General features: G+C 37.3%; 4 protein-coding genes and 4 pseudogenes across 4 annotated transcripts; all 8 read left to right on the top strand.

Annotated features, from left to right (window-relative positions):
- The first annotated feature begins 9973 nt into the window (after window positions 1–9973).
- Window positions 9974–10906, top strand: LOC133066881 (olfactory receptor 8B3-like). The gene has a single exon (XM_061158275.1). The coding sequence runs from the start codon at window positions 9974–9976 to the stop codon at window positions 10904–10906; it is 933 nt and encodes a 310-aa protein (XP_061014258.1).
- Window positions 10907–16947: 6041 nt separating this feature from the next.
- On the top strand, window positions 16948–17870 carry LOC133066893 (olfactory receptor 8B8-like; annotated as a pseudogene).
- Window positions 17871–22525: 4655 nt separating this feature from the next.
- On the top strand, window positions 22526–24658 carry LOC133068193 (olfactory receptor 8B3-like; annotated as a pseudogene).
- Window positions 24659–33678: 9020 nt separating this feature from the next.
- Window positions 33679–34611, top strand: LOC133066904 (olfactory receptor 8B3-like). The gene has a single exon (XM_061158292.1). The coding sequence runs from the start codon at window positions 33679–33681 to the stop codon at window positions 34609–34611; it is 933 nt and encodes a 310-aa protein (XP_061014275.1).
- A 4411-nt stretch (window positions 34612–39022) lies between these two features.
- Window positions 39023–39951, top strand: LOC133066915 (olfactory receptor 8B8-like; annotated as a pseudogene).
- Window positions 39952–46191: 6240 nt separating this feature from the next.
- LOC133066926 (olfactory receptor 8B3-like) lies at window positions 46192–47118 on the top strand. Its single transcript, XM_061158296.1, has one exon. It carries the CDS (start codon window positions 46192–46194, stop codon window positions 47116–47118), a length of 927 nt encoding a protein of 308 aa, XP_061014279.1.
- A 6241-nt stretch (window positions 47119–53359) lies between these two features.
- On the top strand, window positions 53360–55488 carry LOC133066937 (olfactory receptor 8B8-like; annotated as a pseudogene).
- A 4596-nt stretch (window positions 55489–60084) lies between these two features.
- Window positions 60085–64792, top strand: LOC133066948 (olfactory receptor 8B8-like). Its single transcript, XM_061158297.1, has 2 exons — window positions 60085–60095; window positions 63856–64792. Exons 1-2 carry the CDS (start codon window positions 60085–60087, stop codon window positions 64790–64792), a joined length of 948 nt encoding a protein of 315 aa, XP_061014280.1.
- Window positions 64793–72089: the final 7297 nt, after the last annotated feature.

The raw sequence follows: 72089 nt of genomic DNA on the forward strand, positions 1-72089 counted from the left end.
TCTGGAAGATCCCCTGAAGGAGGGCAAAGCAACCCACTCCAGTATTCCTGCATGGAGAAGCCCATGGTCTGAGGAGCCTGGAAGACTACAGTCCATAGGGTCACAAAGACTCAGACACAACTAAATGACTTAGCACACATTGGTGAAATGATTGACTCATATAGGAAGTGTCTTTGTATGTGTCTAAAATTAAGAAAACTGAATTTCAGATGTTTGAAAGTGTTTTTTATTATTATTATTATTATTAAGAGAACAGGACATGGCAAAGAAAGGAGTCCAGAATCACATCATCAAGACAGACCTCTACAAGACATATAGCCAGAAAATAAGAGGTCGCTGTGTGAAAAGTGGTCATAAGGCTGAGGAAACAGATTTTATTCTGACATTGTATTCTTCTATGCAGGACTGTATATGTATTTCACGTGCATATGAATTCTTATGTATTTCACTATATATGTATTTATATGTTTATAAATCTTTGACAAAGTTATAATGTACATGATTGTACAGTAGTAGGGCATTGGGAAATGATGGTGAAAAGGGTGTGTCACATTTGGAATCAGGGAGAAAGAGGGCAGCTACAGGTGATAAAATAGTTAAGAGCATTTGAAATGCAAGTTAGGAAGAAGTAATTTAGACAGTAAATTGATGGATTTGAAAGCTCCTACCTATGACCCTGCTCTCCTTTCTATAAGGCCCTAGAAATATTATTGAGCTCACAGTGTTTCTCTAAATAGGCTATCAGCTTAAGTTATTTGATTTTTGACAGTTTTTTATGGAGCTTCATATGCTACTTCCATACAGATTTTAAATTACTCAACCTCAAAGTGCAACTGGTAGTATAATGACATCTTGAAAGAAATACTTGGTGGATACACATATTTTTACACTGTCTGTACTGGAAAAGATGTTGCATTCTTATTTTTTAAAGGCAAAAAATGCAACCTATAAAATCCTCCATATGATGCGTCACGGGTTAATATAAATATTTTCCATGGATGTCAGGCATGCACATGTCTAGGAGAGGCTTCAACAAAGCTTATGGAACCCAAGGTCGGCTAGTAGGACCTTTCCCCTCCAATACCCAGTGTCTGCGCTCTGATTACTGATTTCTGCTTCTGAACCATATGTGCAGACACAGGGGGAGCAACCACTGTTGTTGTGTCTCCCCAGCATGGCTATAATCCACTCCTGATCCAGCTGAAGTGACTTCCAGGGAATTTAAAGGCCTGTACCCGTTTCCCCTCCCATCATGTTTTTCTTTTTGGAGCCAGACATTAAAGACTAGGACTTTTGTAAAGTAAGAAGCATATACAGAGATAATGGAAGGTCTCCATGTATGTACCTGGAATGATATAGGCTCAAAAAGACCAGAAAAGAATTTAAATTTTTCACCTAAACCTAATCCTCTGCACAGAGATAACCTAAAACAATCTAAACTACAAAAATGAGAAGGGAGTTCTTAGATGGCATGTTGGCAGGATGCTAAGTTCACCCCTCCTCAGGAATATATCACATTACAGCTACATATAGAGAAACTCTCACTGAAATCCATGTGGGCAAGAGCAGAACAGCTGTTCTACAATGAAGGTTATAAAGAATAATACATATGGAGTCTTCCAGGAAGGGGAGAGAAGCGATATGGTTGGGACCTATACGTCTCACCTGGGGCAGAGAAGAGGAAGGGGATATCACAGGCTGGGGAATCCTCCTGGAGGAGCAAGGATTTGGGGCCAGAGTTTAGGCACACCAGCCCTAGGGTTTAACAACAGGAAATAAGCCCCCCTTTCTGGCTTGAAAACCAGTGGAGATTTACCTGAGTACTGCAAGTAACTGAGACCCTGCTCTTGAAGAGCATGTGCCAGACCTACTCACTCCCAATCACGGCATGGAGGCAGCAGATTGAAAACTGCCTGGGACTCCGGCCAGCTGGCAAGGACCACCCCAGCATCCCCTCTTCCCCAGCTCTAACTGAGCTCCTGCCCCAGCCTCTCTTGCTCCTGCGGTTGCTGCCCACTAAAGGGTAGGATGGATTCCATTGTTAACAAAAGTGTGCAGCCTTGGGGGGTGGGAGGTGACTTGGACACTGAGGCTGCAACTGAGCCACTGTCAACTCATGTCTCTGCAGGCACTCCAGGAGGAGGGGCGTTAGGTCCAGGGGAGAGAACACTGTCAGCAGTGTGCACATTCCTATCCATATTGGGAGGGGCAGGTTCAGTTCTGTGCTGTGGCACCAACCCCTCACCACTACCCAGCCACGAACTTAAGTGAGGTTGTTGATACTTAGTTGTTAAGTCATGTCGGACTCTTTTGTGACCCTATGGACTGTAACCCACAAGTCTCCTCTGTTCATGGGATTGCCCAGCCAAGAATACTGAAGTCGGTTGCCATTTCCTGCTCCAGAGGACCTTCCTGACCCAGGAGTCAAAGCTGGATCTCCTGCTTGCCTGGTATATTTTTTTACCACTGAGCCACCAAGGAAGACTTTTGCACTCTAGGGAAAAAGCGAAACCAGCACAGAGCCAAGAAAACAACACAGCCCCAAGCTCACGGCCTAAAATAATTCAGAAATCGCCATCACATACAGGAGAAATCCACTTTCTCAATGCTCTTGTTCCAGCTCCTCTGGCCACAGGCCTACCCCTGATAAAGTGGTGAAAGCCATTGAGAACTGGGAAGCCCTTGCTGACACCTGGCTCCGGCTCTGGTCCCACCAACTCCAGCCTTACATCCTACCAATGTAGTAGCTGCCATCACACCCCAGGAGAAGACACGGTCCATGCTCACTTCAGATCCAGTTCTCCCACCAAAGCCATTGAACATACACAGAATTCATAGGGCCACTCCAATACAAGAAACCACTTTCAAGGACTGGAATATGTATATCCTTTACCTAATGTCAGAAAGACAGAAAAAGTTAAGAAAAATAAGAAGTTGTAAGAATTTGTTTCAGATGAAAGAACAAGCACAACTAAAACCTTGATTAAAACCCTAATGAAAAGTAGATAACTAATTTACCTGATAAAGAATTCAAAGCAATAGTAATAAAAATGTTAATGAAACTGGGGGAAATAATAGATGAACAGCATGAGTATTTTAACAAGGAACTAGGAAAAAAAAGACCATTATAGCTCAAGTATACAATAACTGTAGTGAAGAAAACACTAGAGGGAATTAGCAGCATTTTAGTGATAAAGAAAAGTGCTTAAGTGATATGGATGATAGAATAATGGAAACCACACAATGAAAATAGCAAAAAAGAACAACAGATTTAAAAAAATATGAGTAGTTTAATGGACCTCTGTGACAACATCAAGCTTATTAGCATTCATGTTCTAGTAGAACCAGCAGAAAAAAAGAGAAAATGTAAAAGATGTACTTAATGAAATTTTGGCTAAACACTTGAAGGAAACAGCTATCCAGGTTTGGGAATTACAGAGAGTCTCAAACAAGGTGAACCCAAAGCAAAATACACTGCGGCATATCATAGTTAAAATGGCAAAAGTTAAAGACCAAAATAGAATTTTAAAGGCAGCAATAGGGAAACAAAGAATCTCATTGGAGGAAACCCAAATAAGTCTATTATAAGCTGATTTTTCTGATGGACTTCTGCAGGTCAGAAGGGAGTAGCACAATATATTTAAACCACTGAAGGGGGAAAAATAAAACCCTGCAGACTAGGATACTCTTCCAAGCAAGTCTATCATTCAGAATTGAAGTAAAAATAAAGAGCATCTCCAACAAGCAAAAACTAAAAGGGTTCACAAATACTAAAGCAACTATAGAGGAAATGTTAAAAAGTCTTCTTTGTTGAAAAAAGACTACAAAAAGAATAGGAAATTAGAGGAAGGGAAAATTCTATTGGTAAAGGTAAGTATATAGTAAAGGCTGTGGGTCAACCACTTTAAGCTAATATAGTGGTTAAAAATGAATATTATAAAATCAGGCCAAGACATGAAAGCAACCTAAATGTCCATCAAGGGCCAAATGGATAAAGAGGTGATAAAGACACACAATGGAATACGGCTCAGCTGTTAAAAAGAATTAAGTTTTGCCATTAGCAATAAATGAATGGATTTGGAGGATATTATACTAAATGAAATAAGTCACTGAGAAAGACAAACACTAAATGATATGACTTATATCTGAAATCTAAAAGATACAACAAACTAGTAAATATAAAAACAAATCAGACTCACAGATATAGCAAACAAACTAATGGTTACCAATGAAGAATTAGAAGAGAGAGGGGCAAGAAAAGGGTAGGGAACTAAGAGATATAGCTACTATGTATAAAGTAAATAAGTTATAAGGATATACTGTACACATAGGGACTATAACCAATATTGTGTAATAAATAGAAAAGAAATATAACCTTTAAAATTTGAATAACTCTGTTGTACACCTGAAACATACAATATTGTAGATAGGTATAAACCTCTGTAAAAAGGTGAAAATTATAAATTCAGCCATAACTACAACAAATGGAATAGACATGAAAGTGTAATATACAACATACAACACAAAATGTGGGGGAAGCAAGTAAAACTGCAAATATACTAGAATTTGTTTGAACTTAAATTACTAGCAGTTTAAAATGAGTGGCTATAGATGTAAGTCAACATATATGAAACTGGTGGTCACCATAATAAACAGTAGGTATTATAAAAACTAGAGAGAAAGGAGCACAAACATAAAACTACAGAAATAATCAAACTACAATGGAAAAGACCAATAGAAAATGATAGAGCAGACATTCAGAAACATCCAGAAAACAAATAACAAAAGATAGTAACTAGATACATATTTACCTGTAAATAGACTAAATGTCTCAATAAGAAGACATGGGGTGGCTAAATGGATTAAAAAGAAAACAAACAAAGTACCATCTAACATATGCTGCCTACAAGAGATTCACTTCGGATCTAAAGAGACACACAGAATAAAATGAGGGATAGTAAAAGATAATCAAGTCAAGAGGAATAAAATAAAGGGGGATTCTATACCCATATAAGGCAAAGTAGTCATTACAACAAAGTCAATAGTATAAGACAAAGAATGACATTAAAAGGATCAATGCAGAAGAAAATAAAATGTTCAGAAATGTATATGAACCTAATATGCTTATGTACTAAGTTGCTTCAGTCGTGTCTGACTTTTTGTGACCTCATGGACTGTAGCCAGCCAGGCTCCTCTGTCCATGGGATTCTCCAGGCAAGAATTCTGATTTGGATAGCCATTTCCAGGGCTTCCCAGGTGGCTCAGAGGTTAAAGAATCTGCCTGCAATGTGGGAGACCTGGGTTCAATCCCTGGGTCAGGAAAATCCCCTGGAGAAGGAAATGGCAACCCACTCCAGTATTCTTGCCTGGAGAATCCCATGGATGGAGGAGCCTGGTGGGCTACAGTCCACCGGGTCGCAAAGAGTCGGACACGACTGAGCAAATTCACTTCACTTCACTTCTACCAGGGATCTTCTCCATCCAGGAATTGAACCTGGGTCTCCTTCATTGTGGGTAGATTCTTTATCTTCTGAGCCACCAGGGAAACCCTTGGGAAAAGGTGCAGAGGTTCATCATAAAGCTAAAAATAAAACTGCCTTATGATCCAACAATCAGTATATATCTGAAGAAAATGAAAACAGTACCATGAAAAATTATATTCGACCAGAGTTCACAGCAGCATTATTGTCAATAGCAAAGATGTGGAAGCCACCTAAGTATGAATCAACATATAAATTATATATATATATGTGTGTGTGTGTGGATATATATACATACATCATACACATATACATTTAATGGCTTAATAATCAGTTAAATTCATCGCTCAGTCATGTCTGACTCTGCAACCCCATGGAATGCAGCACGCCTGGCCTCCTTGTCCATCAACAACTCCAGGAGTTTACTCAAACTCAGGTGCATTGAGTCGGTGATGCCATCCTCGGTCGTCCGATGCCTTCTCCTCCTGCCTTAAATCTTTCCTAGCATCAGGGTCTTTTCAAATGAGTCAGCTCTTCACATCAGGTGGCCAAAGTACTAGAGTTTCAGCTTCAGTATCAGTGGACTTGAGAGTCCTTTGGACTGCAAGGAGATCCAACCTATCAATCTTGAAGAAAATCAGTCCTGAACATTCTTTGAAAGGACTGATGCTGAAACTCCAGTACTTTGGCCATCAGATGCAAAGAACCAACTCATTGGAAAAGACTCTGATGCTGGGATAGATTTAGGGCAGGAGGAGAAGGGGATAACAGAGGATGAGATGGTTGGATGGCATAATCGATTCAATGGACATGAGTTTGAGAAAACCCTGGGAGATAGTGAAGGATAGGAAAGCCTGGAGTGCTGCAGTCCATGCGATCTCAAAGAGTTAGACAAGACTGAGAAACTGAACAACAACAAGAAAAAGAAGAGGAGGTGGGATGAATTAGGACATTGGGAATAACATATAAACACTACCATGTATAATATAGATAACTAATGAGAACCTCCTGTATAGCACAAGAACCTCTACTCAATGCTCTGTAGTGACTTACATCGGAAGGAAACTAAAAAAAAAAAAAAAAAAAAAAAGTGTGGTTGTATGTATACATATGACTGATTCAATTTGCTATACAGCAAGAAACTAATGCAACATTGTAAAGCAATTACACTATAATAAAAGTTAACTAAAAAAATGAAACCTGTTAGGCACCATCTACATGCTAGACTAGTAATATCCAATTTAAATACAATTCAGGTCCCACATGCGATTTCAAACTTTCTGCTAGCTGAATTAAAAAGATAAAAGAGAAAGATGTGACATTAGTTATAATAATGTTTCCTGTAACTCAACAGAGCCAAAATATTATCACTTCAACATACAACCAATATAAAAATTAAGATACTTTTACCGTTTATTGTACTAAGCCTTCAAAATGTTCTCAGAACAGCCCGGATCCATGTGATGCTAATCTTTTTAATTAAAAATACTTGATCTCTATTTAGATTTCATAAAATTTACAGTATAAGAGATATATTCCCATATCTCATGTGCTCAGGGTATCTGTAGTCCTGGCGAGTGGGGGTTGCTCTCAAGTTGTGGCTCGTGAGCTCAGTAGTTGTCACACTTGGGCTCTAGAGCATGGGCTTCAGTAGTTGTGGCCCAAGAGCTCAGTAGTTATGGCGGATGGAATTAGTTGCCCCAAGACGTGTGGCATCTTCCCTTACCAGGAATTGTATCCACGTCCCCTGCATTGGCAGGTGGATTCTTTACTACTGGACTACCAGGGGAGTTCAAAGGCCATACATTTTCTGTCACTTAAAAATAAAATATCTTATTTAGTTAAATAGTAACTTTTTCATATTTTTACGGTTTTATTGAGATAAAATTGACTGTATATGTTTAGTGAAAGTGAAAGTCACTCAGTCATGTCTGACTCTTTGTGGACCCACGGACTGTACAGTTCTCAAGGCCAGAATGCTAGAGTGGGTAGTCTTTCCCTTCTCCAGTGGATTTCCCAACCCAGGGATCAATCCCAGATCTCCCACATTGCAGGCAGATTCTTTACCAGCTGAGCCACCAGGGAAACCCAAGAATACTGGAGTGGGTAGCTTGTCGTTTCTCCAGCGGATCTTGCTGATCCAGGAATTGAACTGGGGTCTCCTGTTTTGCAGGCAGATCCTCTACCAACTGAGCTATCAGGAAAGCCCAGTTTTAGGGACCGGGGTTCAAGGTGGTGACATAGGAGGATCCTGAGCTCACCTCCTCCCATGAATGCAGTAAATCTACAGCTGCATATGAAGCAGTCACCTCTGAAAACTAGCTGAGCACCTTCTTCACATTGTAAGGTGAGAAAAAAGTCACACTGAGGTGGATAGAACAGGCTGAGATACAGTCTCACTACAAACTCAACCTCTGGTGCACAAACCAAAAATGGTGAAGGTACTCACAAACCTGATTTTTTTGCACTGTTCTAGTTCTGATATAGAGGGAAATTGTTATTTTAGAACTGTTAAAATTATAAGAAATCTGTCTCCTGAAGATCCAGTGTTCCTTTTCTCCTTTAATAAGATTTATTTCCTAGACTGTGTAGAGAATTTATGGATTAGGAAATCTCAGAGGGAACATTTTTCCTATAAGTGAGTCATTGACAGGCCAATTTATTGGAATTCCCTGGTACCTCATCTGGTAAAGAATCCACCTGGAATGCAGGAGACCTCAGTTCAATTCCTGGGTCAGAAAGATCCCCTGGAGGAGGGATAAGCAACCCACTTCATATTCTTGGGCTTCCCTTGTGGCGCAGATGGTAAAGAATCCATCTGCAATGAGGGACACATGGGTTCGATCCCTGGGCTGGGAAGGTTCCCTGGAGGTGTGCATGGCAACCCACTTCAGTATCCTTGCCTGGAGAATCCCCAAAGACAGAGGAACCTGGTGGGTCACAGTCCATGGGGCCACAAAGAGTTGGACAAGACTGAGCGACTAAGCATAGCACCAGCACTGATTTGCTAAGACTCATTTCTGAATCCTATTGTCCAGAAGTACTCTTATGCCAAGCTTAAATATCTCTGGCTTCATGCATAAACTGGGTGAAAGACTCTCTTAACAAGTTTCTGAATTTCTTATGTATTTGCTACATAAATTGTTTTTGCATCAGTTGTTTTTGTAGGAAAAAAGAGACTAGGGCTTCCTCTTCATTTCTCTAATCTAAATGAACAGAAAATGGGAGTTTTGGCTCTTCTTTGGGGAATGGAAAATCCCTAAGTGAAGTGAAAACTTGAGTAAACTATTGAATCTCTAAGGTACTAAGGACAGATAAAGGTACAGAATGCAAATGCAATCCCCCTGGTCCCTATTATACGTAAACTCTTTCCCTGGGGAAGAGACTGAGCAAATTTCTGCCACATTTATAACCGAGTGCATTATAGCATTACACTCACATTAAATCTTCTGTGACTTACAAGTGGCAAAAATAATAATAAAGAAGAATGTTTATCTTTCTCTGCTGCTTCAGTGGACTGAAAGTCATAAACAGAAACTATGATCTATATTTCTAAAAGATTTTGAAGTCAAATCAGAAAATACATGTGGGTTGCATTCGCTTAGAATCAAAGGAACCAAAGCTTCAGAACCTGAAATTGCTCTACTAAGACCAGAGGCTAAAACCAATGATAAGAAAGCCCTGGGGTTTTCTGGAAACAGGAAGGTAAGTTTCTGAATTTCATTTATTCATGTCCTTCTTGTTTGAAATGGAAGTCCAAGGATCTAAGATATGACAGTTTATTTCCCAATTTTGCTCCTGAGACTTACATAAATCTTAGAAAAATGTCTATTCAAGGCATGGATCAGTGAATGCTCAGGGACACTAGGGGCCTAAAAAGATGCATTAGATCAGTCACTAAGTTCCCTCTCCATGGATGGAGGTCTCACTCATCTACAGTTACAGCTTTTACTCGTGATGTGGGGCAAAGAGTTAACCCCTCATAGACTCTGGCCATTTAGTTTTAGTTAAGAAGCAATTTTCTTTTTCTCACCCCACCAGGTCTAATCTGCTTTAAAGAGCAGTACTTAGTCGCTAGAGTCTCTACCTACAGTGAGGTAGAGGGGAGACTTCAAGTGAAAGAAGAAATGTTGAGATATGAGAAGAATGAGTCAATCCTGGTCCAAACCTCTTCTTTATCCACTCTTTTTTTCCCCAAGCAGTCAAGTCTGCACAGGACAGTTGTCTCCCTTCTGTAGGCTAAGTTTTGATACTCTTTCCTACTTAGTTTATAAAGACCCAAAAAAGTGAAATTCTCTGTCACTCAGTTTCAGGATAATGGTGACACAGTTCCATGAGAAAGTAGGTAAGACAATTCCATGAGTCCAGGCTGGGTTACTCTCAGATTCCCAGCCCAAACACCACACTTGGGAGAGGAGATATTGTGTGAAAATTGAGTCATTGTTCACTATGTAACCTTTTTCTTCTGTGCTCACAGATCACCTTAGAGAAGAATGGCTCCTGGAAATGGCTCTTTTGTGACTGAATTCATTCTGTTGGGATTAACCAACCAGCCAGATCTCCAACTCCCTCTGTTTTTCCTGTTCCTAGGAATCTACATGGTCACTGTGCTGGGAAATTTGGGATTGATAATCTTGATTGCACTGAATTCACACCTACACACCCCCATGTACTTTTTCCTCTTTAACTTGTCTTTCATAGACCTCTGTTATTCTTCTGTATTTACACCCAAAATGCTGATTAACTTCTTATCAAAGAAGAATATTATTTCTTACATGGGGTGCATGACTCAGCTCTACTTTTTCAGCTTTTTTATCATTTCTGAATGCTATGTGCTGACATCAATGGCCTATGACCGCTATGTGGCCATCTGCAAGCCACTTTTGTATAATGTTGTTATGTCCCCTAAAGTGTGCTTCAGCCTTATGTTTGGTTCATACTTGATGGCATTTTCTGGTGCCATGGCTCACACTGGATGCATGCTGAGACTGACCTTCTGTGGTGCAAACATCATTAACCATTATTTCTGTGACATCCTCCCTCTGCTCGAGCTCTCCTGCACAAGTACCTATGTCAATGAGCTGGAAGTGTTCATTGTAGTGGGCATCAATATCATCGTGCCCAGTCTCACCATCTTTGTCTCTTATGATCTCATCCTCACCAACATACTCCACATCAGCTCCACAGAGGGCCGGTCCAAAGCCTTCAGCACCTGCAGTTCACACATCATTGCTGTTTCTCTCTTCTTTGGATCAGGGGCATTTATGTATCTCAAACCATCTTCTGCTGTGTCTATGGATGAGGGAAAAATCTCTTCTGTCTTTTACACCAATATGGTTCCTATGATGAACCCATTAATCTACAGCTTGAGGAACAAAGATGTTAAACTTGCTCTGAGAAAAACCCTGAGTAGGAGACAGTTTTAATTAGAACTGTGTGCATGAGTTACAGAACAGTGATGTTGAGTGTTTAATTTTAATGACAATCTTCTTACCATATTTTTATTATCTTTTTTACCTAGTATCTTAAAGAAATTTGAGTCCTATTTTTATAATTTATTTCCATTTTTATATATTTTTCCACTGTGTTCAAAATACATGTGAAATAGTGAATATATTATCTCTTTTCATTATCATTTTGAAATTATTTTTCCACTGGGAAAAGATGAATGGTCTCCAAATAGTGAGTTACATAGCAGCAGACTGAAAACATATCACTACGGTTGTTTTTACCTATCAACTTGCAATAAGAAGGATAAATAAGGATAAATACTCTGTTTATACCCTTATCTTTCCATATTTCACTTGGCAATAATGTATCATCTTTAAATACCAGAGATTGATGGTTCTAAGAGTATCAAGGACAATCCATTTCCCATTCAAAAGCTTCTTTTGGCAGAGTTTTATTTTTCACCTTTGTAAGTCAAATTGACACATAGCCAATCATCAAAATACATGTTTTGCATGGGTGGGAAAGTGAATCCAAGACTGAATAATGATTTACTTTAAGTCATACAGCTCTAGAAAGAATAATTATAGACTAAATTCTGATCATTCTGACTTCAAGTGTATTATTCTTCAGTATACTCTATACACTCTTGATTCTGTTATTCTATTTCAATGAGCGTAAAATATAAGAAAGCATTCCTGATTTAAAGTTGATTCTCCTCTATTTCAGAATGACATATGAATTTTTCTCAAGCTGGGTATTTCTTTCTTTTCTTTTTAGCAAAACAGTTTGATTGTCTTTTGCTGTTGTTGTTGTCACAAAGAGAAAGCCTTTTGGGCTCATATCGAGATGATTTGCTCAAAAAGGGAAATTACTATTTCTGCAACATTAAAAACCTGAATTTGGAATGCTTTCAAGGGTTTGTACTTCAGAACACAAGGCATGAGCATTAAGGATACTCAGAAACATGTTATTATGTCAGGACTCAAGGAGCATATGGTCAATTAATAAGATGTCCCAATGTGGGACATGGTTGTGAAATTTAGGGACCTGGGCTTCCCTTGTGATTCAGTTGGTAAAGTGTCTTCGTTCAATGTGGAAGACCTGGGTTTGATCTGTGGATTGGGAAGATCCCCTAGAGGAGGGAACCCACTCCACTATTGTGGCCTGGAGAATTCTATGCACTGTATAGTCCATGGGATTGCAAAGAATCCTACACGACTGAGCGACTTTCACTTTCATTCTGAAACTGTTTCCTGTTTTTCAGAGTACTGTGAATATATTTCACTATTCATAAATCTTTGATAAAGCTATTTGCATAATGAACACACATTATTAGTGTTTTGGAGAAAGAAAGCGGAAGAGCTGTGGTCTCATTTGGGGAAGTGGGTAGAGAGAAGGCATCAGTTACAGGAGATAAATCATGAGGAGTAATTGCATCAAGTAAATTACACAGTAAATTGTTGGATAATGAAAACCTTTACCTATGGACTCACTCCTTGTGCAAGACCCTAGATACTCTTGAGATCACAGGATTTCTCTAGAAAAGATGAAAGCTTAAGTTATTTGTGATTTAAAATGTTAAACCAACAGGACTAGATGACCTTTGAACAAGGAGATTACTTCTGGTTTTGCTGGATTCTGTGTGCTACATTCATATGGAGTTTTAGGTACAGAAACATCATATTGCAGTTGGGAGAATAATGGCAATGTGAAAGAAATATTTGGAGAATAAAGCAAGTCATGACAAGAATGTTGGATTATTTTTTGAAAGCAAAAATATGCTACTTTAAAAATCCTCAATATGCTGTATCAGTGACCCTGTAATCATTTTCTAAGATATTTTGAATAATATTAATTACTAAATACTCTTCTTAATCTCCAGTCAGTATTTATGTATTTTGAAATTTGGAAAAGCTGATTTTTGACTTTTTTTTTTTTTAGATGATCAGCATAGCTAAATTCTTGGCTGGTATTTTTAGATGACCACTCTTTTTCCATCTCCTGCCTGCAATACGGACATGATTGATTTTTCCTTAACAAGATCTATTTACCTAAAATTATTGATCTTGGTTAAAGGTTTACTTGTTTAAACTAGTATTTCCCTCTATAAACTTGTTTTTCAAGTGGAAACAAATGTGTCTAAACAAGTGAAATTAACCGGGCCATTTGGAAACCAACAGAATGCAGGTACATGTACTCTATTATGTATTTTAAAACAATTTGAGGATCCCCAAGAGGGAGTTAAGCCTGATCACTAACCTTTCATTTCATGTGCCTCAAAATTAGAATGAAATCTGTTCATTAACATAAAAGAACTGCTCTTCATAATGAGTAGTTTATATCCTTGATTAATTTGAAAAAATATAAATAACAAAATACAATTTTTAATAATTACAGGTGGTAACCTTGCAAAGGGGGCAACCTTGCTGATTGTTCAGCAACTTAATCATGTTTTAGTTAGCAACGGAACTGTGCATCTCTCTTTTTGGAGTTCTTTTAAGTGGAGGGGGAATCAAACCAGAGGATTTTAAATGCTCAGTTCAGACGCTCAGTCATGTCTGACTCTGTGATCCAATGGACTGCAGCACACCAGGCTTCCCTGTCCTTCACCAACTCCCGGAGCTTGCTGAAACTCATGTCCATTGATTCGGTGATGCCATCCAACCATCACATCCTCTGTCATCCCCTTCTCCTCCTGCCTTCAGTCTTTCCCTGCATCAGCGTATTTTCTAATGACTCAGTTCCTCTCATTAGGCAGCCAAAAGTACTGGCGCCTCAGCTTCAGCATCAGGCATCCCAATGAATATTCAGGACTGAGTTCTCTTAGCATTGACTGGTTTGATCTCCTTGTTTGATCTTCCTTTCTTGAGTTACGTGATTGGCACCGACAGGTTTTGAAGGAAGTTATGGTTCTGCTGAAGGTATTCAATCTTAGAGTCAACCTCATAAGCCCTGGGTTTCTCCTGTGCCCATGAACCAGGGACAGAGCTTTTCTAATTTCGTGTGAAATTGGATTCTTTTCCAAATTGCTGCATCATGAAAATACATTTTCTTACCTAATTTAGCTAGACTTGTGACTTCAAATATTATACAATATATTGGGAAGATTCTAAACAAGAGCTAGAGAGCTAAGAAGACGTTTCCAAGAAGCCTACACTTAAAATTTCACACGGCATGATTTTAATTTTCATTCATCAGGAATTCAATTACTAGCAGTTTCTTCCATCTCTCCCTTTTAAGGGTTGCCCCACTAAAAACAAATAAGCAAATTCCATAATTGTGGTAGCTGCACAGGTCATTATTTTGTTTGTGGAGTCCCTTGGTTTTTTGGTTTGTTTGTTTTTTTGTTTTTTTGGGGGGTTTTTTTTAGAGCATTTTGAAAGCATATTTTTGAGCATTTGATGCTTTTCTATCAATAAGAGAACACTCTATTATCATAGAATGATATTCTTTTCCCTCAAGATAAACTCATGTAGGTTTGTTTTTCACACAAAAGCATATGTATTTCTAAAATGTGTTGAAATCCCAAGACAATTGAGTGGTCTTTGAAAAGTAAACATTCTCCTACTTTCTTTTTTATGTTTTTGAGAAGGTTAAAGTTTTGTACCATACTTAAAGTACGCAAGATACTTCAACCAATCAGAATGGTACTTTCATGGCTTCTCATCAAAGTTAACTCTGACTCACTTTCTTCTTTAGTTTTAACCAAGCCTTAAGCATAGTTTTGAGAAATATGTTTTTACTACATAGCTTCAATTTTCAAGTGGATAATGGAGAACCACTGAAAGTTCTTGAACTTGGGAGGGACAGAGCTGTGTTTTCAGACCCTATTCTAGCAGCATTGTTCATGACCAAATAAGAGTGAATATATGGGAAAATGCTAAAATAATAGTTATGAGCCTCAATAGTTCAACATTACACTAGTTCAGTTTAATCATAAAGCCAGAAGTTGTGTGGTGGCTGGGGACAGGTGAGTGCAGATCTTTGTGGTTGTGAACATTGTGGTTAAGCATAAGAGTTTTGAATGTATTCTGAAAGCTCTTAGATAAAAATAAGATGAGTTTCAGAAGTATTTGTTGAATTCTTTCTGTGTACTCAGCATTGTTCTTAGTTTCAGGATCCTAATAGTTAACAAGATAGAATAAATGCTTGTTCTAACAAAATATACAGTTTATAGAAAAGCATGAATTAAAGGGGAAAAGTTTGATGAGTATTATGAAAAAGAATCTACTGAAATTTATGAGAATATGAGTAGTAACAGCTGATGTTTATTGACTACCATATGCCAATATTGGCCCAACCATTTTACTTATTTTTTTTTTCATTTGATTAACACAGCAGCTCAATGAAAGAGATGCTATTTTGACATTCCTTACTTCACATAGGTGAACCTAGAGATTCCATAACTTGTCCAAAGTGTTATAGTGTGTAAAAGTGGAAGAAGGAAGGTAGGATTCAGAGCACTCTCTCTAATTCCATAACCCCTACTCTTTTCTATCATGAGAAAAATTGTTAATTTCAGTTACTAAAATGTTACAGGAAATTAGACAGCAGGAGAGTCAGGTAGAAATTTCAGGAATATGTAAAAAGTATAAACTATAGAAGGGTTATACTATACGACAAATTATTTCAGAGATATCTCAGAAAGAGAACAACTGAAATGAGTCACTGCAACATTTGATGAATTCATGTAAAGAAATAAAGAAACTTGTAAGTAGGTCTCTTGTGGAAACACGTTCATATAGTAAATGCAAATAAAGAGGGAATGAGACAATGTAACAGCTTTCCCTTCAGAGGTATAGATAATGAGGAGATGGGAATTCACTTTGGATCTACCTGAGGGATCTGCTAGGGATGCAGAATAAAGCAAAAATGAGTAAAAGAGTGAGTCCCCAAGGAAATAAAGACAGATCATGAACCAGGATCCAAAATTTCCTTATTCCATATTAAACATATAATCTACACTCTGGGGAGGAGACCAGACAATTTTCTAACCTGTTTTTCACCAAGCGTATTACATCCTTAAACTCACATTAAATCTTCTGGGTGTAATCAAGTAACAAGTATTATAATAAAAAGATTATCTTCTTCTGTTGCTTGAGAACACTGAAAATATCAGAAATTATAGAAGTTCACAAAGATTTCCATGGCCTAGGTGAATTAATGTCTAGCTCCTCTCCGCTAAAATCAAAGGGATCAAGCCTGGAGAACATGAAATGACATTTCCAGAATCAACAGGGTTTTTAAGATCAAAGGTGGGTGACTTGCTGATTTTAATTTACAATACTTATTCCTTTTTTTGTGATCATAGCCCAGTGACCTATCATATGTCCATTCTTTCTGATTTTGTGAAACTGAGGCTCAAGTAAAACTACTGAAAGCATTTGTTGGAGAGGAATCAGAGAATATTAGAGGGGCCCAAACGACATATCAGTCAGGAAGTTTCCTCAAAGTACATGGATCTCCCACTCTTCCACCTTTATGATTTTTACTCTGTGACAAGGTTGGTAACTTAATTCTCATAGACTTGGGTCCCCTCATCTTGATTTAGAAGCAGTATTCTTGGTTCCTGCCACATAAGGTCTAAACTGCATGAGAAGCCAGAGCCAGGTTGCTAGGGTCACTGCCTCCAGTTGGATTGGTGAGGGAAGAGTTCACAGGAATGAAGGAATGCTGAGATGAGAGTACAAGAGTTGCATCATTGTCCATCCTTATTCTTATCCTTTTCCCTGGGTTTTTCCAGAAGGTATGTTTGCATATGACTACTATTGGCTTCTGTCTCTAGGATGATTGTGATGTCCTTTGCTGTATTTAGCTTAAAAAAGCTTTAATAAAGGCAAGTCCATATCACTCTGTATCCTGATAATGGAAAAGGCAGACTCTATGGGACCAGGTTGGGATGGTGTCAGGCATTCACAGTGAGTATACTCTTTCATAGGAGGAGAAACAGTGGAAGAGCCGAGTTGTTCTCTAATGGAACCCTTTCTCCTGTGTCCACAGATTCCTTTAGAGAAGAATGGCTCCTGGAAATGGGTCTTTCCTGACTCAGTTCTTTTTGGTGGCATTAACAGACCAACCAGATCTCCAGCTCCCCCTTTCCTTCCTGTTCCTAGGAATGTATATGGTCACTGTGATGGGGAACCTGGGCTTGATAATCTTAGTTCGACTGAATTCACATCTACATACTCCCATGTACTTTTTCCTCTTTAACTTGTCCTTCATAGATCTCTGTTATTCTTCTGTGTTTACACCCAAAATGCTAATTAACTTCACTTCAAAGAAGATCATTTGTTACATGGGGTGCATGACTCAGCTCTACTTTGTCTGTTTTCTTGTCATTTCTGAAATCTATGTGCCGATATCAATGGCCTATGACCTCTCTGTGGCCTCTGTTATGCGTTTTTGTATAACATTGTTATGTCCCCTAAAGTGTGTTCTAGCTTTATGCTTGGTTCCTACTTGATGGCATTTTCTGGTGCCTTGCCTCACACTGGATGCATGCTGAGACTGACCTTCTGTGATGCAAACACCATCAACCATTATTTCTGTGACATCCACCCTCTGCTTCAGCTCTCCTGCACAAGTACCTATGTCAGTGAGTTGGTGGTTTTCACTGTGGCGGGCATCAACATCACTGTGCCCAGTCTCCCCATCTTTATCTCTTATGGTCTCATTTTCTCCAGCATCCTCCACATCAGCTCCATGGAGGGCAGGTCCAAAGCCATCAGCACCGGAAGTTCCCACATCTTTGCTGTTTCTCTCTTCTTTGGATCATGTGCATTTATGTATCTTAAACCATCTTCAGCTGCATTTCTGGATGAACAAAGCATCTCTTCTCTCTTTTACACCAATGTGGTTGCTATGATGAACCCCTTAATCTTCAGTTTGAGAAACAAAGATGTGAAAACTGCTCTGAGAAAAACTATAAGTAGAATATAGTTTTGATTAGAAACCACACCTCTTTTTCCAAATAATCACAGAACAGAGATACTCTCTTTTTAATTTTAATGATTTTATTCACAGTCTTATTATCCTATTTTGTACCATATTGAAAGATATCTTCAGCATATCAATTTATGTATACTTATCACATAGAAGACTTCTCTCCTTATTTACCATTTTCATAATTTCCTTTCTTTACATGCTCCCATTTATTAATACTATTTAGAAGAACATTTATTATCTTGTTTTTCATTCATTATAATCATTTAATTTATTTACTATAATACTGCATTCGTCTGAACTTAGCTTTCCCTGTGAAAATAGAAGATTGGCCAACAAATCATCAAGTCAGGGAACATTAAGTTCAGTTTGGTTCAGTCACTCAGTCATGTCCGACTCTTTGCAACCCTATGGACTGCAGCACACCAGGCCTTCCTGTCCATCACCAACTCCCAGAGTTTACTCAAACTCATGTCCATTGAGTCAGTGATACCAACCAACCATCTCATCCTCTGTTATCCCCTTCTCCTCCCACCTTCAATCTTTCCCAGCATCAGGGTCTTTTCCAATGATTCAGTTCTTTGCATCAGGTGGCCAAAGTATTGGAGCTTCAGCTTCAGCATCAGTCCTTCCAATGAATATCCAGGACTGATTTCCTTTAGGATGAACTGCTTGGATCTCCTTGCTGTCCAAGGGACCTTCAAGAGTCTTCTCCAACACCACAGTTCAAAAACACCAGTTCTTCAACACTCAGCTTTCTTTGTAGTCCAACTGTCACATCCATACACAACTACTGGAAAAATCATAGCTTTGACTAGATGGACCATTAGTGTGACATAATGTCACTGGGGATGTCTTATCTGCCAATTGCCATTGGAAGCATGAACCTGAGAATGTTTCCTCTTCCCATCTTTCCAGGCTTCATTAAGCAAGTTTATATCACTTTTAATTTCTGAGGTGGAAGACTTCACAGTGACTGTTAAGTGTAACCCACTTTGTATCTGTAGGCACTGTGCATGCCTCCTTTAACAAAGGATATTGTTACCTGCACGTAATGGATTGTCAAAATATATTCATTATATGGTTGGTATATAGAGTGGTTAATGACTTATTTACAGTCATATGTATTTTTAATGAAAAAGTCTAGAATAAGATTAGGTTTCTGATTTCAGGTTTACTCTTTCCTTGATATACTTGGCTTCTATTGTATTTCTTTAATTTTGTCTATGTAAATATGCCACAGGAAAGGCTATCCTAATTTTTAATCTGAAAAATGCTTTTTTTCAGGGTGGTACATGAATTTCTCTCAGGGTGTATATTGCTCTTTTGTTATTTTATTTTATTTTATTTTTTGAGGAAAACAGTTTTTCAGGGGGGTTTTGTTGTAGTTGTTTATGGGAAAGATAATGCCTCTTGGGCTAGTATACTGGGGAGATGATGAGTCATTAGGAATATTCCTTCCTTCACAAAATTCAAAACATAGTTTTTGGAATGCTTGCAATGTTTGTAATGTTTGTAATTCAGAGAACAGGGCATGGGAGAGAAAGGAGGCCATAAGCCTCTCATGAGGCTGAACCTCAACAGACACACGGCCAATAAATAAGAAGACCCTGTGGAGAGTGGTCATGAGGCTTAGGACCTGTAGTTTAATTTGGATGTTTATTCTGTTCCATTTGGTTAAGTAAATATATCCAGTCCATAAAGTTTTTCTGAACTTACATGCACAGTGACAATACAATAGTAGTATTTGGGGGAATAAAGGTGAACCAAGTTGTGGCCAGAATTCTGGAAAACCAGATAGAAAGAAGAAACTTTTTCATAAGATAAAAACGTGAGTAGTAATTAAAGCTCAAATTATAAAGATGGAATCTAGAAAATATGATAAAAAACAGAAACCTATATTTACAAGTCTCCTCCTTCTGGACAGCCATAGAAATATTATAGAGATCATGGGACTTTTATGGATAGGATAAAAACTTAAACATTTTATATTTAAAGAAAAAAGTTAAACCCACAAACCTGCATTCATTTGGTGTAACCTGGGCACAACTAAACCACTTTTTGGCTTTTGTTGGCTTCCTTATGCTACTTCCTTATGGATTTTAAGGCATGAAATCATAAATCATTCTGCAGTTAAAACTATAATAACTTGAAAGAAACATTGTGACAGTGTCTTTTCCTGGAATAAAATGTTGGATTTTTTTTCTTTTGAAAAAATACGGGGAAACGGTTATTAAAATGTTTGTCTTGTGGGAATTTCAGCATTTTTAAAGACAATTTTAACAATATTTTTTATTTTCTTGTTTTCTAATCTCCTCTGAAGAGTTAGATATGGTGAACTTAGCAACACTGATATGTTTGCTCTTTTGTATTTTTACATGTTCAGCATTGACTTACAGTTTTAACTCCTTGCTATTTCCTTGATTTACAGTTTTCAGTGGCACTCATACCACATTCTTTGATCTCAATATCAACATATATTATTTTCACATACCAAGGCCTATATTTATAAAATAGCTGGGCTTGGTGACAATTTTCTTTTTTCATTTACATCTTAACCCTTTTTATAAACTTGTCTTCCTTATTGAGAAAGAAGTGTATCTAAAGAAGTAAATAATAATTACAGTATTTGGGAACCCTTATAGGCACACAGAGGTGCAGCCACTCTGTTTTGTATTTCACCATTAATTGATGAGCCAAAAACAGTTAAAGTTGGTCACAAGATTTCCATTTGAGAAGCCTCAAAGTACAGTTTGTTTCATTTTTAGAAAAAATTAGCTTTCTGTCAAATTAGATTTCTTTTTTTTTTTTTTTTAGATTTCATTCTATCAGAATATTGTGGAAAAAATAATACAGAAGTTTAAATAGCACTTCTAAAGTTTGAATTTGACAATGACTTAAGGAATCATCTTAATTATTACACCTTGTTAGCAACTGAAGCTCTGTGTGTCTGTTTGGACCTCACTAAAAGGAGGGGAATCAAGTTAGGATGCTTACGTGTATAATATGTAACATATTGTTGCAAAACTTGAACATTGCAACATTTTAAAAATTTCAGATAAAGAAATAAAGAGACCTGGAAGTAGGACTCTTCTGGAAATACTTGAAGTTCAGAAATGGGCATAGAGAGGGACTGAAGCAGTATCCTAGCTTTCCCTTCAGAGGTGAAGATAATGAAGAGATGGGAATTCACTTTGGATCTACCTGAGGGATGTACAGTTCCCAGAGTAAAGCAAAAATGAGTGAAAGATTAGGTCCATAAGAACTAAAGACAGATCACACACTGGGATCTATAATTTCCTTATTCCATTTATATATATATATATATATATATATATATATATATATAATTTCTATATATATGCATAATATATACCCCAGGGAAGAGACTTAGAAAGCTTCTACCCAGTTTTTAACCAAGAGCATTACATCATCATACTCACATTAAATCTTCTGTGTCTAATTACTAGCAAGTGTGTGATTAAAGGCTTTGTTTTTCTTTCTACTTCTTGAAAGGACTTAATATAATCAGAAATTACACCAGATCATAAACATTTCCTAGGCATATGTCTAGGCTGTCTCCTCTTAGAATCAAAGAAATCAAGCCTCAAGAATCTGAACTTATGTTTCCAATACCAGCAGAGTGACAATCAGCGATAAGGGAACCAGCTCTGTGGTTTTCTGAACTAAGAAGGGTGAGTTTCTGAATTCAACTTACATATCTAATTCAACTTACAATACTTATATCTTGTTTTGAGGTGAAATTTGAGGAACTTAATATATGCCTATTCTTTCTCATTTTGTGTAGTTCTGAGACTCAAGTGAACCCAGGGAATCTGTTGGGAGAGGGATCAGAGAATGTTCCAAGACATTAGTGGGCTCAAAACATATCAGTCAGAAAGTTTCCTCTAAGAGGATAAAACTCACTCTTTCACCTCTATGGCTTTTACTTTGTGACAAGGGAAGTTACTTAATTCTCATAGACTATCATCTTTGATTAGAAACTGAATTTTTGGTTCTGGCCACATGAAGTCTAAAGTGTATTAGAAACCAGTGCCAGGTTGCTAGGGTCACTGAATGAGGAAATGTTGAGATGAAAGTAGAAGAATTGTGTCCTAATCCACCCCTCTTCTCCCTTGGTTTTTCCAGCAGGTATGTTTGCATGTGGTAGCACCGGCCTTCCCTCTGTAGTCTGTTCGTGATATCCTTTGCTATATTTAGCTTATAAAAGCTCTAATTAAGGGCAAGTCCACATCACAGTATTGTGATAAAGGTAAAGGCAGATTCTATGGGACTAATTTGGGATAGTGTCAGGAATCCACACTGTGTGTACTCTTTAGCGCTGGACTTCCCTGGTGGCTCAGCGGTAAGAATCCGTCTGGCAATGAAGGAGACACAGGTTCATTACCTAGGTCGGGAAGATCCCTTGGAGAAGGAAGTGGCAACCCACTCCAGTATTCTTGCCTGGGAAATCCCATGGACAGAGGAGCCTTGTGGGTTACAGTCCACGGATTTGCAAAAGAGTTGCTCATGACTTAACAACTCAACAACAACAAAATTACTCTTCTGTAGGATGAGACACTGTGGGAAGAGCTGAGTTGTCCTCCAATGAAACACTTTCCTGCTCTATACACAGATTCCCTTAGAGAAGAATGGCTTCTGGAAATGTCTCTTTTGTGACTGAACTCATTCTGTTGGATTAACAGACCATCCAGATCTCCAGCTCCCACTTTTCTACCTGTTCCTAGGAATATACATGGTCACTGTGCTGGGAAATTTGAGATTGACAATCCTAATTGCACTGAATTCACACCTACACACCCCCATGTACTTTTTCCTCTTTAACTTGTCAGCTCAGTTCAGTCACTCAGTCATGTCCGACTCTTTGCAAACCCATGGACTGCAGCACGCCAGGCTTCCCTGTCCATCACCAACTCCTGGAGCCTACTCAAAGTCACGTCCATTGACTTGAGTAGTCATGTCCACCATCCAACCATCTCATCCTCTGTCATCAAATTCTCCTCCTGCATTCAATCCTTCCTAGCATCAGGGTCTTTTCCAATGAGTTGGTTCTTTGCATCAGGTGGCCAAAGTATTGGAGCTTCCGTTTTAGCATCAGTCCTTCCAATGAATATTCAGGACTGATTTCCTTTAGGATTGACTCATTTGATATGTTTGCTGTCAAAGGGACTCTCAAGAGTCATCTCCAACACCACAGTTCAAAAACATCAATTCTTCGGCACTCAGCTTTCTTTATAGTCCAAATTTCACATCCATACATAACTAATGGACAAACAATAGCTTTGACTAGATGGACCTTTGTTGTTAAAGTAATTTCTCCACTTTTTAAACATGCTGTCTAGGTTCATAGCTTTTCTTCCAAGGAGCAAGTGTCTTTTACTTTCATGGCTACAGTCACCATCTGCAGTGATTTTGGAGCCACAAAAATAAAGTCTCTCACTGTTTCCACTGTTTTCCCATCTATTTGCCATGCAGTGATGGGACCAGATGCCATGATCTTAGTTTTCTGAATGTTGAGTTTTAAGCCAACTTTTTCACTCTTCTCTTTCACTTTCATCAATAGGCTCTTTAGTTATTCTTTGCTTTCTGCCATAAGGGTGGTGTCATCTGCCTATCTGAGGTTATTGATATTTCTCCCAGCAATCTTGATTCCAGCTTGTGCTTCTTCCAGCCCAGCATTTCTCATGATGTACTCTGCATATAAGTTAAATAAGCAGGATGACAATATACAGCCTTGACACACTCCTTTCCCTATTTGGAAGCAGTCTGTTGTTCCAAGTCCAGTTCTAAATTTTGCTTCCTGACCTGCATACCGATTTCTCAGGAGACACATCAGGTGGCCTGGTATTCCCATCTCCTTCAGAATTTTCCACAGTTTTTTGTGATCCACACAAAGTCTTTGGCATAGTCCATAAAGCAAAAGTAGATACTTTTCTGGAACTCTCTTGCTTTTTCAACAATCCAGCAGATGTTGGAAACTTGTTCTCTGGTTCCTCTTCCTTTTCTAAATCCAACTTGAACATCTGGAAGTTCTTCATAGACGTCTGCTATTATTCTGTGTTTTCACCCAGAATGCTGATTAATTTTATATCAAAGAAGAATATTATTTCTTATATGGGATCCATGACACAGCTCTACATTTTCAGTTTTTTTGCCATTTCTGAAATTTATATGCTGACATCAATGGCCTATGACCACTATATGGCCATCTGAAAACCACTTTTGTATCATGTTGCCATGTCCCCTAAAGTGTGTTCCAGCTTTATGCTTGGTTCCTACTTGATGGCATTTTCTGGTGCCATTGGTCACATTTGATGCATGTTGAGACTGAACTTCTGTGATGCAAACCCCATCAACCATTATTGCTGGGATATCTTTCCTCTGCTCAAGCCCTCCTGCACAAGTATCCACATCAGTGATCTGGTAGTTTTCATTGAGGTGGGCATCAAAATCATTGGGCCCAGTCTCATCATCTTTGTCTCTTGTGGTCTCATCCTCACCAACATCTTCCATATCAGCTCCATGGAGGGCAGGCCAAAGCCTTCAGTTCCTGATGCCCCCACATCATTGCTGTTTCTCTCTTCTTTGGATCATGTATATTTATGTATCTCAAACCTTCATTTTCCGGGTCTATGGATGAAAGAAAAGTCTCTTCTCTCTTTTACACCAGTGTGGTTGGCATGATGAACCCCTTGATCTACAACTTGAGAAATAAAGATGTGAAAGCTGCTCTGAGAGAAACTCTGAGTAGGAGAGAATTTTGAATAGATAGAGTGTCTCTGTGCAGCTGGTCACAGGACAGAAATTTCTGTTGAAATATTTTTGTTTCTTTTTAATCAGGCAGAAGGAAATCTAAGTCATCTCTCTATTTATTTTCACTTTGTGTTGCACCAGATTTCCCTTACAGACATTCTCACCATCTCCCATTTATTAATACTACTTAGAAAAATTTGTTGCCTCTTGTTTTTTTCTCAGTTTGAATATTTTTTCCCCTCTTAAAATATAAAACTGCTCTATAGTTGATGAAATCAGGGAACACTGGAGTGAAATAGCATCGTTGGGAATGTCTTATCTGCCACTTTCCATTGGAAGCATGAATCAGACAATATTTTCTCTTCCCATATTTTCAGCCTTCTTTGAGCAAGAATGTATCTCCTTAAATGCCTGAGATGGAAGGTTCCATAATGTTGGTAAAGTATAAACAACTTTAGTTCTCTAAACATTATGCATTATGATTATGGAAAAATTTTTCTTAGTTTACACATCCAGTCCTGCACATAACATATTGTTAAAATCTATTACCTGGATGGGAGAACTAAGTTGAGAGTGGTACTTTGCTTCTACTTTATGTCATCGTTTTTGTTTCAGTAAACATGGAAAGGAGAAAATACCCTAATTTGAAAGTTGACTTCGTCTTTGAGTAGTATATGACTTTTTCTCAGGGTGGATATCAGAAAAGTTTACAGCAGTATCAAAAAAGTTTTTTGGATACGTCTCCTCAGCCTAAGAAACAAAAGCAAAGTTAAGCAAAAGGGACTGCATCCAACTGATAAGACACTGTGCAGCACAAGAAACTTAGCAAAATGAAAAATCAGTCTGCTGAATGGGAGAAGATATTTGCAAACAATATGTCTGATAACAGGCTGATATCCAAAATATACAAATAACCTGTATTACTCAGCATCTAGAAAACAAACAACCCAACTAAAAAATGGGCAGAGGTATATTTTTTCAAAGACATATGGATGACTACCAGACCCATGAAACAATGCTCAACTTCACTAATCTTCAGAAAAATGCAAATCAAATCCAAGGAGATACCTCACTACTGTCAGAATGGCAAACAAAAAGACAACAAGCAAAATTTGTTACTGACAATGTGGAGAAAAGAGAATCCTTATGCGACATTGGCAGCATGTAAACACAATGGAAAACATTGTGAAGTTTTATCAAACATTTAAAAAAAAATAGAACTACTATAGAGTCCAGCCACTCCACTCCTGAGTATTTACCTAAAGGAAATAAAATCACTAATTCAAAATATATACATACCCCGAAGTTCACTGCATCATTATTTATAATGGCCAAGATATATTTGCCTAAAGGCCCAATGATATAATAGATGAATGGATAAAGGAGATGTGGTGTATATTTATACAATGGAATATTTCTTATACATAAGAATGAAATTTTGCTATTTGAGAGAACATAAATGAACTTACAGAATGTAAAGAGAAATAAGTCAGATAGAGAAAGACAAATACTGTTTTCACTTGTGATTTCACTTATATTTGGAATCTACAAAACAGAAAAAAGTAACAACATAGGCAAGCAGAAGCTCTTACAGATACAGAGAATAAACAGATTGTTTCCAGAGGGAAGGAAGGTGGGATTGGAGAGAAATTGGTGAGAGAGTCTAAGAGGTATAATCTTCCAGTTACAAAATAAATGAGTGATAGGCATGAACAGTGTGGGGAATGTAGTTGATTAAAATGTAGTATCTTTGTATGCTGAAAGTTGGTAACAAGAAAAATTGGTGTTAATTTCAAAGTGTATAGTAATAGAAAATCAGTTTATTATCCATTAGGAACTAATGGCATGTTGTTGGTAAAGTATACTTTAAAAGTAAACAAAGAAACAGATGTTTGGAAAAATAGATTAGACTTATGGCTACCAAGTGGGCTTTCCTTGTGGCTCAGCTGGTAAAGAATACGCCTGCAATGTGGGAGACCTAGGCTTGATCCCTGGGTTGGGACAATCCCCTGGAGAAGGGAAAGGCTACCCACTCAAGTATTCTGGCCTAGAGAATTCCATGGACTATATAGTCCATGGAATCACAAAGAATTGTGAACGACTGAGTGACTTTCACTTTCATGGTTACCAAAGGTGGGGATCTGGAGGGAAGGGGAAGTGGATGAAGACAGGACAAATGTCCTGTTCTAAGATAAATAAGTATTAGACGTAATATACAATGTGATAAGTATAAATAGCCCTGCTGCATGTTTTATATGAAAGTTGTTAAGAGAGGAAATCCTTAGAGTTTTCATTACAAAGAAAAAAGGATTTTCCCCCCATTTTATTTTGTATCCATATCAGACAATGGGTGTTCTTATTGTGGCTATTACTTCATGATGCATGTAAATCAAGTCATTATACTGTACATCTTAAACTTACACAATGCCATATGAAAAAAGTGAGAATGTTAGTCTCTCAATAGTGTCCTACTCTTTATGATCCCATAGACTGTACCCAAAAGCTCCATGGAAATGTCCAGATAAGAACACTGGAGTAGGTAGCCATTCCCTGCTCCAAGGGATGTTTCTATCCCAGGGATTGAACACAAGTTTCTTGCATTGCAGGTAGATTCCTCACCATCTGAGCCATCAGGGAAGTGATTATATTTCAAAACCCAGAAGAAACATGCTTAAAAATAGAAAAAAGATTGTATGTGTTCAGATTTGAATGTATTCTGGATACTGGGTACTTATCAGATATATTATTTACAAGCATTTCTTCCATTCTGTTAGTCCTCTATTCATTCTCTTGATGATATCTTTGAAACCTCAAAAGATTTAATTTCATGATGTTCAGCATCCACTTTTTTTTCTTTTTTCATTTGTCCTTTATTAGTCATATCTAAGAACCATGGTCCATCCCAAAGTCAAAAAGATTTACTCTGATGATTTCTTCTAGGAGTTTCATAATATTACCTTTCATATTTAGATATGAGGTTTATGTTGAGCTAACTTTCTTATTCTGTGGAGTGCTCCAAATTCATTCTTTCAAAATGAACTTAATTATTATAGTAACTTTTGTTGGAAAGACTACTATATCACATAATCTTGGCATCACTGTTGAAAATCAAGTGAGCACAAATGGAATGGCTTATTTTTGTATTCTGTGATACACACACACACACACACACACACACACACACACATATATATCCCTCATACGTGTATATGTAAATGTAGCAAATTCATATCTATGCTCTAACTTCATTTTCTTTCACCTCATTTCTCTACTGTGTTTCTATCACTATTTTTAAACATATTTATTTAAAATCATTTTTCCCCATTGGTTAAAAACAAAGATAGTCATGGTGTTATAGTGTTTTCAGTCTACAATTTGTGACCATCGTGACAGTAAGAGAGAAGGTAGAGAGGTAAAAGGAAGAGGCTGTATACTTTCTTCTCCTGAACTCATTTCTGGAAAAGCTGCTTCCTTTGCCTATTAATATTCCTCTAAAGGGCTCAAAGCCTTCTTCCAATGAGATAAGAGGAAGTGAAATGGAAAATAATTACCAATTTGTTACCCTATAGTATTATAATTTATAGTTTTCTGCAGTTAAAATATATTAGACATATATTTCAAGGATCTTAATCTAATTTTTAAAATTTTCTTCAGAGTCCTCATGTGGGAAATTCCCTAAAGCAATTTTTTCTTCTAATTCATATCTACTCAAGTCAAAAACTTCCACCAAAGGCAGTGGTTTACCTAGATTATCATCAAAACTTTTCAATATATTTCTAAAACATTTCCACATAATAAAATTACCATTCTCTGACAAGGGTTTCAGTTCAGTTCAGTTCAGTTCAGTCTCTCAGTCGTGTCCGACTCTTTGCAAACCCATGAACCACAGCATGCCAGGCCTGCCTGTCCATCACCAACTCCCAGAGTCTACCCAAACCCATGCCCATCGAGTCAGTGATGCCATCCAGCCATCTCATCCTCTGTCGTCCCCTTCTCCTCCTGCCCCCAATCCCTCCCAGCATCAGGGTCTTTTCCAATGAGTCGACTCTTCGCATGAGGTGGCCAAAGTACCGAGGTTTCAGCTCCAGCATCAGTCCTTCCAATGAACACCCAGGACTGGTCTCTTTTAGGATGGACTGGTTGGATCCCCTTGCAGTCCAAGGGACTCTCAAGAGCCTTCTCCAACACCACAGTTCAAAAGAATCAATTCTTGGCACTCAGCTTTCTTCATAGTCCAACTTTCACATCCATACATGACCACTGGAAAAACCACAGCCTTGACCAGATGGACCTTTGTTGGCAAAGTAATGTCTCTGCTTTTTAATATGCTATCTAGATTGGTCATAACTTTCCTTCCAAGGAGTAAGCATCTTTTAATTTCATGGCTGCAGTCACCATCTGTAGTGATTTTGGAGCCCCCAAAAATAAAGTCTGACACTGTTTCCACTGTCTCCCCATCTATTTTCCATGAAGTGATGGGACCAGTTGCCATGATCTTACTTGGACCAAAGAACTTTCTTCCTTAATTCCCAAGGAGAGTTATCAGAGATTAATTTTCACACTGTAGCAGTTTTGATTCAAAAGAACATTTTTACTTTTAAGACAGATGTAATCTGTAAGAAGGCATTCCCCTTTAGGAAAAAGTCTTTAGAGCCAGTGTTATGTTCCTCGTGTATCATCTATTATGTTATAGACTTTTTAGAGAGTTTATGATCTAACATATCTCAGAGGCAACAAAATGTCCCTATGAGTGAGCTGTTGATAGGATTCTTGGTACCCCAGATAGGATAAATTCCAGATTACTGCACTTTCCTTCAAATAATGCAGATTCCATTACATAGTGGAATTTGCTAGAATGAATTTCTGAGTCCTATTTCTCCTTTGATCTTTTCAGAAGTTTTCAGCTATGGAACTGTTTGAGGAACTGAAAGGGCACTCAAACATGGCCACTTGGCTCTGAAGAGAACATGAAAACAGCACTGATCACGTGAATCATGGATTGTCAGGTCCTCTTTGTGCTGCTTTATGTTTACTTAGGGTCTTCCCTAGTGGCTCTGATGGTAAAGAAACTGCCTGCAATATGAGATCCAAGTTCAATCCCTGGGTCAACATGATCACCCAGAGAAGGGAATGACAGTCCATTCAGTATTCAGGGTCTCAGGAACACAGTCAGGTTCAGTTTAGTTCATTCACTCAGTCACGTCCAACTCTTTGTGATCCCATGGACTGCAGCATGCCAGGCTTCCCTGTCCATCACCAACTGCCGAGGTTTACTCAAACTCATGTCCATCGAGTCAGTGATGCCATCCAACCATCTCATCCTCTGTCGTCCTCTTCTCCCATTTTCAATCTTTCCCAGAATCAGGATCTTTACTAATGAGTCAGCTCTTTCCATCAGGTAGCCAAAGTATTGGAGCTTCAGCTTCAGCATCAGTCCTTCCAATGAATATTCAGGACTGATTTCCTTTAGGATTGACTGTCCAATGGACAGACTGTCTCCTTGCTGTCCAACGAACTCTCAAGAGTCTTCTTCAACACAACAGTTTAAAAGCATCAATTCTTCTGCACTCAACTTTCTTTATGGTGCAACTCTCACATCCATTCATGACTAGTGAAAAACAACAGCTTTAGCTATATGGATGTTTGTGGGAAAAGTAATATCTCTGTCTTTTAATATGCTGTGTAGGTTGGTCATAGCTTTTTTTCCAAGGAGCAAGCATCTTTTAATTTCATGGCTGCAGTCACCATCTGCAGTGATTTTGGAGCCACAAAAATAAAGTCTGTCACTGTTTCCATTGTTTTCTCATCTGTTTGCCATGAAGTGATGGGACCAGATGCTATGATCTTAGTTTTCTGAATGTTGAGTTAAGCCAGCTTTTTCACTCTCCTCTCTCACTTTCATCAAGAGGCTTCTTAGTTCCACCTCACTTTCTGCCATAAGGATGGTGTCATCTGCATATCTGAGTTTATTGATAGTTCTCTGCAGTTTGAGTCTAGTTTGTGCTTCATTCAGCCCGGCATTTTGCATGATATACTCTGCATATACGTCAAATAAGCAGGGTGACAACATACAGCCTTGACATACTCCTTTCCCAATTTGGAACCAGTCTGTTGTTCCATGTCCAGTTCTAACTGTTACTTCTTTTGATCTATATACAGGTTTCTCATGAGGCAGGCTAGGTGGTCTGGTATTTCCATCCCTTTAAGAATTTTCCATAGTTTGTCGTCTAGTGTCTCATTAAATATCATTAGCATTTGTGAAGTTTCCTGGAGTATTTATAGCTTCAGTTCATATAATTAATAGTTTTCTCTTTACCTTGGATCCTTTTCCATAATGCTACATCATGTATCATACATCTTTCTAATTTAGTTTGAGTAATAGATTTAAATATTATACAATATTTGGAGAAGATTCTAAGTAAATAATACAGAACTATGTAAAGTTTCAAAGAAGCCAAAAATTAAAATTTCAAATAGCACAATCTTTATTTTGATTCACCAGAAATTTAGTTCTTATTGGTCTTTTCCATCTCTCTCTTAGGCATTGTCATGCAAAAAAGTAAATCAATAAATCACATAATCATGATAGGACAAGTCACTGTTTTGTGTGTTGAAGAACTCCCTTTTTATGAGCAGTTGGAAGACCTTGTTTGAGAGTTTGATGCTTTCCTACTAGCAAGAGAACCCTCTTTTATTATAAAGTAGTATTCTTAACCTTCTTTCCAATATAGATAAGCAATGTGTGTAAATATAGACATATGTTTTTATTTTTCACACACAAACACACATATATTTATAAAATAGGTTGAACTTCCCAAGACAAGTAAAAATTGACAAGTAAAAAAAGTAAAAGCAAAAAGACAAGTAAAAAGTAAAACTTCTCCAATTTTCTTTTTTAGATTTTTGATAAGGTTAAAATTTTTACAAAGGTTAATCTGCACAAAATACATATATCAATCAAAATGGTACTTTCATGGCTTTTCATCAAAGATAAAACAAACTCAACTTCTTCCTTAGTTATAATGAAGGATTAATCATAATTTTGAGAATTATACTTTTAATTCAGGCTTCAATTTCCAAATGGGTAATGGAGAATCATTGAAGGTATTGAACTAGGGAGGGACAGAGCTGTGATTTCAGACTTCATCTTGGAAAATACTAAAATTATCATTAGGAAGCACTGTAGTTCAACATTACAGTAGTTCAGCTTAAACACAAAAAGCCAGAAGTTGTGTGGTGGCTGAAGTACATGGGTGGAGGTCATTGTGCTTTTAGATGCTATGGTTTAGCATTTGAAAAATATTGAATACATTCTTGGACAAAAATATGATTATCAGAAATATTTATTAAGTTCCTTCCATATCCTCTGCATTGTGCTTAGATCTTGGGGCCAAACAATAAACAAGATAGAAAAAATATTTTTCCTTATAGAATTTAGAGTTTATCAAGGAACACAGGTATTCAGGGGAGAAAAAAACTCTGATGTGTGTTATGATGGAGAATCTAGTAGAATTTATGAGAACATGAATAATGACAGCTGACATGTATTGACTATTTACCATATTCCAGGTACTGATTCAGTTATTTTACTTAGACATTTTTCATTTAATTAACTCAGCAGCATGATAAAAGAGATACCATCTTTAACATCAAATTTTCCAACTTTGAACTGAAAGATTAAATAAATTGCCCAAAGAATTATAGGAAGTAACTAAATTAAGATTCACAATGCTCTCTCTAGCTCCATAGTCCCTACTCATTTCTATAATGAGAAGAAATTGATAACTCCAATTACTGACATGTTACATAAAATGACCTAGTGAGAGAATCAGATAGAAATTACAAGGTTTGTATTTTTTTTCTAAAGTATAAGCTGTAGGAAGGATATACAACATTGAAAATCATTTCAGAGACATTTTATAGTGAGGAGAGCTGAAGTGAGTTACTGAAACATTTGAAAAATTTCTGATGAAGAAATACAGAAATCTGGAAATAGGAGTCTTACAGATGATATGTTCATTTGGGAAACTGGAATAAAAGGGAATGAAGCAATGTAGCGGCCTTCTGTTCACAGGTGAAGATAATGAGAAGACAGGAATTTACTTTGGATCTACACTGAGGGATGCACAACACCTAAAATGAAAAAAACTAAAAGAGTGAGTCCCTAAGGAACTAAAGGCAGATCATGATCCAGGATATATAATTTCCATATTCTCTTTTATACATATGATCTACTCCCTAGGGTAAAGATTGAGAAGCTTCTAGCCTGTTTTTGCCAAGTGCATTTATCACTACACTCACTTTGAATCCTCTGTGTCTAATCCAGTAGCAAGTGTGATAATTAAAAGGCTTTATTTTCTCTGATGCTTGAAAGGACTGAAATAATTATCAGAAATCATAGTAGTTCAGAAAGACTTCTCAGGCATATGTCTAGGCTCGCACCTCTCAGGATAAAATAAATCAAGCCTCAGGAATCTGAAATAGCATTTCCAGTCCCAACTGGGTAAAGACCAAGGATAAGGGAGCCAGCTCTGAGGTTTTCTGAACTAAGGTGAGTTTCTTAATTCAATTTACATATTTATTCCCTGTTTTGAAATAAAGGTACAGTGACTGAATGCATGCCCATTCTTTCTCATTTTCTGTAGATCTGAGACTTACAAGAAACTGGCAGAGGAATCTGTGAGAGAGTCATCAGAAAATGTTTAGAGACATTCTATGTCTCTGTCCTGGTCTATCCTTCTTGCCCTTTGTGTTTCCAGAAATTTCCTTGCACATAGCAGTACTGGCCTTAACTCTAAAGTTTGTGATTTCCTTTGCTGCATTTAGCTTATACAAATCCACATCACTCTGTATCTTGATAAAGGTAAAGGCAGATTCTGTGGGACCAGGTAGGACTCTGACATTCACATGGACTCTAGTCTCTGACATTCCTAGTATTTACCCTCCCTTGTAGATGAGACACTGTGGCAAGGGCTGGGTTGTTCTCTAATGGAACACTTTCTCCTGTGTCCACAGATTCCCATAAAGAAGAATGGCTCCTGGAAATGACTCTTTTGTGACTGAATTCATTCTGTTGGGATTAACAGACCAACCAGATCTCCAACTCCCCCTATTTTTTTTATTTCTAGGAATGTATATTGTCACTGTGCTGGGGAATTTGGGCTTGATAATCCTAATAGTGCTAAATTCACATCTGCACAACCCCATGTACTTTTTCCTCTTTAACTTGTCCTCTATAGACCTCTGTTATTCTTCTGTGTTTACACCAAAAATGCTAATTAATTTCACATCAAAGAAGAATACTATTTCTTATATGGGGTGCATGACTCAGCTCTACTTTTACTGTTTTTTTGTCATTTCTGAATGCTATCTGCTGACATCAATGGCCTATGACCGCTATGTGGCCATCTGTAAGCCACTTTTGTATAATGTTATCATGTCCCCTAAAGTGTGTTCCAGCCTTATGCTTGGTTCATACTTGATGGCATTTTCTGGTGCCATGGCTCACACTGGATGCATGCTGAGACTGACCTTCTGTGATGCAAACACCATCAACCATTACTTCTGTGACATCCTCCCTCTGCTCCAGCTCTCCTGCACAAGTACTTATATCAATGAATTGGAAATGTTCATCGTGGCAGGCATCAACATCACTGTGCCCAGTCTCACCATCTTTGTCTCTTATGGTCTCATCCTCTCTAACATCCTCCGTGTCAAGTCCACGGAGGGCAGGTCCAAAGCCTTCAGCACCTGCAGTTCCCATATCATTGCTGTTTCTCTCTTCTTTGGATCAGGGGCATTTATGTATCTCAAACCATCTTCTGCTGTGTCTATGGATGAGGGTAAAATCTCTTCTGTCTTTTATACCAATACTGTTCCCTTCCTTAACCCATTAATTTACAGCATGAGGAACAAAGATGTCAAACAGGCTCTGAGAAAAACCCTGAGGAGGAGACAGTTTTGATCAAAAACACTCACTGTGTGCATGAGTTACAGGACAGTGAGATACTGTTCAATTTTAGTGACAGCTTTCTTACCATATTCTTTCTGTTATCTTTTATTCCTAGCACTGGAAAGAAATTTGAGTTCTGTTCAAATAATTTATTTACATTTTTATGTAAGTATGTTCCCCACTGTTTTCAAAGTACATATCATCTCTATTTCCTGCTGAGTAATATCATTAAATAGTAAATATATTATCTCTTTGTTTTCTTTATCATTTTGAAATTTTTTTTCCACTGGGAAAAGATGAATTCTCTCCAAATAATGCACTTAAGAACACTAGACAATTCCAGTTGAGCTATTTCAAATCCTAAAAAATGTTGCTGTGAAAGTGCCACACTCTAGGTTGCTTCCATGTCCCGGCAATTATAAACAGTGCTGCACTGAACATTGGGGTACACATGTCTCTTTTAGTTCTGGTTTCCTCGGTGTATATGCCCAGGAGTGGGATTGCTGGGTCATATGGCAGTTCTATTTCCAGTTTTTTAAGGAATCTCCACACTGTTCTCCATAGTGGCTGTACTAGTTTGCATTCCCACCAACAGTGTAAGAGGGTCCCTTTTCTCCACACCCTCTCCAGCATTTATTGCTTGTAGACTTTTGGATAGCAGCCATCCTGACTGGCGTGTAATGGGACCTCATTGAGGTTTTGATTTGCATTTCTCTGATAATGAGTGATGTTGAGCATATTTTCATGTGTTTGTTAGCCATCTGTATGTCTTCTTTGGAGAAAGGTCTGTTTAGATCTTTGGCCCATTTTTTGATCGGGTCATTTATTTAATAGCCAGGACATGGAAGCAACCTAGATGCCCATCAGCAGATGAATGGATAAGGAAGCTGTGGTTCATATACACCATGGAATATTACTCAGCCATTAAAAAGAATACATTTGAATCAGTTCTAATGAGATGGATGAAACTGGAGCCCATTATACAGAGTGAAGTAAGCCAGAAAGACAAACACCAATACAGTATACTAAGGCATATATATGGAATTTAGAAAGATGGTAATGATAACCCTATATGCAAGACAGAAAAAGAGACACAGATGTACTGAACAGACTTTTAGACTCTGTGGGAGAAGGCGAGGGTGGGATGTTCAGAGAGAACAGCATTGAAACAAGTATACTATCAAAAGTGAAACAGATCACCAGCCCAGGTTGGATGCATGAGACGGGTGCTCAGGGCTGGTGCACTGGGAAGACCCAGAGGGATGGGATGGAGAGGGAGGCAGGAGGGGGGATCAGGATGGGGAACACATGTAAACCCATGACTGATTCATGTCAATGTATGGCAAAAACCACTACAATATTGTAAGGTAATTAGTCTCCAATGAATAAAAATAAATGGAAAAAAAAAAAAAAGAAAGTGCCACACTCAATATGCCAGCAAATTTGGAAAACTAAGCAGTGGCCACAGAACTGGAAAAGGTCAGTTTTCATTCCAGTCCCAAAGAAGGGCAAGGCTAAAGAATGCTCAAACTACTACTCAATTGCACTCATCTCACACACTAGCAAAGTAATGCTCAAAAGTCTCCAAGCCAGGCTTCAACAGTACATGAACCGTGAACTTCCAGATGTTCAAGCTGGATTTAGAAAAGGCAGAGGAACCAAAGATAAATTGCCAGCATCCATTGGATCATGAAAAAGAAAGAGAGTTCCAGAAATACATCTACTTCCGTTTTATTGACTATGCCAGTCTTTGACTGTGTGGATCACAACAAACATGGAAAAATTCTTCAAGAGATGGGAATACCAGACCACCTAACCCACCTCCTGAGAAATCTGTATGCAAGTCAAGAAGCAACAGTTAGAACTGGACATGGAACAACAGACTGGTTCCAAATAGGGAAAGGAGTACGTCAAGGCTGTATATTGTCACCCTGCTTTTTAACTTATATGCAGAGTACATCGTGAGAAATGCTGGACTGCATGAATCAAGATTGCTGGGAGAAATATCCATAACCTCAGATAGGCAGATGACACAAACCTTGTGGCAGAAAGTGAAAAAGAACTAAAGAGCCTTCTGATGGAAGTGAAAGAGAGTGAAAAGGCTGGCTTAAAACTCAATATTCAGAAAACTAAGATCATTGCATCTGGCCCCATCACTTCATGGCAAATAGATAGGAAAATAATGAAAACAGTGAGAGACTTGTTTTTGGGGGGCTCCACAATCACTGCAGATGGTGACTGCAGCCATGAAAATAAAAGACACTTGCTCCTTGGAAGAAAAGCTATGAACAACCTAGATAGCATATTAAAAAGCAGAGTGAATATGTGGGAAAATGATAAAAATAATAGTTAGGAGCCACTAAAGTTCAACATTACACTAGTTCAGTTTAAAGACAAATTCAGAAATTGTGTGGTGGCTATGGGATATGGACGAGGTCATTGTGGTGCAGATGTTATAGCTTAGCGTAAGAGAAGTCTTGAGTGTATTCTGAAAGCTCTTAGACAAAATTAATATGAGTTTCAGAGTACTCATTGAGTTCTTTCTGTGTACTCTGTCGTTCTTAGATTCAAGATCCAAAGAGTTAACAAGATAGAATAAATGTTTGTCCTTATAGAATTTACAGTTTATAGAGAACACAAAGGGAAAAAGTCTATGAGTGTTATGTAACAGAATCTAGTGAAAGTTATGGGAACATGAATAATAACAGCTGACATTTATTGACTATCTTATGCCATATGGTGTCCAAACCATTTTACTTTTTTTAATTTAATTAACACAACAACTCAATGAAAAGGACGCTATTTTAGCATTCCTTATTTTACATAGGAGAAACAAGAGATTAAGTAACTTTTCCCAAATGATGTAGTTTGTAAAAGAGGAAGAAGGAAGGTAGGTAGGATTCACAATACTCTAACTCCTTGGCTCCTATTCTTTTCTGTGATGAGAAAAAAATTGATAGCTGATATATTACAGAAAATGAGCCAGTAGAAGAGTCAGGTAGAAATTTCAGGTATATGTTAAAAGCACAAACTAGAGACGGGATGTACTATACTACAGATTCTTTCAGAGACATCTCAGAGAGAGAACAAATGAAATGAGTCACTGCAACATTTGAAGAATTTCTGATTAAAAAAAATAATAAAGAAACCTGAAAGTAGATCTCTTACACAAACATGTCCATTTAGTAAATGTAAATAAAGAGGGAATGAGACAATTTAGTAGCTTTCCCTTCAGAGGTGTAGATAATGAGGAGATGGGAATTCACTTTGGATCTACCTGAGGGATGTGCAGTCCCTAGAACAAAGCAAAAATGAGTAAAAGAGAAGGTCCATAAGAACTAAAGACAGAATGTGAACCGGAATTCATAGTTTCCTTATTCCATATTATACATATAATCTACACCTTGGAGAGAAGACCAAGCAAGCTCCTAACCTGTTTTTCACCAAGTGCATTACATCATTACACTCACATTAAATCTTCTGTGTCTAATCAAGTAGCAAGTATGATAACAAAAGGATTATTTTCTTCTGTCACTCGACAACACTGAAAATACAGAAATTATAGAAGTTCAGAAAGATTTGCAGAGCACAGGTAAATTAATGTCTTTCTCATCTCGCCTAAAAACAAAAGGATCAAGCTTGGAGAACATGAAATGACATTTCCAGAACCAACAGGGTAAAGACCTACGGTAAGGGAAGACCTGAAGTTTTAAGACAAAGTTGGGTGAGTTTCTGAATTTAATTTACAATACTTATTCCTTCTTTTGAGATGAAAGTCCATGGACCATTCTTTCTCATTTTGTGTTGTTGGGTCTCAAGTGAAACTAGTGGAAGCATCTGTTGCAGAGGAATTGGAGAATATTAGAGGGCTCAAAGGACATAACAGTCAGGCAGATTCCTCTAAGTAGGTAGATCTCTCCTTCTTCTACCTTTATGATTTTTACTCTGTGACAAGGTTGGTAACTTAATCCTCAAAGACTTGGGTCCCTTCATCTTGATTTAGAAACAGTGTTCTTGGTTCCTGCCCCATAAGGTCTTTCTGCAGTGAGAAGACTGGTGAGGGAAGATTTGACATGAATGAAGGAATGTTGAGATGAGAGTAGAAGAATTGCATCCTTGTTCATCCTTCTCTTCCCTGGGTTTTCCCAGAAGGTATGTTTGCATACGGCAGCACTTGCCTTCCCACTCTAGGATGATTATGATGTCCTTTGTTATATTTAGCTTATAAAAGTTCTAATAAAGGCAAGTCCACATCACTCTGTATGCTGATAATGGAAAAGGCAGACTCTATGGGACAAGGTTGGGATTGTGCTAGGTGTTCAAAAGTGTGTATACTCTTTCATAGGAGGAGTAACAGTGGAAGAGCTGAGTTGTTCTCTAACTAAACCCTTTCTCCTGTGTCCACAGATTCCTTTAGAGAAGAATGGCTCCTGGAAATGGGTCTTTCCTGACTCAGTTCATTTTGATGGGATTAAAAGACCAACCAGATCTCCAGCTCCCCCGTTTCTTCCCGTTCCTAAGAATGTATGTGGTCACTGTAATGGGGAACTTGAGCTTAATAATCTTAATTCAGCTGAATTCACATCTACATACCCGCATCTACTTATTCCTCTTTAACTTGTCCTTCATAGATCTCTGTTATTCTTCTGTGTTTACACCCAAAATGCTGATTAACTTCATAACAAAGAAGAATTTTATCTCTTACATGGGGTGCATGACTCAGCTCTACTTCTGTTTTTTTGTCGTTTCTGAAATCTAAGTTCTGACATCAATGTCCTATGATCGCTATGTGGCCATCTGTAGCCCACTCTTGTATAATGCTGCCATGTCCCCTAAAGTGTGTTCCAGCCTTATACTTGGTTCCTACTGATGGCATTTTCTTGTGCCATGACTCACACTGGCTGCATGCTGAGAATGACCTTCTGTGAGGCAAACACCATCAACCATTATTTCTGTGACTTCCTCCCTCCGCTCAAGCTCTCCTGCCCAAGTACCTACAACAATGACCTGGTAGTTTTCTTCATGGCAGGCATCAATATAATTCTGTCCAGTATTACCATCTTTGTCTCTTATGGTCTCATTTTCTCCAACATCTTTCACATCAGCTCCACGGAGGGCATGTCCAAAGCCCTAAACACTTGCAGTTCCCACATAATTGCTGTTTCTCTATTCTTTGGATCAATGTCATTTATGTATCTCAAACCATCTTCTGCTGGGTGTATGGATGAGAGAAGTATCTTTTCTGTCTTTTACACCAATGTGGTTGCTGTGATGAACCCCTTATTCTACAGCTTTAGAAATAAAGTTGTGAAAACAGCTCTGAGAAAAACAGTAAGTGGGATACAGTTTTGACTAGCAACAGCATTTTTTTTTGTTTTATAATCTCCTCTGAAGAGTTAGATACTGAGAAACTATGACTTTATCACCACTATAGTATGTTTGCTTTTTTAATATTTTCAGTTGTTCACCTTAACAGTTTTTAACTCCTCACTGTATCCTTGATTTGTAGTTTTCAATGAAGTTTTCACTCATAACACATCCCCTGATCTCAATATCAACGTGTATGATTTTCATTTAAAAAGATCTTTTTATATAAAAGAATTGACCTAGATTGGTATTTTTTTCATTTACCTGCTATCCCTTTTTATAAAATTTTCTTCCTTATATACAGAGAAGTAAATCTAAATTAGTCAATAATGATCACACTCTTTATAACTTTTGTAGGTATGCAGAGGTGCACTCATTCTATTCTCTATTTTACCATTACTTGAGGTGCCAAAAATGTTCAATAGCTTGTCACAGATCTTCCATTTGAGAAGCCTCAAAATAGAAATTAAATTTGTTTCATTTTTAGAAAAAATGAACATTCAAATTAGGTTTCATTCCATCAGATTATTCTGTAAAATAATTTTTGAAGGTGGAAGTTAGCTATACTCATGCAATTAAAATGGAAATAAGTAATTTAGATATGATCTTTCTTTCAAGGTTTATAGCAATTAAAAACCTACCTCATGAAACAAGATAAATCTCAAATAAAGAACGTTACCTTGTATTTAAAGAAAATATAAAGAGTAGAAATAACAAAACCCAAAGTTAATAAAAGGAAAGAAATTATAAAGAAAAGAGCAGAAATTAGTGAAACAGAGACTGAAAAAATACAATAGGAAAGGTCAATGAGACTATGTTCTTTGAAAAGATAAACAAAATCAATAACCCTTCTGCCAGACTCATCAAGACAAAAGAGAGATGGCCCCCAAAATAAAATAAAACTGAAAAAGAGGTATTACAAGCAACACCACACAAATAAGAAGGATCATAAGAGATTATACAAAGCATTATATGACAATAAAATGGACAACCTAGAGGAAATGGACAAATTCCTAGAAATGTACAGTCTCCCAAGCCTGAACTGGAAAGAAGTTGTATATGAACAGGTCACTTGTCAGTAATGAAGTTGATTCAGTATTTTTTAAAAAGTCCAAGACCAAATGGCTTCAAAGGTGAATTCCAATCCATGGCTGATTCATGTCAATGTATGACAAAAACCACTACAGCATTGTAAAGTAATTAGCCTCCAAATAAAAAAAAAAATGAAAAAAATAAATAAAAAGAGAGAACAGCTATCCTTTTCAAACTATTCCAAAAAATTTCAGAGAAAGGAGCAATTTCAAGCTCATTATTTGAGATCAGCCTCACTCTAATATAAAAATAAGACAAAAATACCACAAAATGTTTACAGGCATTATCACTGATGAACCTAGCTGCAAAAATTCTTAAGAAAATACAGGAAAAGGGATTTCACCAATACATTAAAAGGCTTATACACCATTATCAATTGGGATATATCTCAGAGATGCAAGAATGATTCAGTAAGTGGAAATCAATCAATGTGATATACCACATTAACAAATTGAAATAAAAAATTATATGATCATCTCAATAGATGAAAAACAAATCTTTGGAAGAAGTTCAATACTTGTTTTTCATAAATCTCTCACTAAATGGCCACAGAGAGAGGCATCTCCACATAGTAAAGTCCACATGTGAGAAACTCACTGCTGACATTATATTCAATGGTGAAAAGCAGAAAGCATTTCCTCTAAGGCCAGAATTGAGACCAAGATGCTCACTATCACCACTTCAGTCCACATAGTATTGGAAGTCCTAGTCAGAGAAATCAGACAAGAAAAAGACATAAAGGCATCCACATTGGAAAGGAAGAGCTAAAATTTATACTGTTTGCAGACATGATTGTAGAAAAAGAGAATCCTACAGAAACCACCAAAAGCCATAAGTACTCATTCATAAATTCAATAAATGTGCAGGAAACAAAACTGAACAAACCAATTTGTTGCATCTCTCTAAAGTAATAAATTATCAGAAAGAGAAACAATTAAATTTACAGTTTGATTGTTTGAGAGAAAAATCAAATTTACAAGTGCATTAAAAAGAATAAATTACCCATGAATAAACATAACTGAGGAGGTGAAAGACCCATGCTCAGAAAATTATGACACTGGTGAAAGAAATTGAAGATTGCACTAAGAAATGGAAACATACACCTTGCTCATGGTTTGGCAAAATTAATATTATTAAAGCAACCATACTACCCAAGGAAATTTCTTGCAATACCTACAATAGCATTTTTCATAGAACTTAAAAAATAATTCTAAAATTTGTGTGGAAACACAAAAACCACAAATAGCTTAAACAGTCTTTAAAAAGAAGAACAGGTCTTAAGGTATCACACTTCCTGATTTCAAACAATACTACAAAGCTATAGGGATCAAAACAGCATAGTACTGACACAAAACACATGTTGATCAATTGGACAGAATAAAAAGTCCAGAAATGAACCCACACTTGCCTGGTTAATGAATCTATGACATGGGAATCAAGAATACAAAGTGTGGGAAAGATAGCCTCTTCAATAAAGGGTTTTGGGAAAACTGGACAGCTACATGCAAAAGAAACTGGGCCACCATCACACCACATACAAAGTAAACTCAAAATGGATTAAAAAATTAAAGATGAGACCTGGAATCACAAAATTTCTGGCAGAATACATAGACTAAATGCTCTTTGACATCAGAATTAGCAGTATCTCTTTGGCTATGTCTTCTTGGCCAAGAGAAACAAAAGCGTAAATAAATAGAACTACTCAAACTGAAAAACTGTTTCACAGTAAAGGAATCTGTCACCAATATGAAAAGGCAGGGCTTCCTTGTTGGCTCAGTGGTAGAGATCTGCCTGCCAATGAAGGAGACACAGGTTCAACCCCTCATCTGGGAGGATACCACATGCCGTGGAACAACTAAGCCCATGTGCCTCAGGTAGGGAACCTGTGCTCTAAAGGCTGGGAGGTGCAACTACTTACCCAAGTGCTGCAACTGTTGAAGCTCTCTTGCCTTAGAGACCCCTTATCCTCCATAAAAGATGCCACTGCAATGAAGAGTAGCCCCACACCCTGAAACTAGGGAAAAGCCTGTGCAACAGCAAGGACCTGGCACAGTCACAAGTAAATAAATAAATAAAATGATTTTAAAACATGAAAAGGCAGCATACTGAATGGAAGAAGATTTGCAAATGACATAGCTGATAAAGAGTTGATTTCCAGAATATAGAAATAACTGATAGAAGTCAATATCAAGAAAATAAACAACCTGATTTAAAAATGGGCAAAGAAACTGGATAGACATTTTTCCAAAGAAGACAAATAGGTGGTCAACACACACATGGAAAGATGCTCAGCTTACTGATCTCAGGAAAAAGCTAATCAAACCCCAGTGAGATACCACTTCAACCCTCTGAATGTCTATTATCTACAAGAAAATGGAGTATTAATGAGGATGTGGAGAGAAGGCATGTTTGTGCACTGCTGGTGGCAATACAATGGAAAACATTATGAAGATTCCTCAAAAAATTAAATTTAGAATACATATGTATTTCTAAAATGGCTTGAAGCTCTCAAGGTAATTCAAATTTAAACATCCTCCAATATTCTTTTTTATATTTTTGAGAAGGCTGAAAGTTTGTTCAATATTTAATCTGTGTAAAATATACTCCAATCAATCAAAATGGTATTTTCATGGCTTCTCATCAAAGATAACTCTGACTCAATTTCTTCATTAGTTTTAGCAAAGACTTAATCATCACTTTAAGAACTGTATTTTTACTACACAGGTTCAGTTTTCAAGTGGGTAACGGAGAACCATTAAATATTCTTGAACTAGGGAGGGCCAGAGCTATGATTTCAGACCATATTCTACCAGCAGTGTCCATGACTAAATAAGGGTAAATAGCTAGGGAAATGCTAGAAAAATAATGGCCACTGTAGTTCAACATTATAGTTCAGTTTAAACATGAAATCTAGAAGTCATGTGGTGGCTGAGGGACATGGATGAAGGACACTGTGAGTGTAGATGTTGTGTCTTTGCATAAGAGAAATGTTGATTATATTCTGGAGGGTTTCAGGCAAAAAATAACTTCCCTTTCAGAAAGAGCCACTGAGTTTTTTCTAGGTACTCTGCACTGTTCTGAGATTCATTAGCAAAATAGTAAAGACAGTAGAATAAATGTTTGTCTTTGGAGAATTTACAATTTATAAAGGAACACAGGAACTAAAGGGAGAAGTTTGTTGAGTGTTATAAGGGACACGCTACTGGAATTTATGATAATATAAATAATGACAGCTGACACTTATTGACTATTCACCATATCACAAGTACTGTGCCAACCATTTCACTTAGATATTTTTCATTTATTAACACAACAGTCCAATGAAAGAGGTGTTCTCCTTACCATCCCTATTTTAAATATTTGAAAGGAGAGATTAAGTAAATTGTTCCAAGTGTTGTACTTAGTAAGGGTGGAAGAAGGTAGGCAAGATTCACAACACTCTCTCTAATTCCATAGGCCCCTGCTCTTTTCTATGATGAGAAAAGATTGGTAACTTCAGCTAATGAAGTGTTACAGAAAATGACCCAGCAGGAGAATCAGGTAGAAATTTCAGGTATATATTAAGAGCATAAACTCTAGAAAGGATATACAACATTACCAATAATTTCAGAAATATCCTGAGAGAGAACAGCAGAAATGAGTTACTTCAACATTTGAAATATTTTAGACAAAGAAATAAAGAACTCTGGAATTAGGACTCTTGCAGAAAATATGTCCACTTAGTAAATGGGCATAAAGAGAGAATGAAGCAAATAGTAACTTTCCCTTCAGAGGTAAAGATGATGAGATTGGGAATATACTTTGATCCACCTGAGGGATGTACAATCCCTAAAGCAAAGTGAAAGATGAGTAAAAGAGTGAGTCCATAAGGAACTAAAGACAGATCATGAAGAGGGATCAATAATCTTCTTATTCCCTGTATTCATCTAATCTACTCCCTGGGGAAAAACTCAGCAAGCATCTAGCCTGTTTTTAACCAAATACATTACATCACTACACCCACATTAAATCTTCTGTGTCCAATCAAGTAGCAAGTGTGAAAACAAAAGGCTTAATTTTTCTATACTGCATGAAAGGACTCGAGACGATTATCAGAGATCACAGTAGTTCACAGAGATTTCGAGGGCATGTGTTGATGCTGTCTCATCAGAAAATCAAAGAAATCAAGACTTAGGAACTGGAAGTTGCATCTCCAGTATCAACTGGGTAAAGATAACTGATAAGGGAGCCAATCTTGAGGTTTTCTGAACTAAGGAGGGTGCATTTTTGAATTCAGTTTTTAGTAATGATTCCCCTTTTTGAGAGGAAAGTCCAGGGACCTGATACACTCCCACACTTTCTCATGTTGTCCAGTTCTGTGAATGAAATGAAACTAGTGGAAGCATCTGTTGGAGAGGGATCAGAACATGTTCAGAGACATGAGGGGGCACAAATGACATATAAGTCAGGAAGTTTCCTCTAAGTAGGTGTAATTCTCTCCTCCTGTATGGCTTTTGCTCTGTGACAAGGGGAGTAACGTATTTCTCATAGATTCTGGTTCCTTCATCTTGGTTTAGAACAATGCTCTTGGCTTCTACCACATCAGGTCTAACCTGCATTAGAAGAAATCACCAGGCTGTTGTTAGGGTCACTGCCTCCAGTAATCCTGGTGAAGGAAGAGTTCAAGTGAATGAGGAAAAGTTGAGATGATAATAGAACAATGGTATCCTAATTGATCCCTCTTCCCCTTGGATTTTCCAGCAGGTATGCTTGCATTAGGCAGGACTGGGCTTCCCTCTGTTTGTGATGTACTTTTCTATAGTTAGCCTATAACAGCTCTAATAAAGGCATCTCTGGTGGCTTAGTCAGAAAAGAATCTGCATGCAGTGCTGGAGAACAGGGAACAATCCCTGGGTTGGGAAGATCCCCTGGAGGAGAGCATGGCTACCCACTCCAATATTCTTGCCTGGAGATTCCATGGAAAGTGGAGCCTGGCTTGCTGCAGTCTATGAGATCCCAAGAGAATTGGATAAAACTTACTGACTAAAAAAGAAAAACAACAGTGCTCTTTTGTAGGATGTGATACTGTGGAAGAGCCGAGTTGTTCTCTAATGGAACCCTTTCTCCTGTGTTCACAGATTCCCTTAGAGAAGAATGGCTCCTGGAAATTACTCCTTTGTGACTAAATTTATTCTGTTAGGATTAACAGACCAACCCGATCTCCAACTCCCTCTATTCTTCCTGTTTCTAGGAATGTATATGGTCACTGTATTGGGAAATTTGGGATTGATAATCCTAATTGCACTGAATTCACACCTGCACACCCCCATGTACTTTTTCCTCTTTAACTTGTCCTTCATAGATCTCTGTTATTCTTCTGTGTTTACACCCAAAATGCTGATTAACTTCATATCAAAGAAGAATATTATCTCTTACATGGGGTGCATGACTCAGCTCTACTTCTTCTGTTTTTTTGTCATTTCTGAAATCTATGTGCTGATTTCAATGGCCTATGACTGCTATGTGGCCATCTGTAAGCCACTCTTGTATCATGCTGCCATGTCCCCTAAAGTGTGTTCCAGCTTTATGCTTGCTTCCTACTTGATGGCATTTTCTGGTGCCATGGCTCACACTGGATGCATGCTGAGACTGACCTTCTGTGATGCAAACACTATTAACCATTATTTCTGTGATGTCCACCCTCTGCTCCAGCTCTCCTGCACAAGTACCTATGTCAATGAGCTTGTAGTTTTCATTGTGGTGGGCATCAACATCATTGTGCCCAGTTTCAAAATCTTTGTCTCTTACGGTCTCATCCTCACCAACATCCTCCAAATCAGGTCCACAGAGGGCAGGTCCAAAGCCCTAAGCACCTGCATTTCCCACATCATTGCTATTTCTCTGTTCTTTGGATCATGTGCATTTATGTATCTCAAACCATCTTCTGCTGGGTCTATGGATGAGGAAAAAGTCTCTTCTGTCTTTTATACCAATGTGGTTGCCATGATGAACCCCTTGATCTATAGCTTGAGAAATAAAGATGTGAAAACTGCTCTGAGAAAAACTCTGAGCAGGAGATAATTTTGAATAGACTATCTCTGTGCAGTTGATCAAAGGCAGGAAGTTTTTGTGCTTAATCGTAGTAATTTTATTGACAGTATTCTTTATTCTTTTTCACTATGTGGCAGGATATCTGAGTCATCTCTCAATTTACTTCCACTTTTTTTTAGAATAGGTCTCTTTGTTCTTACCCACTAGCACTATTTCCTTTCCTCACTTTCTCCCCTTTATTAATTTTATTCAAAAAATTTATTAAATCTGTTTTTTCTTTCAGTTGGAATGTTTTTCCCTGTAGAAATAAAAGACAGGTCTACTGGTGGTCAAATCAGGGAACTTGAGATTAACATGATGTCTTCGTGGATATCTTATCCACAACTTGCCATCGGTAGCATGAATCACACAATGTCTTCCTTGAGCAAGAATATATTTCATTTAATCCCTGAGATATAAGGTTACATAATGATTGTTACATAAATACTTAACAAAATTGTTAAGTATAAACAATTTTGCTTTTGTTAACAATACACATTCTGCTTTCTTGACAAAGAATTTTCTTACTTTTATACAACCAGCCCTTCACATAACAGATTGTTAACACATACTGCCTGGATGGAAAAGTATAGCTCAGGGCAGTTATTGCTTTATTTACAGTTGTATATCTTCTAATGAAAACATCTAGACAATTCAATTTTATGATTTAAAGTCTACTAATCTCAGTATACTTTGCTTATACTTCATCTCATTATTTTTGTTTCAGTAAACATGGCACAGAAGAAAATATTCTCATTTGAAATTTGACTGTGTTTTGTCCCTGGATGGTGCATGAATTTTTCTCAGGATGGTTATTTTTTACCTGTTTTTATGAAAATGGTTTATTTTTCTTGTTTTTGTTCTTGTTGTTGTTGGGAAATGTGAGGTCTTATGAATATGAATATTGGGGAGATGACTGGCTTAAGTAAGAATGTTATTTCTTCCAAAAAAATAAAAATAAGAAAAATAAGTGGAAAACCTGCAAGTGTTTGTAATTCAAGGAACAGGGCTTTGGGAGATTAAGGAGTCCAGAATCCTGTCCTGAGCCCAAGGTTTAACAAGCCACATTGCCAATAAATAAGAGGTTTTTGTTGGGAGTTCTCATGAGGCTTAGGAATTGCATTTAAACAAGTGTTTTTACCTATTGCGTCCAGTACATTAACTATTTAGTCCATAAAGCTTTCATAAACTTATGATACACAGCAACTAATCAATAGTAGTGTTTTTTGAAATGAGGGTAGAAAAGTTGTGGTTCCAAGTGAGGAGAAAGTTAGAGGACTTTTTTCAGAAGAGAAAATAATTATTAGTGATTAAAACTCAAATTAAGGGTAAGGAATCCAGGAAATAAATTTTTGAAAGTAAAAGCCTCTTTTTTATGATTCTCCTCTTTTTTATGAAAACCTAGAAATACGAAGGAGATCACAGGATTTCTATGGGTAGGATGAAAACTTATTTGATAATTAAAAAATTAAACCCATTAACCTCCATCACTGCATGTGACATGGGCAGAACTAAATCACTTCTGCTTTTGTTGGCTACTTCCTCATGGATTTTAAGGTATAAAAGCATCAAACTGCTGTTAGAGAATGATAATTTGAAAGAAATATTTGAAAACTAGCTCAAGTTATGACTATCTTTTAGGATGTTGGATTACATTCCTTTTGAAAAAATACGGGGAAATGGTTACTCTAAAATGTTTAAGTGACTCTGCACACAGTTGCTCAGTTGTGTCCTACTCTTTGTGACCCAGTGGACTGTAGCCTGCTGACTCCTCTGTCCATGAAATTTTCCAGGCAGGAATACTGGAGTGGGTTGCCATAGGTTTGTTGCATATGGCCTTTATTATGTTGAGGTATGTATGCTTCATACCCACTTTCTGGAGAGTTTTTTTATCATAAACGGTCCTGAATTTGTCAAAAATTTATTGTGCATCTAATGAGATGATCATATTGATTTTATTCTTCAATTTGTTGGTGTAGTGTATGACATTGATTGATTTGCATATATTGAAAAATCCTTGCATCCCTGGGGTGAATCCCACTTGATTATGGTGTATGACCTTTTTAAAGTATTGTTGGATTCAGATTGTTAGGATTTTGTTGAGGATTTTTGCATCATTTTTCATCAATAATATTGGCCTATAATTTTCTTTTTTTGTGGTATCTTTGTCTAGCTTTGGTAGCAGGTCTTGGTGGCCTCATAGAATGAATTTGAAAGTTTTCCTTACCTACTAACACTCCTCCAAAGAACTCAGTCTCCTCAGAATGAGGTAAGAGGAGGTGAAAGTAGACTGTAAAATAATTACCAATTTCTTCTCCCATAGTATTATAAAGTTTTCTGCAATTAAAAATGTTGGGCAACAAAGCAATCTATAGATTCAATGCAATCCCTATCAAGCTACCAACGGTATTTTTCACAGAACTAGAACAAATAATTTCACAATTTGTATGGAAATACAAAAAAACCTCGAATAGCCAAAGGAATCTTGAGAAAGAAGAATGGAACTGGAGAAATCAACCTGCCTGACTTCAGACTCTACTACAAAGCCACAGTCATCAAGACAGTATGGTACTGGCACAAAGACAGAAATATAGATCAATGGAACAGAATAGAAAGCCCAGAGATAAATCCACGAACCTAGGGACACCTTATCTTTGACAAAGGAGCCAAGGATATACAATGGAAAAAAGAAAATCTCTTTAAAAAGTGGTGCTGGGAAAACTGGTCAACCACTTGTAAAAGAATGAAACTAGAACACTTTCTAACACCATACACAAAAATAAACTCAAAATGGATTAAAGATCCATTTTGTAAATGTAAGACCAGAAACTATAAAACTCCTGGAGGAGAACATAGGCAAAACACTCCCCGACATAAATCACAGCAGGATCCTCTATGACCCACCTCCCAGAATATTGGAAATAAAAGCAAAACTAAACAAATGGGACCTAATGAAACTTAAAAGCTTTTGCACTACAAAGGAAACTATAAGCAAGGTGAAAAGACAGCCCTCAGATTGGGAGAAAATAATAGCAAATGAAGCATCAAAGGATTAATCTCAAAAATATACAAGCAACTCCTGCAGCTCAACTCCAGAAAAATAAATGACCCAATCAAAAAATGGGCCAAAGAACTAAACAAACATTTCTCCAAAGAAGACACACAGATGGCTAACAAACACATGAAAAGATGCTCAACATCACTCATCATCAGAGAAATGCAAATCAAAACCTCAATGAGGTACCATTACACGCCAGTCAGGATGGCTGCTATCCAAAAGTCTATAAGCAATAAATGCTGGAGAGGGTGTGGAGAAAAGGGAACCCTCTTACACTGTTGGTGGGAATGCAAACTAGTACAGCCGCTATGGAGAACAGTGTGGAGATTTCTTAAAAAACTGGAAATAGAACTGCCATATGACCCAGCAATCCCACTTCTGGGCATACACACTGAGGAAACCAGATCTGAAAGAGACACATGCACCCCAATGTTCATCGCAGCACTGTTTATAATAGCCAGGACATGGAAGCAACCTAGATGCCCAACAACAGACGAATGGATGAGGAAGCTGTGGTACATATACACCATGGAATATTACTCAGCCATTAAAAAGAATTCATTTGAATCAGTTCTAATGAGGTGGATGAAACTGGAGCCCATTATACAGAGTGAAGTAAGCCAGAAAGATAAAGAACATTACAGCATACTAACACATATATATGGAATTTAGAAAGATGGTAATGATAACCCTATATGCAAAACAGAAAAAGAGACACAGATGTACAGAACAGAATTTTGGACTCTGTGGGAGAAGGCGAGGGTGGGATGTTTCGAGAGAACAGCATGTATATTATCTATAGTGAAACAGATCACCAGCCCAGGTGGGATGCATGAGACAAGTGCTCGGGCCTGGTGCACTGGGAAGACCCAGAGGAGTCGGGTGGAGAGGGAGGTGAGAGGGGGGATCGGGATGGAGAATACATGTAACTCCATGGCTGATTCATGTCAATGTATGACAAAACCCACTGCAATGTGGTGAAGCAATTAACCTCCAACTAATAAAAATAAATGAAAAAAATTAATAAAAAGCATACTACTAAGTAAAAAATAATAATAATAACTAAAATAAATTTAAAAAAAAATAAAATGCTGGGCAAATATTTCAAGGATCTTAATCTGATTTTTAGAATTTTTCTTAAGAGCCCTCATTTAGGAAATTCCCTAAAGCAATTTATTTTTAATTATTTCAAATCCTATCCAAGTCAAAAATTCCCACTGGTTACTTAGACTATCTTGAAAGCATTTAAAAATGCTTCCAAAACATTTCTGAGTGATAAAATCCCCATTCTCTGACAAGGACCTACTCAGAGACAAGTAACGCTCTCCCTTAATTCACAGGGAGAGTTAGCAGAGATTGATTTTTCACGCTGTGGTAGTTTTCATTCAGAAGAATATTGTTACTTTTAGAACAGATGGAATTAGCACTTCTAAAGTTTGCATTTGAAAATGGCTTAAGGAATCAACTTAATTATTACATCTCATTAGCAATGGAAGCTCTGTGTGTCTGTTTGGACCCCACTAAAAGGAGGGGAATCAAGTTAGGATGCTTATGTGTATAATATGTAACTAATTATTGCAAAACTTGAACATTGCAGCATTTTAAAAATTTCAGATAAAGAAATAAAGAGACCTGGAAGTAGGACACTTATAGAAATATGTCCACTATGGAAATGGGCATAGAGAGGGTATGAAGCACTTGCCTAGCTTTCCCTTCAGAGGTGAAGATAATGAAGAGATGGGAATTCACTTTGGATCTACCTGAGGGATGCACAGTCCCCAGAGTAAAGCAAAAATGAGTCAAAGAGTTGGTCCATAAGAACTAAAGCAGATCACACACAGGGATCTATAATTTCCTTGTTCCATATATATATATAATTTCTATATATATGCATAATGTATACCCCAGGGAAGAGACTTAGAAAGCTTCTACCCAGTTTTTAACCAAGAGCATTACATTATTATACTCACATTAAGTCTTCTGTGTCTAATTACTAGCAAGTCTGCGATTAAAGGCTTTGTTTATCTTTCTACTTCTTGAAAGGACTTCATATAATCAGAAATTACACCAGATCATAAACTTTCCCTAGGCAAACGTCTAGGCTATCTCCTCTTAGAATCAAAGAAATCAAGCGTCAAGAATCTGAAATGTCTTCAATACCAAGAGTGACAATCAATGATAAGGGAACCAGCTCTGTGGTTTTCTGAACTAAGAAGGGTGAGTTTCTGAATTCAACTTACATATCTAATTCAATTTACAATACTTATTCCTTGTTTTGAGGTGAAATTTGAGGAACTTAATATATGCCTATTCTTTCTCATTTTGTGTAGTTCTGAGACTCAAGTGAACCCAGGGAATCTGTTGGGAGAGGGATCAGAGAATGTTCCAAGACATTAGTGGGCTCAAAACATATCAGTCAGAAAGTTTCCTCTAAGAGGATAAAACTCACTCTTTCACCTCTACGGCTTTTACTTTGTGACAAGGGAAGTTACTTAATTCTCATAGACTATCATCCTGGATTAGAAACAGAGTTTTTGGTTCTGACCACGTGAAGTCTAAAGTGTATTAGAAACCAGTGCCAGGTTGCTAGGGTCACTGAATGAAGAAATGTTGAGATGAAAGTAGAACAACAGTGTCCTAATCCACCCCTCTTCTCCCTTGGTTTCTCCATCAGGTATATTTGCATATGGTAGCACTGGCCTTCCCTCTGTAGTCTGTTCGTGATATCCTTTGCTATATTTAGCTTATAAAAGCTCTAATTAAGGGCAAGTCCACATCACAGTATTGTGATAAAGGTAAAGGCAGATTATATTGGACTAATTTGAGATAGTGTCAAGAATCCACACTGTGTGTACTCTTTAGCGCTGGACTTCCCTGGTGGCTCAGCAGTAAGAATCTGTCTGCTAATGCAGGAGACACAGGTTCATTACCTGGGTTGGGAAAATCCCTTGAAGAAGGAAGTGGCAACCGACTCCAGTATTCTTGCCTGGGAAATCCCATGGACAGAGGAGCCTTGTGGGTTATAGTCCACGGATTTGCAAAAGAGTTGGTCATGACTTAGCAACTCAACAACAGCAAAACTACTCTTCTGTAGGATGAGACACTGTGGGAAGAGCTGAGTTGTCCTCTAATGAAACACTTTCCTGCTCTATACACAGATTCCCTAGGAGAAGAATGGCTTCTGGAAATGTCTCTTTTGTGACTGAACTCATTCTGTTGGATTAACAGACCATCCAGAATTCCAGCACCCTTTTTCTTCCTTTTCCTAGGAATGTACATGGTCACTGTGCTGGGAAATTTGGGACTGAAAATCCTAATTGCACTGAATTCATACCTACACACCCCCATGTGCTTTTTCCTCTTTAATTTGTCTTTCATCAGCTCAGTTCAGTCACTCAGTCATGCCTAATTCTTGCAAACCCATGGACTGCAGCACGCCAGGCTACCCTGTCCATCACCAACTCCTGGAGCCTACTCAAAGTCATGTCCATTGAGTTGGTGATACCATCCAACCATCTCAACCTCTGTCATCAAATTCTCCTCCTGCACTCAATCTTTCCTAGCATCAGGGTCTTTTCCAATGAGTTGGTTCTTTGCATCAGGTGGCCAAAGTATTGGAGCTTCAGCTTCAGCATCAGTCCTTCCAATGAATATTCAGGACTGATTTCCTTTAAGAGAGACTGGTTTGATCTTGCTGTCCAAGGGACTCTCAAGAGTCATCTCCAACACCACATTTCAAAAACATCAGTTCTTCGGCACTCAGGTTTCTTTGTAGTCCAACTCTCACATCCATACATGACTACTGGAAAAACCATAGTTTTGACTAGTTGGACCTTTGTTGTTAAAGTAGTGTCTCCACTTTTTAAACATGCTGTCTAGGTTGGTCCTAGTTTTTCTTTCAAGGAACAAGTGTCTTTTACTTTCATGGCTGCAGTCACCATCTGCAGTGATTTTGGAGCCCCCCAAAAATAAAGTCTCTCACTGTTTCCACTGTTTTCCCATCTATTCGACATGAAGTGATGGGACCACATGCCATGATCTTAGTTTTCTGAATGTTGCGTTTTAAGCCAACTTTTTCACTCTTCTCTTTCACTTTCATCAAGAGGTCTTTAGTTCTTCTTTGCTTTCTGCCATAAGGGTGGTGTCATCGGCGTATCTGATGTTATTGATATTTCTCCCAGCAATCTTGATTCCAGCTTGTCCTTCATCCAGCCCAGTGTTTCTCATGATGTTCTCTGCATATAAGTTAAATAAACAGGATGACAATATACAGCCTTGACGTACTTCTTTCCCTATTTGGAACCAGTCTGTTGCTCCATGTCCAGTGCTAAATGTTGCTTCTTGACCTACATAGAGATTTCTCAGGAGGCAGGTCAGTGGTCTGGTATTCCCATCTCTTTAAGAATTTTCCACAGTTTTTTGTGATCCACACCAAGTCTTTGGCATAGTCCATAAAGCAAATGTAGATGTTTTTCTGGAACTCTCTTGCTTTTTCAACAATCCAGCAGATGTTGGAAACTTGTTCTCTGATTCCTCTTCCTTTTCTAAATCCAAATTGAACATCCAGAAGTTTTTCATAGACTTCTGCTATTCTTCTGTGTTTTCACCTAGAATGCTGATTAACTTTATATCAAAGAAGAATATTATTTCTTATATGGGATCCATGATACAGCTCTACTTTTTCAAGTTTTTCACCATTTCTGAAATTTATGTGCTGACATCAATGGCCTATGACCGCTATGTGGCCATCTGTAATCCACTCTTGTATAATGCTGCCATGTCCCCTAAAGTGTGTTCCAACCTTATGCTTGCTTCCTACTTGATGGCATTTTCTGGTGCCATTGGTCACATTGAATGCATGTTGAGACTGAACTTCTGTGAGCAATACCCATCAACCATTATTTCTGGGATATCTTTCCTCTGCTCAAGCTCTCCTGCACAAGTATGCACATTATTGATCTGGCATTTTTCATTGAGGTGGGCATCAAAATCATTGTGCCCAGTCTCATCATTTTTGTCTCTTACGGTCTCATCCTCTTCAACATCTCCCATTTCAGCTCCATGGAGGGCAAGCCAAAGCTTTCAGTACCTGCTGCCCCCACATCATTGCTGTTTCTCTCTTCTTTGGATCATGTATATTTATGTATCTCAAACCTTCATTTTCTGGGTCTATGGATGAAAGAAAAGTCTCTTCTCTCTTTTACACCAATGTGGTTGCCATGATGAACCCCTTGATCTACAGCTTGAGAAATAGAGATATGAAAGCTGCTCTGAGAAAAACTCTGAGTAGGAGAAAATTTTGAATAGATAGAGTATCTCTGTGCAGCTGGTCACAGGGCAGAAATTTCTGTGTTTAATCATAATAACTTTATTGAAATATTTTTTTTTAACCAGACAGAAGGAAATCTGAGTCATCTCTCTCTTGATTTCCACTTTGTGTTGAGCCAGATTTTTCTTGCAGCTGTTTCCCCATCTCCCATTTATTAATACTATTTAGAAAAATGTGATACCTCTTGTTTTTTTCTGTTTGAACGTTTTTTTAACCCTCTGAAAATTTAAAACTGCTCTATAGTTAATGAAATCGGGGAACATTAGAGTGAAATAGAATCATTGGGAATGTCTTATCTGCTACTTTCTATTGGAAATATGAATCAGACAATATTTTCTCTTCCCATCTTTTCAGTTTTCTTTGAGCAAGAATGTATCTCCTTAAATGCCTGAGATGGAAGGTTCCATAAAGTTGGTTAAGTATAAACAACCTTAGTTCTCTAAACATTATGCATTATGATTATGGAAAATTTTTTCTTAGTTTACACATCCAGTCCTGCACATAGCATATTGTTAAAATATATTACCTGGATGGGAGAACTAAGTTGAGAGTGGTACTTGACTTCTACTTTATGTCATCGTTTCTGTTTCAGTAAACATGGAAAGGAGAAAATACCCTAATTTGAAAGTTGCCTTCGTCTTTGGGTAGTATATGACTTTCTCTCAGGGTGGGTATCAGAAAAGTTTACATCAGTATCAAAAAAGTTTTTTGGATGTGTCTCCTCAGCCTAAGAAACAAAAACAAAATTAAGCAAAAGGTACTGCATTAAACTGATAAGACATTGTGCAGCACAAGAAACTTAGCAAAATGAAAAATCAGTCTACTGAATGGGAGAAGATATTTGCAAACAATATGTCTGATAACAGGCTAATATCCAAAATATACAAATAACCTGTATTACTCAGCATCTGGAAAACAAACAACCCAATTAAAAATGGGCAGAGGTGTATTTTTTCAAAGACATATGGATGACTACCAGACCCATGAAACAATGTTCAACTTTACTAATCTTCAGAAAAATGCAAATCAAATCCAAGGAGATACCTCACTACTGTCAGAATGGCAAACAAAAAGACAACAAGTGAAATCTGTTACTGACAATGTGGAGAAAAGGGACTCCTTATGCGCCACTGGCAGCATGTAAACACAATGGAAAACAGTGTGAAGTTTCCTCAAATAAAAATAGAACTACTGTAGAGTCCAACCACTCCACTCCTGAGTATTTACCTAAAGGAAACAAAATCACTAATCAAAATATACACATACCCTGAAGTTCACTGCATCATTATTTATAATGGCCAAGATACATTTGCCTAAAGGCCCAATGATATAATAGATGAATGGATAAAGGAGATGTGGTGTATATTTATACAATGGAATATTTCTTATACATAAGAATGAAATTTTGCTATTTGAGACAACATAAATGAACTTACAGAATGTAAAGAGAAATAAGTCAGATAGAGAAAGACAAATACTGATTTCACTTATGATTTCACTTATATTTGGAATCTACAAAACAGAAAAAAAGTAACAACACAGGTAAGCAGAAGCTCTGCTCTTACAGATACAGAGAATAAACAGATTGTATCCAGAGGGAAGGAAGAGGGGATTGGAGAGAAATTGGTGAGAGAGTCTAAGAGGTATAATCTTCCAGTTACAAAATAAACAAGTGATAGGCATGAACAGTGTGGGGAAAGTAATTAATTATAATGTAGTATCTTTGTATGCTGAAAGTTGGTAACAAGACAAATTGGTGTTAATTTCAAAGTGTATAGAAATAGAAAATCAGTTTATTATCCATTAGGAACTAACAGAATGTTGTTGGTAAAGTATACTTTAAAAACAAACAAAGAAAGAGATGTTTGGAAAAATAGATCACACTTACGGCTACCAAGTGGGCTTTCTTTGTGGCTCAGCTGGTAAAGAATATGCCTGCAATGTGGGAGACCTAGGCTTGATCCCTTTGTTGGGAAGATCCCCTGTAGAAGGGAAAGGCTACCCACTCCAATATTCTGGCCTAGAGAATTCCGTGGACTATATAGTCCATGGGGTCACAAAGAGTTGGAAATGACTGAGCGACTTTCACTTTCATGGTTACCAAAGGTGGGGATCTGGAGGGAAGGGGAAGTGGATGAAGACAGGACAAATGTCCTGTTCTAAGATAAATAAGTATTAGATGTAATATACAATATGATAAGTATAAATAGCCCTGCTGCATGTTTTATATGAAAGTTGTTAAGAGAGGAAATCCTTAGAGTTTTCATTACAAAGAAAAAAGGGTTTTCCCCCCATTTTATTTTGTATCCATATCAGACAATGGGTGTTCTTATTGTGGCTATTACTTCATGATGCATGTAAATCAAATCATTATACTGTACATCTTAAACTTACACAATGCCATATGAAAAAAGGGAAAATGTTAGTCTCTCAATAGTATCCTACTCTTTATGACCCCATAGACTGTACCCTAAAGCTCCATGGAAATGTCCAGATAAGAATACTGGAGTAGGTAGCCATTCCTTTCTCCAAGGGATCTTTCTATCCCAGGGATTGAACCCAGGTCTCCTGCATTGCAGGCAGATTCTTCACCATCTGAGCCATCAGGGAAGTGATTATATTTCAAAACCCAGAAGAAGCATGTTTAAAAATGTAAAAAAGATTGTATGTGTTTGGATTTGAATGTATTCTGGATACTAGGTACTTATCAGATATATCATTTACAAGTATTTCTTCCATTCTGTTAGTCCTCTATTCATTCTCTTGATGATATCTTTGAAACCTCAAAAGTTTTTAATTTCATGATGTTCAGCATCCACTTTTTCATTTGTCCTTTATTAGTCATATCTAAGAGCCATTGTCCACCCCAAAGTCAAAAAGATTTACTCTGATGATTTCTTCTAGGAGTTTCATAATATTACCTTTCATATTTAGATATGAGGTTTATGTTGAGCTAACTTTCTTATTCTGTGGAGTGCTCCAAATTCATTCTTTCAAAATGAACTTAATTATTCTAGTAACTTTTGTTGGAAAGACTACTCTATCACATAATCTTGGCATCACTGTTGAAAATCAAGTGAGCATAAATGGAATGGCTTATTTTTGTATTCTTTGATACACACACACACACACACACACACACACATATATATCCTTCACACGTGTGTATGTAAATGTAGCAAATTCATATCTATGCTCTAACTTCATTTTCTTTCACTTCATTTCTCTAATGTGCTTCTATCACTATTTTTAATATATTTATTTAAAATATTTTTTTACTATTGGTTAAAAACAAAGGTAGTCATGGTGTTATAGTGTTTTCAGTCTACAATTTGTGACCATTGTGACAGTAAGAGAGAGGGTAGAGAGGTAAAAGGAAGATGCTGTATACTTTCTTCTCCTGAACTCATTTCTGGAAAAGCTGCTTCCTTTGCCTATTAAAGGGCAAAGCCTATTAAAGGGCTCAAAGCCTTCTTCCAATGAGATAAGAAGAAATGAAATGGAAAATAATTACCAATTTGTTATCCTATAGTATTATAATTTATAGTTTTCTGCACTTAAAATATATTAGACATATATTTCAAGGATCTTAGTCTAATTTTTAAAATTTTCTTCAGAGCCCTCATGTGGGAAATTCCCTAAAGCAATTTTTTCTTCTAATTCATATCTACTCAAGTCAAAAACTTCCACCAAAGGCAGTTGTTTACCTATATTATCATGAAAACATTTCAAAATATTTCCAAAACATTTCCAAATGATAAAATTCCCATTCTCTGATAAGAGCTTACTTGGACCAAATAACTTTCTTCCTTAATTCCCAAGGAGAGTTATCAGAGATTAATTTTCACACTGTAGTAGTTTTGATTCAAAAGAACATTTTTACTTTTAAGACAGATGTAATCTGTAAGAAAGCATTCCCCTGTAAGAAAAAGTCTTTAGAGACTGTGTTATGTTCCTCACGTATCATCTATTATGTTATAGACTTTTTAGAGAGTTTATGATCTAACATATCTCAGAGGCAACAAAATGTCCCTATGAGTGAGCTGTTGATAGGATTGTTGGTATCCCAGATAGGATAAATTCCAGATTACTGCACTTTCCTTCAAATAATGCAGATTCCATTACATAGTGGAATTTGTTAGAATGAATTTCTGAGTCCTATTTCTCTTTCGATCTTTTCAGAAGTTCTCAGCTATGGAACTGTTTGAGGAACTGAAAGGGCACTCAAACATGGCCACTTGGCTCTGAAGCGAACATGAAAACAGCACTGATCACATGAATCATGGATTGTCAGGTCCTCTTTGTGCTGCTTTATCTTTACTTAGGGTCTTCCCTAGTGGCTCTGATGGTAAAGAAACTTTCTGAAATGTGAGATCCAGGTTCAATCCCTGGGTCAACATGATCATCCAGAGAAGGGAATGACAGTCCATTCAGTATTCAGGGTCTCAGGAACACAGTCAGGTTCAGTTTAGTTCACTCACTCAGTCACGTCCAACTCTTTGTGATCCCATGGACTGCAGCACGCCAGGCTTCCCTGTCTATCACCAACTGTCGAGGTTTACTCAAACTCATGTCCATCGAGTCAGTGATGCCATCCAACCATCTCATCCTCTGTCGTCCTCTTCTCCCACCTTCAAACTTTCCCAGAATCAGGATCTTTTCTAATGAGTCAGCTCTTTCCATCAGGTAGCCAAAGTATTGGAGCTTCGGCTTCAGTATCAGTCTTTCCAATGAATATTCAGGACTGATTTCCTTTAGGATTGACTGGTTTGATCTCCTTGGTGTCCAACAGACTCTCAAGAGTCTTCTCCAACACAACAATTTAAAAGCATCAATTCTTCTGCGCTCAGCTTTCTCTATGGTCCAACTCTCACATCCATTCATGACTAGTGAAAAAACCAAAGCTTTAGCTATATGGATGTTTGTGGGAAAAGTAATATCTCTGTTTTTTAATATGCTGTGTAGGTTGGTCATAGCTTTTTTTCCAAGGAGCAAGCATCTTTTAATTTCATGGCTGCAGTCATCATCTACAGTGATTTTGGAGCCACAAAAATAGTCTGTCACTGTTTCCATTGTTTTCCCATCTATTTGCCATGAAGTGATGGGACCAGATGCTATGATCTTAGTTTTCTGAATGTTGAGTTAAGCCAGCTTTTTCACTCTCCTCTCTCACTTTCATCAAGAGGCTTCTTAGTTCCACTTCACTTTCTGCCATAAGGATGGTGTCATCTGCATATATGAGTTTATTGATAGTTTTCCCTGCAATCTTGAATCTAGTTTGTGCTTCATTCAGCCCGGCATTTTGCATGATATACTCTGCATATAAGTTAAATAAGCAGGGTGACAATATACAGCCTTGAAGTACTCCTTTCCCAATTTGGAACCAGTCTGTTGTTCCATGTCCAGTTCTAACTCTTGCTTCTTTTGACCTATATACAGGTTTCTCACGAGGCAGGCTAGGTGGTCTGGTATTCCCACCTTTTTAAGAATTTTCCATAGTTTGTTGTCTAGCATCTCTTATTAAATATCATAAGCATTTGTGAAGTTTCTTGGAGTATTTATAGCCTCAGTTCATATAATTAATAATTTTCTCTTTACATTGGATCCTTTTCCATAATGCTACATATGTATCATACATCTTCTTACCTAATTTAGTTTGATTAGTAGATTTAAATATTATACAACATTTTGAGGAGATTCTAAATAAATAATACAGAACTATTCAAAGTTTCAAAGAAGCCAAAAATTAAAATTTCAAATAGCACAATCTTTATTTTGATTCACCAGAAATTTAGTGCCTATTTGTGTTTTCCATCTCTCTCTCTTAGACATTGTCATGCAAAAAAATAAATCAATAAATCGCATAATCATGACAGCACAAGTCACTGTTTTGTTTGTTGAGGAACTCCTTTTTTATGAGCAGTTTGAAGACCATTTTTGAGAGTCTGATGCCTTTCTACTAGCAAGAGAACCCTCTTTTATTATAGAGTAGTATTCTTAACCTTCTTTCCAATATATATAAGCAATGTGTGTAAATATAGACACATATTTTTATTTTTCACACACAAACACACATATATTTATAAAATAGGTTGACCTTCCCAAGACAAGTAAAAATTGACAAGTAAAAAAAGCAAAAACAAAAAGACAAGTAAAAAGTAAAAATTTTCCAATTTTCCTTTTTAGATTTTTGAGAAGGTTAAAATTTTTACAAAGGTTAATCTGCACAAAATACATATATTAATCAAAATGGCATTTTCATAGCTTCTCATCAAAGATAAAACAGACTCAGTTTCTTCCTTAGTTATAATGAAGGGTTAATCATAATTTTGAGAATTATACTTTTAATTCATGCTTTAATTTTCAAATGGATAATGGAGAACCATTGAAGATATTGAGCTAGGGAGAGACAGAGCTGTGATTTCAGACCTCAGTGTTTAGGGCTAAATAGGAGTATCTTGGAAAATACTAAAATTATCATTAGGAAGCACTAAAGTTCAACATTACAGTAGTTCAGCTTAAACACAAAAAGCCATAAGTTGTGTGGTAGCTGAGGTACATGGGTGGAGGTCATTGTGCTTCTAGATGCTACGGTTTAGCATTTGAAAAATGTTGAATACATTCTCGGACAAAAACAACATGATTATCATAAATATTTATTAAGTTCCTTCCATGTCCTCTGCATTGTGCTTAGATTTTGGGGTCAAACAATAAACAAGATAGAAAAAATATTTTTCCTTATAGAATTTAGAGTTTATCAAGGAACACAGGTATTGGGCGGGGGGGGGAACTCTGATGTGTGTTATGATGGAGAATCTAGTAGAATTTGTTAAAACATGAATAAAGACAGCTGATGTGTATTGACTATTAACCATATGCCAGGCACTGATTCAGTCATTTTACTTAGACATTTTTCATTTAATTAACTCAGCAGCATGATAAAAGAGATACCATCTTTACCATCCAATTTTACAACTTTGAACTGAAAGATTAAATAAATTGCCCAAAGAGTTATAGGATGTAAGCAAATTAAGATTCACAATGCTCTCTCTACCTCCATAGTCCCTACTCATTTCTATAATGAGAAGAAATTGATAACTCCGATTACTGATATGTTGCAGAAAATGACCCAGTGAGAGAATCAGGTAGAAATTACAAGGTTGGTTTTTTTTTTTGTTTTGTTTTGTTTTTCTTTTTTAAGTATAAGCTGTAGAAAGAATATATAACTTTGCAAATTATTTCAGAGACATTTCATGGTGAGAAGAGCTGGAGTGAGTTACTGAAACATTTCAAAAATTTCTGATGAAGAAATACAGAAATCTGGAAATAGGAGTCTTACAGATGATATGTCCATTTGGGAAACTGGAATAAAAGGGAATGAGGCAATGTAGTGGCTTTTTGTTCAGAGGTGAAGATAATGAAGAGATGGGAATTTACTTTGGATCTACACTGAGGGATGCACAACACCTAAAATGAAAAGAACTAAAAGAGTGAGTCCCTAAGGAACTAAAGGCAGATCATGATCCAGGATATATAATTTCCATATCCCCTTTTATACATATGATCTACTCCCTAGGGAAAAGATTGAGAAGCTTCTAGCCTGTTTTTGCCAAGTGCATTTATCACTACACTCACTTTGAATCCTCTGTGTCTAATCCAGTAGCAAGTGTGATAATTAAAAGGCTTTATTTTCTCTGATGCTTGAAAGGACTGAAATAATTATCAGGAATCATAATAGTTCAGAAAGGCTTCTCAGGCATATGTCTAGGCTCGCACCTCTCAGGATAAAATAAATCAAGCCTCAGGAATCTGAAATAGAATTTCCAGTCCCAACTGGGTAAAGACCAAGAATAAGGGATTCTGCCTTGAGGTTTTCTGAACTAAGGTGAGTTTCTGAATTCAATTTACATACTTATTCCCTGTTTTGAAATGAAAGTACAGTGACTGAATGCATGCCCATTCTTTCTCATTTTCTGTAGATCTGAGACTTATATGAAACTGGCGGAGGAAACTGTTAGATGGACATCAGAGAATGTTTAGAGACATTCAGTGACTCTCTCCTGGTCTGTCCTTCTTGCCCTTTGGGTTTCCAGAAATTTCCTTGCACATAGCAGTACTGGCCTTAACTCTAAATTTTGTGATTTCCTTTGCTGCATTTAGCTTATATAAATCCACATCACTCTGTATCCTGATAAAGGTAAAGGCAGATTCTGTGGGGCCAGGTAGGACTAGTCTCTGACATTCCCAGTGTTTACCCTCCCTCATAGATGAGACACTGTGGCAAGGGCTGGGTTGTTCTCTAATGGAACCCTTTCTCTTGTGTCCACAGATCTCCTTAGAGAAGAATGACTCCTGGAAATGACTCTTTTGTGACTGAATTCATTCTGTTGGGATTAACAGACCAACCAGATCTCCAACTCCCTCTATTCTTCTTTTTTCTAGGAATGTACATGGTCACTGTATTGGGAAATTTGGGATTGATACTCCTAATTGCACTGAATTCACACCTGCACACCCCCATGTACTTTTTCCTCTTTAACTTGTCCTCTATAGACCTCTGTTATTCTTCTGTGTTTACACCAAAAATGCTAATTAATTTTGTATCAAAGAAGAATATTATTTCTTATATGGGGTGCATGACTCAGCTCTACTTTTACTGTTTTTTTGTCATTTCTGAATGCTATCTGCTGACATCAATGGCCTATGACCGCTATGTGGCCATCTGTAAGCCACTTTTGTATAATGTTATCATGTCCCCTAAAGTGTGTTCCAGCCTTATGCTTGGTTCATACTTGATGGCATTTTCTGGTGCCATGGCTCACACTGGATGCATGCTGAGACTGACCTTCTGTGATGCAAACACCATCAACCACTACTTCTGTGATATCCTCCCTCTGCTCCAGCTCTCCTGCACAAGTACTTATATCAATGAATTGGAAATGTTCATTGTGGCAGGCATCAACATCATTGTGCCCAGTTTCACAATCTTTGTCTCTTATGGTCTCATCCTCTCTAACATCCTCCGTGTCAAGTCCAGGGAGGGCAGATCCAAAGCCTTCAACACCTGCAGTTCCCACATCATTACTGTTTCTCTGTCCTTTGGATCAGGGGCATTTATGTATCTCAAACCATCTTCTGCTGTGTCTATGGATGAGGGTAAAATCTCTTCTGTCTTTTATACCAACACTGTTCCCTTCCTCAATCCATTAATTTACAGCATGAGGAACAAAGATGTCAAACATGCTCTGAGAAAAACCCTGACAAGGAGACAGTTTTGATCAAAAACACTCACTGTGTGCATGAGTTATAGGACAGTGAGATTCTGTTTAGTTTTAGTGACAGCTTTCTTCCCATATTCTTTCTATTATCTTTTTTTCCTTGCACCATAAGGAAACTTGAGTTCTGTTCAAATAATTTATTTACATTTTTATGTAAGTATGTTCCTCACTGTTTTCAAAGTACATATCATCTCTATTTCCTGCTGTGTAAGATCATTAAATAGTAAATATATTATCTCTTTGTTTTCTTTATCATTTTGAAATGTTTCTTTCCATTGGGAAAAGATGAATTCTCTCCAAATAATGCATTTCAGAACACTAGACAATTCCAGTTGAGCTATTTCAAATCCTAAAAGATGTTGCTGTGAAAGTGCCACACTCAATATGCCAGCAAATTTGGAAAACTCAGCAGTGGCCACAAGACTGGAAAAGATCAGTTTTCATTCCAGTCCCAAAGAAAGGCAATGCCAAAGAATGCTCAAACTACGACACAATCGCACTCATCTCACACTCTAGCAAAGTAATGCTCAAAACTCTCCAAGCCAGGCTTCAACAGTACATGAACTGTGAACTTCCAGATGTTCAAGCTGCAGTTAGAAAAGGCAGAGGAACCAGAGATAAATTGCCAGCATCTGTTGGATCATTGAAAAAGCAAGAGAGTTCCAGAAAAACATCTATTTCCGCCTAATTGACTATGCCAAAGTCTTTGACTGTGTGGATCACAACAAACATGGAAAAATTCTGAAAGATGGGAATACCAGAGCACCTGACCTGCCTCCTGAGAAATCTGTATGCAGGTCAAGAAGCAACAGTTAGAACTGGACATGGAACAACAGACTGGTTCTACATCGGGAAAGGAGTACATCAAGGCTGTATATTGTCACCGTGCTTATTTAACTTATATGCAGAGTACACCATGAGAAATACTGGACTACATGAATCAAGATTGCTGGGAGAAATAATAACCTCAGATATGCAGATGACACCAACCTTGTGGCAGAAAGTGAAAAAGAACTAAAGAGCCTTTTGATGGAAGTGAAAGGGGAGAGTGAAAAGGCTGGCTTAAAACTCAACATTCAGAAAACTAAGATAATGACATCTGGTCCCATCACTTCATGGCAAATAGATAGGAAAACAATGGAAACAGTGAGAGACTTTATTTTGGGGGGCTCCAAAATCACTGCAGATGGTGATTGCAGCCATGAAAGTAAAAGATACTTGCTCCTTAGAAGAAAAGCTATGAACAACATAGATAGCATATTAAAAAGTGGAGGCATTACTTTGCCAACAAAGGTCCATCTAGTCAAAGCTATGGTTTTTCCAGTAGTCATGTATGGATGTGAAAGTTGGACTATAAAAAAAAGCTGAGTGCCGAAGAATTGATTCTTTTGAACTGTGGTGTTGGAGAAGATTCTTGAGAGTCCCTTGGAGAGCAGGGAGATCCAATCAGTCCATCCTAAGGGAAATCAGTCATGAATATTCATTGGAAGGACTGATACTGAAGCTGAAACTCCAATACTTTGTCCACCTGATGCAAAGAACTGACCCACTTGAAAAAGCCCTGATGCTGGGAAAGATTGAAGGTAGGAGGAGAACGGGATGACAGAGGATGAGATGGTTGAATGGCATCTCCAATTCATGGACATGAGTTTGTGTTGTATGGAGAAGGAAATGGCAACCCACTCTAGTGCTCTTGCCTGGAGAATCTCATGGACAGAAGAGCCTGGTGGGCTACCATCCCTGCATTCGCAAAGAGTCAGACATGACTGAGCAACTAACACACACTCACAAGCTCCGGGAGTTGATGATGGACAAGGAGGCTTGGCATGCTGCAGTTCATGGTGTTGCAAAGAGCTGGACACAACTGAGCAAATGAACTGAACTGAACTGAACTGAGACTGGAAACATCACTGGAAGTGTTTTTATCTGTCACTTGCAATAAGAAGGATGAATAAGATATTCTGTTTTTACTTTTAACTTTCCACATTTCACCTGGGAAGAATATATCTTGTTTAAATGCCAGAGATTTAAGATTCTAAGACTGTCAAGGATAATCCACTTTGCATCTGTAATTGTTTGGTGTAAACTTCTTTCGACAGTTTTATTTTTTACTTTTGTCAGTCAAATTGACACATAACTGATCATCAAAATACATGTGCTGCATGGATGGGAAAGGGAAGCCAAGAGTGGATAATGATTTACATAAAGTCAGCACAACTTTAAAAAGAAAAATAAGTAGATAGCATCAGTTATAGGAGATAAATCATGAGGAGTAATTGCATCAAGAAAGGAAGAGGTAATTTATACAGAACTATGTTGGATAGTGAAAATGCTTACCTATGGATCCACTCTTTGTGGATGGCCCTAAAATAGTCTCTAGATCACCAGATTTCTCTAGATATGGTGAAAGCTTAAGTTATTTAAGATTTAAAATGTTAAACCAACAGGGCTAGATGACTTTTGAATAACTAGATTATTTCTGGGTTTTTTTTTTTGCTTTTATGTGGCTACACTTATATAGATTTTTTAGGTACAGAAACATCAAATTTCAGCTTGGAGAATAATGATAATGTGAAAGAAATATTTGGTGAATAAAACACATTATGAGAGATGATGTTGAATCAATTTTTTAGGCAAAAATGTGCTACTTTAAAACTCCTCAATATGCTGTATCAGTGAAAATGTAAACATTTTCTAAGGTAATTTAAATAATATCCTTTACTTAAAACTTTCTTAATCTCCAGTCAGTATTTGTGCATTTTGAAATTTGTCAAAGCTGATTTTTGACTGGTTTGTTTTTAGATGTTCAGCACAAAGAAATCCTTGGCTGATGGTTTTCAATGACCACTCATATTCCATCATCTGACTGCAATATGAACATGATTGATTTTCTCTTAACAATTTCTATTCATATAAAATGTACCATATTGGTTAGAGTTGATTTGTTTAAACTAATGTTTCCTATATAAACTTGTTTTTCAAATGGAAACAACTGTATCTCTAAACAAGTGAATGTAACTGGGCCATTTGGAAACCTACTGAGTTAGAGCTGCATCTACTCTGTTATGTAATTTATAATGATTTGAATATCCCCAAAGTGAGTTGAGCCTGGTCACTAATCTTTTGAGAACCTCAAAATTAATATGAAACCTGTTCATCTGCATAAAATAACTGCTTTTTAAAATGAGTAATTTTTATCTTTGACTAACTTGAAAAATTATAAGTAACATAGAATACAGTGTGAAAGTCACTCACTTGTGTCTGACCCTTTGTGACCCCATGGACTGTATTGTCCATGGAATTCTCCAGGCCAGAATACTGGAGTGGGTAGCCTTTCCCTTCTCCAGGGGATCTTCCCAACCCAGGGATCGAACCCAGGTCCCCCACATTGCAGGTGGATTCTTTACCAGCTAAGTCACAAGGGAAGTCCAACTTAGAATACAGTTTGAAATAACTGCAGGTGGTAACATGCTAAAGGAGGCAACTAAATCATGTTTTAGTTAGCAATGGAACTGTGTATCTCTGTATTTGGACTTCTTTTAAGTGGATGGGGGATCAAGTCAGAATATTGTACATACATAGTACAGTTATCCTTAGTAGTTTTTGCTTTCTTGAATTATGTGATTGGCGCTGAAGAGTGTTGAGGGAAGTTACAGTTCTGCTGAAGGTACTAAAGCTTAAACTCAACCTCATAAGCCCTGGATTTCTCTGTGCCCATGAACCAGGACACAGCTTTCTCTAAGTTGGTGTGAAATGTGGATACTTTTTCAAAATGCTGCATCATTTATATACCTTTTTCTTACCTAATTTATACGCACTAGTGATTTAAAATATTATACAATGTATTGGGAAGATTCTAAATAAGAAATGGAAAGCTAAGATTTTTCAAATAAGCCTACATTCAAAATTTCACATGACATAATTTTAATTTTCATTCATCATTATTCATCAGGGCTCAGCAGTCTCCCAGCTCTGTCTTTTAAATGTTGCCATACTGAAAATGAGCTTCCCTTGTATCTCAGTTGGTAAAATATCTGCCTGTAATATAGGAGACTCAGGTTCAATTCCTGGGTTGGAAAGATCCCTTGGAAAAGGAAATGGCATTCTACTCCAGTATTCTTGCCCAGAGAATCCAATGGATAGAGGAGCCTGGTGAGCTACAGTCCATGGAGTTGCAGAGTTGGAGATGACTTAACAACTAAACCACCATACTGGGGAGGGGTGGGGAAGTCCCATAATTGGGGAATCCAAGTCATTATTTTGTTTGTGGAGACCCTCTTTTTTTGGAGCATTTTGAAAACATATTTTTGAGATTTTGATGCTTTTCTATCAATAAAAGAACTTTCTTTTATCATAGAATGATATTCTTCTCCATTCTTCTACTCAATATAAGTAACATTTTTAAATATAGACCCATGTAGGTTTATTTTTCAAACACAAACATGTATATTTCTAAAATGTGTTGAGTCTCCCAAAAGAAATGAGTGGTCTCTAAACCAGATCTGAAAGAGACATGTGCACCCCAATGTTCATTGCAGCACTATTTATAATAGCCAGGACATGGAAGCAACCTAGATGGCCATCAGCAGATGAATGGATAAGGAAGCTGTGGTACATATACACTATGGAATATTACTCAGCCATTAAAAAGAATTCATTTGAATCAGTTCTAATGAGATGGATGAAACTGGAGCCCATTATACAGAGTGAAGTAAGACAGAAAGATAAAGACCAATACAGCATACTAACGCATATATATGGAATTTAGAAAGATGGTAACGATAACCCTATATGCAAAACAGAAAAAGAGACACAAATGTGCAGAACAGAATTTTGGACTCTGTAGGAGAAGGTGAGGGTGGGATGTTTTGAGAGAACAGCATCGAAACATGTATATTATCTAGGGTAAAACAGATAACCAGCCCAGGCTGGATGCATGAGACAAGTGTTTGGGCCTGGTGCACTGGGAAGACCCAGAGGAATCAGGTGGAGAGGGAGGTGAGAGGGGGGATTGGGATGGGGAATACATGTAAATCCATGGCTGATTCATGTCAATGTATGACAAAAACCACACAATATTGTAAAGTAATTAGCCTCCAACTAATAAAAATAGATGGGAAAAAAAGTAAATGTTATTCAGCATTGTTTTATATGTTTTGAGAAGGTTAAAATTTTGTACCATATGTAATGTGTGCAAAATACTTTGATCATTGAAAATGGTACTTTCATGGCTTCTCATCAAGGATAACTCTGACTCAATTTCATCTTTAGTTTTAACCAAGCCTAAATCATAGTTTTGAGAATTTTATTTTTACTACATAGCTCCATTTGTCAAATGTGTAAAGGAGAACCATTGGAAGTTCTTGAACTAGGGAGGGACAAATCTGTGTTTTCAGAACTTACTCTAGCAGCAATGTTCATGACCAAATAAGAGTGAATATGTGGGGAAATGATAAAAAAAATAGTTAGGAGCCACTACAGTTCAAAATTACAGTAGTTCAGTTTAAAGATAAATTCAGAAATTGTGTGGTGGCTAAGGGATATGGATGAGGTCATTGTGGTTGCGGATGTTATAGCTTTAGCATAAGAGAAGTCTTGAGTGTATTCTGAAAGCTCTTAGACAAAATTAATATGAGTTTCAGAAGTACTCATTGAATTCTTTCTGTGTACTCTGTGTTGTTCTTAGATTCAGGATCCAAAGAGCTAACAAGATAGAATAAATGTTTGTCCTTATGGAATTTACAGTTTATAGAGAACAAAAAGGGGAAAAGTCTGATGAGTGTTTTGTAACAGAATCTAGTGAAAGGTATGAGAACATGAATAATAACAGCTGACATTCATTGTCTATCATATGCCAGACGGTGTCCAAACCATTTTATTTTTTTTCCATTTAGTTATCACAACAGCTCAATGAAAAGGACTCTCTTTGAGCATTCCTTATTTTACATAGAAGAAACAAGAGATTAAGTAACTTTTCCCAAATGATGTACTTTGTAAAAGAGGAAGAAGGAAGGTAGGATTCACAATACTCTAACTCCTTGGCTCCTATTCTTTTCTATGATGAGAAAAAAATTGATAATGGAAATATTACAGAAAATGAGCCAGTAGAAGAGTCAGGTAGAAATTTCAGGTATATGTTAACAACATAACTATAGAAGGGATGTACTATATTACAGATTCTTTCAGAAACATCTCATAGAAGGAACAGCTGAAATGAGTCACTGCAACATTTGAAGAATTTCTGATTAAAAAAAAAATAATAAAGAAACCTGAAAGTAGATCTCTTACACAAACATGTCCATTTAGTAAATGTGAATAAAGAGGGAATGAGACAATTTAGTATCTTTCCCTTCAGAGGTGTAGATAATGAGGAGAGGGGAATTCACTTTGGATCTACCTGAGGGATGTACAGTCCCTAGAACAAAGCAAAAATGAGTAAAAGAGTAGGTCCATAAGAACTAAAGACAGAATGTGAACCAGAATTCATAGTTTCCTTATTCCATATTATACATATAATCTACACCCTGGAGAGGAGACCAAGCAAGCTCCTAACCTGTTTTTCACCAAGTGCATTACATCATTATACTCACATTAAATCTTCTGTGTCTAATCAAGTAGCAAGTATGATAATAAAAGGATTATTTTCTTCTGTCACTTGACAACACTGAAAATATCAGAAATTATAGAAGTTCAGAAAGATTTCCAGAGCACAGGTGAATTAATGTCTTTCTCCTCTCCCCTAAAATCAAAAGGATCAAGCTTGGAGAAAGTGAAATGACATTTCCAGAACCAACAGGGTAAAGACCTACGGTAAGGGAGCCAGACCTGAAGTTTTAAGACAAAGTTGGGTGAGTTTCTGTATTTAATTTACAATAGTTATTCCTTGTTTTGAGATGAAAGTCCATGGACCATTTCTTCTCATTTTGTGCTGTTGAGTCTCAAGTGAAACTAGTGGAAGCATCTGTTGCAGAGGAATTGGGGAATATTAGAGGGCTCAAAGGACATAACAGTCAGGCAGATTCCTCTAAGTAGGTAGATCTCTCATTCTACCTTTATGGTTTTTACTCTGTGACAAGGTTGGTAACTTAATCCTCAAAGACTTGGGCCCCTTCGTCTTGATTTAGAAACAGTGTTCTTGGTTCCTGCCCCATAAGGTCTTTCTGCAGTGAGAAGACTGGTGAGGGAAGAGTTGACATGAATGAATGAATGTTGAGATGAGAGTAGATGAATTGTAACCTTGTCCATCCTTCTCTTCCCTGGGTTTTCCCAGAAGGTATGTTTGCATACGGCAGCACTT

Source organism: Dama dama, chromosome 2, assembly GCF_033118175.1.
Source record: "Dama dama isolate Ldn47 chromosome 2, ASM3311817v1, whole genome shotgun sequence".
Lineage (NCBI taxonomy): Eukaryota > Metazoa > Chordata > Mammalia > Artiodactyla > Cervidae > Dama > Dama dama.

Excerpts from the sequence above, each read along its gene's own strand:
- LOC133066904 (XM_061158292.1), top strand. The coding sequence starts at position 33,679 with ATGGCTCCTGGAAATGACTCTTTTGTGACTGAATTCATTCTGTTGGGA.
- LOC133066881 (XM_061158275.1), top strand. The coding sequence starts at position 9,974 with ATGGCTCCTGGAAATGGCTCTTTTGTGACTGAATTCATTCTGTTGGGA.
- LOC133066926 (XM_061158296.1), top strand. The coding sequence starts at position 46,192 with ATGGCTCCTGGAAATTACTCCTTTGTGACTAAATTTATTCTGTTAGGA.